Source organism: Anser cygnoides, chromosome 3 (genome assembly GCF_040182565.1).
Source record: "Anser cygnoides isolate HZ-2024a breed goose chromosome 3, Taihu_goose_T2T_genome, whole genome shotgun sequence".
NCBI classification, from domain to species: Eukaryota; Metazoa; Chordata; class Aves; order Anseriformes; family Anatidae; genus Anser; species Anser cygnoides.
The window spans coordinates 29,084,052-29,152,749 of record NC_089875.1 but is presented as its reverse complement, the minus strand read 5'-3'; the positions used below and the strand labels follow the sequence as shown (position 1 = coordinate 29,152,749).

General features: G+C 44.8%; 1 protein-coding gene and 1 non-coding gene across 3 annotated transcripts; one reads left to right on the top strand and one right to left on the bottom strand.

Moving 5' to 3' along the window:
• Positions 1-16,745: 16,745 nt before the first annotated feature.
• LOC125182034 (uncharacterized) lies at positions 16,746-26,082 on the bottom strand. Of its 2 annotated transcripts, none has more exons than XR_010830166.1 (5): positions 24,997-26,082; positions 24,410-24,579; positions 22,368-24,314; positions 18,302-18,482; positions 16,746-17,635 (listed from the first exon to the last, which is right to left on the bottom strand). It is a non-coding gene; the product is annotated as an uncharacterized protein (transcript). The 2 variants fall into 2 exon arrangements; XR_010830165.1 differs by having other exon boundaries at positions 16,746-16,928.
• A 257-nt stretch (positions 26,083-26,339) lies between these two features.
• On the top strand, positions 26,340-30,651 carry SIX2 (SIX homeobox 2). Its single transcript, XM_048057666.2, has 2 exons — positions 26,340-27,298; positions 29,461-30,651. Exons 1-2 carry the CDS (start codon positions 26,739-26,741, stop codon positions 29,762-29,764), a joined length of 864 nt encoding a protein of 287 aa, XP_047913623.1. The 5' UTR covers positions 26,340-26,738; the 3' UTR covers positions 29,765-30,651.
• The last annotated feature ends 38,047 nt before the right edge of the window (positions 30,652-68,698 follow it).

Here is a 68,698-nt window from a genome sequence, read left to right as displayed (position 1 = left end):
TTGAAAATGAAGCTGAAAAATCTCTGACAAAGACTCAGTCTTTGTATTCTATTATATGGATTTTCTCCAACAACACAGTAAAATTTTCCTGATCCCCCTTTTTCTTTTCCTACCACAAAGTATGTTCTGAAGAATCTGTATTTATTTCATTACATTGCATTTGCTGCAGGAAATAAGGCAAAGATTGTGGGAAGGAGGAAGGCTGAGAAATGGTTAACTGAAATTAAAGCAACTAATTTGTTTTTTGGGTTTGGGTTTGTTTGTTTGGGGGGAGGGGTTGTTTTTGTTTGTTCGTTTACCCTAAAACAATTTTTTTTCATTTTTAAAAAAGTTTCAAAAACATGACAGAAAAATATTTTTTCCCATTCCCAGTCAACCAACCAAAAAAAAAAAAACCACCACCACTAACAACAACAAAAACAGTTTTTTTGCATAGCTTTTCCCAATTCATTCATGGTTGGTTTTAAAAATGGATGTGTGTGTAATTAAGGAATTACTCTGGAACCTGCTCCTATTCAGTGGAGGACTCTGCATAGAGCCTCCCTGATTTCTCAGAATAACTTTCACTTGCATTGGATGCCATGCTATATGTAATTTAAAGCCTAGCACACACACTTCTAGAGTCAAGGCCTTACAAAGTCTGGACTACTTTCTTTGGTGAAAAGCATATGGTGCCAAGATTTGCCAGATTCTGTCTGTGCAAAACAAAGACTTAGAATTAACATTGTACATATTTGATGAGAAAAGAAAACTGACATGATCTTTTGTTGGAAGAGAGTCTCATGCACAACAGTATCAGTATCATCTCACAGATGTAATGACTTTTCCATGCACCTGCTGCTGCTGAAATTGCCATTAAAAGAACCAAATAGAGGGTATCAAATTCTTGTACTATTGTGATAACTTTGTTCAAGCAAAGCAAGAAACTTCACACTATTTTAAGAAGCTGTACTCTAGACTAAAAGTCATGGAAAACATGGAAAAATAGAGTAAGAAAGGCTAAATGATGAACTGTTCTCAAAACTAGAATATCTAAGCCAGTAATTTTATGTACAACACTGTTTTGTTTGTCTTTATTCCCCTGTAACCAGAGAAGACTGCAGATTCCCCGAAATTCAACAACATGGCTTTGTGGTGGTGTAGCATGGTGGCTGCAGTATGGGAGATTTCCAACAGTGCCAAACACATGCTGTGTGTCTGTTCAGTACAAACACTTGCAGGAGAGCTAAATAGTTCCTAGATAATGCCAGTTGCTTTTGCCCCTTAAAAATTTGCTGTCACTATGAAAAATTGCTCCTGTCGGCTGAACATTGTTGCTTCAAAAAAGTACGCATCTGAAATCCTACATATGTGATAATGATTTTGAAAAAGCAGTGATCACTGCAACCAAAGCATTTGCATCTGTTAAAAGTACAGCTTGCTCTTTCACTTGTGTCAAAGCTGCTGGCACAGAATTCAAAGGGCTGGATTGGCAACTCTATCAGGAAGCAAGTGCAGCACAAAGCTATAATAGCTATCTTCGTTAGCTTTTGTTATCTAAAATATTCCAAGTGCTTTGGATAACATAAGGTGCCACATAACTATGGAAGCTGCTGGGTAGCAGCTTGACTGCCATATGCCCATATCTATAAAGTGTGCTTACCCTCATCTTTAGCTACAGGTTTTCCTTTAGCAGCTGTGGAAACTATTCCCACACAGCAAAAATGCAGCTGGAGGCAGTGGATTCCCTGCTGAGGCAACAGAGGACACAAGCACTCTTGTCACTTACAGACTTTCGGAGGGGCCAAAGCAACTTCAGCACCTACTGTCAGATCTGTGCCAGCCTGTGTTGCAAAGATTGAGTTGCAAAAAATCCTGTCCTAACATTGACACGGTGTGCCTTGGAGTCGTGCACATTTGCAGATGCAGTCTGGCAGGGATATTGCCAGGTCAGCTCAGTATGTCTCTGAAGTGCCAGTCCTACTTCTGGTGCTGGTACTAACGCATGTGGGTCATGAAGGCCATCTCTGCACTGCCACTGGGGGTGACCTGGCTCATGTTTCTTTACACCTGTGGCATGAACCTTTCTTCTGAAATCTCCTTTTTTGCCTCTTCAGACATGGAGCATGGAAGAACTGGGAGGTTATGGGAGCAGCTGCAAAGGGGATCCAAGCTCAGCTAGGAGAAAGCATACATGACTGGATATGGGGGAGCAGGGAATTCCAGCTTTTTTTGGTGGGAAGGGGAAAAGTTAAGGAGAAGGACAAGTAAAATCTCTCCATGTGGAAACATAAGGTTTGTTTTATATCCTGTATTCTTGTGCTTTATGTATTAAAAGAAATCCAGACCTCATACAAGACCAACTCCTTCAGTTATCATTTTCTCACAAGTCCTATTTAAAGTTTGACTAACCATTAGATGCTCCCCTGACAAAGACAAAATCATTGTGTTTGAATCTTTCTGAAGTTGACTTTCATTAAAATAAACCTCTCCTATCCAATAGCTGAAGCATGTTGCATGTAAAGAGCCTGTCCTTCCTTTCAGCCATGCTCCTGTGTCAGGGATGGAGGGTGGCAACAAGCTTCCTGAGGATTTCAGCAGTAAAACTGAGGTGGTTCTGTCCTCCCTACTTGTTTGAATTTCATGTTCATTCTTCCTGGGAAGCAAATACTGCTCCCTTTTTCATTTCCTACAGACTGCTTGGAGTATCTCAGGGTTTGGAGCTGAAGGAAAGGTCAATGTTGTTATACCTAGAGGTGTTACCTTTCTGCTCTAATGCTAGCTGCAGGCTGACTGTTGCCGTGTGGTAGTATAGAAGAGTACTATACCAGCACACAGTACAAAATTCACTGCCGTGTACATGACGCAGAGGGACTATTCAGTGACAGAGGTAAGCGGGATGCAAGGGTCTAATCCCTAATTCTTCTCCTTCTCCACCTGAAAAATTTCATAGTGCATTTGGAATACAAGTTTGCACTTTTAAAACCTGACCTTTTACAAATAAAATAGCAGAGTGGAATGTGTCAAGACGGTTTTTATTAGAGCAGCACTAGAATTGCTTCATTATTAATCTCTCCCCAGCTGTGGCAATTGGTACCCCCTTTCCAGATAACACAGTGGCCCTGCACATGGTGGGATAAGAAAGTGACTGGTGCACAGCTCCAGCTGCCTCCTGCAGCCAACAGCTGGAGTTACTACCCTGAGCACTGAGCTCCTGGATAGGAAAAAGCACTTTTCTTCTCCTGTATTGCTTGAGAAGGGCCCATCTTGGTCACTGGGATTCCTTTTAGAGCTGTGAACCTTGCAGAGAGGAAGGCACACCTCTGTGGCCTTGAATAAAACATCTAATTCCTGTAGAAGCCTGGTTTAGACATACTTCTAGTTTAGACATCGCTACTTTAGCCATTGTTTAATCCCCCTAAAAGGCTTAGAGGATTCCTTTCCAACCAGGGAGATGGTTCAAGTGCATCTTGCCTTAGGTGACAGTCTTGCCTTGAGATTTCTGTATGAATGTTATAGAAATTTCTTCAGTTTAACTTAACAGATATGATTGTTTCTAATACTGCACAAGAAGAGATCACACAGAAAAACAGAAGAGCTGAAAAAGTGCATTTTAATATACTGGTTTTAAAAAAAAAAAAAAAAAAAAAACACTGTAAATCCACCTAAAAGCAATTCACGGTAGTAATGCAAGTTCATTGTTTTCCAACTATTTGGAGATTGAATTGGGCTTTTGGCAACCTGATAACTTGAGCAAACAACTCTAAACTAGTCTTAGCTTCCCCCCCCTCTTTAAATAAAGCTCAGCTTGTAATATGGAATGTGAATTGTTTTGACTGTTAAACCACTCCAAACTCGAAACCCACTCATCATAAATGTGTTGAAAGAAGAATATATTTCAATAGTGCGGCAGACCCTTTGAGTACAGTAGAGCAGCAGTCTTCAATCAACTAGACTTTCTCTCCAGAAACAGAAAATGAAAGCATAAGTGCCATATACATTTTTAAATGATTTATCTAAACTCAAACTAACTTTTTTTCTGACTGATTATAACTGCATATATGACTGGCTATGGATAACAGGGTGGGGTGTTTTTTGTTTTTTTTTTCCTTTTCTTTTCAAAATGATATATAACAAAGTTCCATGCAGAGACCTTCTATTTACACATCTGTTCAGCACCTGCCCATAATTTCTTAGTTTTTATTATTGGGCTTGTCACCATATTAATGTAGCTGTACGTTCAAATTGATTGTAATTGCAAATTTCCTGAAAAAGCTTGGTTTCTGCAAGTATTTAATTAAACTGATATCCTAAATTAAAAATAATTATGTAACTGTACTCCACTACAATAACACATACATGCTTCTCTGTACAATGAAAATGGTATTTCACATAATTCATACAATATGTGGATTAATATTGCACAATTAAAGGTCAATTTCCACTAGAAAAGGAGGAATAATTAACTTCAATATTTAGAAACCTGACATATTTCAATTAAGCAAGCAATTTGTCACAAACTTCATAAATCAAGTTATCAAGGAACAAGTTAATAATGGTTATAATAAATAGAGGTGGTGAAAAATCAGCCTATTCCTTCTTGTGGCATAATTTTGCTTGAGTAAATGGTTTATATAGAAAGCCTTCCACTGCTAGGTCACGAGGTCATACCTAGCATAGCTCAGTAAATACTGCCGCTTATTTCCGGGAGGCCTGTGAAACAGTTGGTAGCCTCTGCTGAGCAGTTCTCTCTGGTACACAAATAAACCCCATGGCTCTGCCCTCAAAGCCTCTTTGGCAGGACAGGAACTGGCCCCAGACCAAGGACCTGCCTGCCCCATCCCCACATGTAGTGAGAAGCTGGAGTAGACACTGAGCTCACCTTCTCCAGTGGGTCTGATCCTGGCAGTACGCTCACAGACCTCGGCGACCTCCAGACTGCACTTTTTGCATCACTAAGTGACCTCTGACGTAGAGCTTTGGCAAAGCAAAGATACCTGTTACAAATGAATATCTCCTCATGGGAGAACAGAGAATATTTTGAAAGGAGAATTTCATGTTTGTTGTTGAAAACACGTGCAAGACTTCTACAGTTCTTCACCTGAGGGACAGTCAAGTACCATCAGTGTGAGTTTCTGGAGCAATAGAAAAAAATTTTGGACTCCCCAGAAGTCCAAAACTCTCTGCTTTGTCTCAGTCCTTCTGCAGAGCCATGTGAGGCTGTGGAGGCTGGTATTGCCTGGGAGGGAAAAGAAAGATAGGTGAACTGACAGAAAAATTGTCAGGTTTTGGTCAGATGCCTGCTGGCTTCCTTTCAATAGACTCATCAAATTCACAGCTTTTCTACAGAACATTTAGTTTCCATGAGCGAGCCTTTTCTGTTGGAAAATTTTCAAAATGTTTGACCTGACACTGCTCATGCTTATCTTTAAGTAAACTGCAGAATCTGTTTTTCACAATGGCTGAGTTAATCCATTCAGAAATGCTAATGCCAATGAATATATATCTACTGAACAGCAAAGTTATGATCGGGATTTTGAACTCTCATAATTCAAAGAAAATATGAAACAGGTTTTTGATTTCATCCTCCATGGGTATATGATGTGAGTATGAAATATTGCTCCAAGCTCTGCTCCAAACCATTCAAAGTCCAGTGTTTGCTCTTAGGATTTGGTTTGAACTCTTATCTACAATTTTTTCAGTATTAACTATGTTCGGATTTTTTGCATGAGATTGGGATATATAGCAAATAGGTAATCATGTTCCCTCTGCAATATACATCTGAAACCTCAGCTCTAATCTCAGTCCCAGTTTCTGAGGATGCTACTGATATTGCAATTAGCAGAGAAACATATTTACTTGCTATTTAAATGATCTCCGTTAAATCTCAACGGAAATGGCTATGGAACTTTCAATTTTCTGTCATTGCTTGCCTCAATTCCTTGTGTACATCCATAGCAAAGTTTCACTGTAATTGAAAGACATCCATATATGATAACAAGTTCATACATAAAGTTCCCAGGTGCATATCTAGAGCATCAATGATGGGAATGTAAAATTAGAGTGAGGGATGGGAAAAGTGAGAAGAAAATTGGCTTTCCAACACAGAGTATCATCTTCTTTTCCCTCCTTCACTGGCACTCTTCAGCATTTCTCCACATGCAGTATCAAACTGAAAAGAAGCCAAAAATAATATGCATTGTGTTGCAGTAGCCTGTGTTCCTCAACTCTGTTATGTTCATAACACAAGTAAAAGTTTGCACTTTTAGTTTGGAATCCTAATTCTAAAACAAGATCCTAAGGTCCCCCAAAATATCCTGTCTTCGCTGGCCTTACTTACCTTTCTGAAAATGCACTGTTCGTTTCCCCTTGGTCAAATCCGACCCTGCTGGGGGAAAAAATAAAATGGTGTAATTTACTTTTCAAGCAAAACTGTTTTCTGGTAAATGTGTTCAAAGTATTTTCTTAAGAAATAGCCAATTTGAACTAGAAACTGGCGTTTTCTTTGTTTGTCTGGGAGATGCATCTTAAATTCTAGTGTCCTGAAACAAAATGAAATGGGAATTATTACATATTCAGGGATGATATTTGTTCTGGCATTCTTTGCTGTCCGCATGTTCACATCGAGATAATTTTTCCTATTTCTGCATTGCCATATACTTGGCAGGTAAGGAAATATAAATAGTAGCATAGTTAATCAATCCAAACCTATTGGAGAGGAACTGAAGGGAGACCTTTGTTGTTGTGTAAATCTAGCTGTGACAGAAAACCCTGTGCCTCTCTTTGCCAATAAGAATTGGTTGGAAATTGAGTGAATTGGGAAATAATAGCTATAAATATGCTTATGAATTACTGGCTTGGTCCCACAAAGCATTTTCATTAACATTCAAACTTAGAAAGTGATTGAAGTTCAGGCACAAACTTAAAATGAAGCATATGATTAAATGCATATTCTCTTTGGGAGGCATTAATAAAAGTCTGCTTTTTCAATATAGTGCCTGTTACGCTGCCAGGGGAGCTTATGCTCAGAACCAAGGGGACAGAGAGCTTTCTGTAAGGCAAGAGATTTACTTCACCTTTATCTGCAGTAAAGATCATGGAGATATAAGATGGCTGCCTTCTGCAGATGGAAATAATGGATCTGCCTCTTATCTACCATTCCAAGTTCGTGCAATTGAGGACTATAGATCATTTCTCTTACTGCTTTTTCCCTCCACTCAGTGCTGCCAGAAAAGTGTGATAACTCTTTGTAACCTATACTTCAGGCAGCTATCAGATCAACAACACTGATCGGGTGATTACAAGTACTGGAAAGTAATTTGATGTCTTGCAGAATGTATATCTCCGCGTCTCTTGGAAGTAAATATTTGTGTGTAGAAGTGATCTTGGAGCATACGCTGACTATAGCTATGGATCAGTTTCTCTTTCTCATGATCGCACATCATTTGGCTCCCATTCAAGGAGTTTTGAGTGGTGGGGATGTAAGTTTGCATTTCTGTATGGTAAACTTCTCTAAGGTCTACCTAAGAGGTGAGGGATGATCCTGAGAGGACTCAGAAAGCTCTCAGCATCTGAGGCAAGGGCTTAGAGTACTTCTGTAGTATGAAAAACAAACAAACAAAAATCTCCCAAAGGGGATATCATCACCATATAGTGTCCAGTACAGAAAGTTTTGTCCCACTGTCCAAGCCAGCTCTGCAACCCCAGCCACATTTCTTTTTACTCTGAGCCTCTTCTTCTGTTCTTCTGGCACTGAAAATCTGACACCACCACTATTTTCTAAGTGGCACTATGAAATATATTAAGAGCCAAGGGGAAACCAGGGTAGCTGTTGCTGTTTAATAAGTGTTGTCAGTGTTCAAGAGAGATTTGGATAATGCCCTTAATAACATACTTTAACTTTTGCTTAGCCCTGAAGTTTGCCAGGCAGTTGGACTCAATGAGATCAGATCCTTTCTAACTGAACTAGTCTATGCTATGCCACACCACATCAAGCCATGCCACGTGACACCACGCAATGCCACACCATTCTATTCTATTCTATTTTATTCTATTCTATTCTATTCTATTCTATTCTATTCTATTCTATTCTATTCTATTCTATTCTAAATATCTGTTTTATTAATTTAAGAACTTGTCAGCATGTTACATAGTTCATGAGTGTTTGAATGTGTGTGTGCGTCTGCATGTGTTGGATGGAAAATACAATAGTTTAGACATGGAGTGTGGGAGGATGTGGGACTTCGTATCTCTGTGACATCTTGACCAGTCTTGGCAAGCAGTTTTTGCCATTTCTATACTTTAAGTGTACTTGAAATACAGTGAGAACTTAGTTAAAAATAATGGAGAAATAAAATGTTGGGGGAAAGCAGGGCTGCATAAAAATAAAAATGCTAACACTAGAAAATATGAGATCTCCATGAACATTCTTAGATTGCATTTTTTTCAAATGAACAAATCAAAATATTGCTCTGGGACTTGAAAAAGTCTTCAGAGTGTAATACATTAAAAATACTATGACTATGTAATAAACTAACAAATTTTAATTGACTTTCACTTCTGCAGTGCTGGAACCAGTAGCCAATACATAATCCATCTTTTCCCCATTCATCTCTCACCCCAAAAGTCTCAGAAACAGGAACCATCTGGCCTATTTTCAGAAGAAGTGAAGGTGGAGCAGAGGTTCTGAGCACATCAGTACCCCGAAACAGTCCTTCCCACAGCTGTCGCACTAGCTGTGTTCATGCATTTTATTTAGTGAGGCATAGGCAGCAGGAGCTCAGAAGGCTTTTTCCCTGAGGCTGTGGGATGTATCATGCTCTGAGATGAATCTGCTTAAAACATGATTGTGCAACATAGCTCTAGCTGTGTTTTAATTCCACCCTGAGTCATGACACTGTTAAGGAAAAAAAAAAATCTAAGCAGTTTTAAAAAATTAGGCTTCAAATTCTGCTATTCATTCATCATAAATATATCATTATTCAATAGAGTCACTATTGGACAAGGTAAATTGGAGTGCCTTAATCATGTTTTTCTATGACTTAACTTGAGTCTTTTTTTTTTTTTTGCAGTGTTTGTTTTGAGGATAATTGCAACCCCTTGGCACATTTGTACCCTTGAGTTATTGATACATATTCTTAAGCCAGATGAGCAGAGTTTAGCTCAGGAAATACTTAGTGAGACTGCTTGTCAGAGAGGATTTTAAGCAAAAAGCTCAGAGCAATTTTGTTGCCTCATACAAGTTTAAAATCTTTACAGAAATAGATGTTTAATTAATGAAATCTACACAACCCATGGCCAAGTGAGCAATAAGCTGTCAGTAAATTATCCCTAGCAGATGGAAGGAAAAAAATCCTGCTGTTATTGGAAGGGTGCTGAAGAGCATGTAAGAAGTGAATATTTTCTTTGCCAATATACCTCTAGAGTCCAGATTAACAACTAGTCAAATTCCATGTTCTTACTCTCTCAAATGGTCTGGGGTGCCTGGCTAACAATGTGGCTGCAAGAAACAGTAACTAATGTTTTAGATTCATCTTGGGAAGCCTGAATTTCCTGTATACTATTACACAGAATAAGGTGCCTAAACACCTTTAAAAATACTGAATTACAGGACAGGCATATATTTTGCTGAGGAAGTTCATTGCCATCATGTAGTTCTGTATGCTATAGGTGTAACCCAGATCATGAGTGGGTGGTGGAGGCACACCGTTACCCTTGCTGGGGCTCTGCTTTTCCTCATACTCCACCACAAATAGACAGACTTTTTCTCTTCATGACAAACTGAGAATGGGGTTGTAAAGAGTGTAGCACAACTTTTGCTTTCTGCCTGTAAGCTTCAGCTATTGGTTGCAACAAAAATGTAAAACAGTCTTATTTTGCATGATTAAATGAAGATCGATGCTAGATCAAGTTATCTGTTGAAAGTCTGTGATTTCAAATAACTAAATATAGTTTTGAAGCTAACAGTATTGTGCCCATAAATTACTTAGAAACACTTCTGTATTAACATGGAACAGCCTTTGAAAAGCTACATTCTGAATACCCATTAGCTACATTTATGAACTTTGACACCATCATTTGCCAAATGATATTAATCTTCTAAGTCACCACAGCATATACAAATATTGGAATAGTTTGGAGTTTTTTATTTCTTAATCCTGAGAGATTTCAGGGATCATTCAAGGCATTGGTGAGAGTTTTTGAAGATGAATCATGTGCAAATATAAGGACAGACGGATAGACAGCTACTCCATATCTGATGCCAGCAAAAGTTCCCTCTCACATCCCAACCATCATGTTACAGACTTAAACCCTTCAAACCCTACTGGTAAGAAAGGTCCATGGTCACTTTGGGCCTCTGGCAGACTGGGAACCTGGAGCACTCCCTTCAATAGGTGCAGAGTCAGTCCCTAGGCCTGCTGCTGACAAATCTGGATGCTATTTTAACAGATACCTGATGCTTCTTGAGACAAAATCCACCTAGACAACAAGGTTCACTGACCATCAGTTCTTTCAAATTACGTTTGCATGTATCTCTGCATGAGAAAGACTTGCAACCTAAAAACTGGCCTAAAGCAGTTAGGCTGTTGGAAGGATTGGATCTAAATATCCAGTATCAAGTTTTGATTATTGTTAGTCTAGAGTGACACAAGCTTGTGCAGCTTATGAAGAATAAAAGGGTCCTACGGTGTTAACTATCTCCAGAACACCAGCAAAAAAGATCTTTGCTACTGTTGTCTTTCTGTACAAGCTTTATTCCTAACATGGTTTGCACTGCAGTTCACAAGCTTTGCTAGCACTTTGAAACATCATTTGTATGAGAAATGCCAGACCTGGCAATGTGGTGATATAATACACTAATAAAGCAAATTCTGTGCAATATTCAATAGGAAAGAATTCTTATTTTATGAAGAATTTTTATTTAATATATTTTTCTTAAAAGCAAAGAAACTATATCACCCATAATAAATCACTGTTGGCACTCATTAATGACTTTGTTAACCATTTCCACCCTCTCTGTTTCTAAATTATGGAAACAAATTTTGGAGTGTGGTTTGAGGCAGTTGAATGCTCCAGCATTCTGCTGTGAATCCAGAGAATTTTCTTAAACCTCTTGCACTATTTCCAAAAAAGTTAGAAATACTTTTGTGGCAATGGAATACAAGAGGCTGTCTTTTTCTATAAAATACACACATACACACACATTTTCCTTCCTGATTTTCTTTGCATGTGTCAAAGTTAGGCAGGAATTCTATAGCACTTAGTAGTTGCTGATGTAGAAATGACTGCCAAATGAATGGTTTATACTGGAATATCTCATTATTTATATAAGTATGCTACAGTATAGACATTTAATTTAGTTCTCATTCCAAACCCATGACAAGTCACTTTGACACCTTTAAGAAACATTTCACATATGGTAAGATGCAGCATTCAAAATTGTAAAAGGAAAAAAATATATATGACTCAAATTAAACCAGAGTTTTTTAAACAATCAAAGGAAATACTTCAATTTTGAAGTTATGCATCTCAGCCATTTACTCTTTTTAATAATTTTAATGGCAAATGATTATTTCTGGGAAACAAGGATGGCACAGTAGGCTTGGGTGCTGGCTCTTTTCACTCTCAGAAGACCTAGGGCAAAATTTTGCATACATTAATGGAAATTGTGGTTTTTTTTTTATATGAAAAGTGAAAGCCTTCAAAGGAAGTTCTGATACATTGTGGGGCTGCTGCAGAGCTGAACATGAGGGAATCGAGGCACCAAGCCAAGGTACTGAGACAGCCAGGTAGGGATTTGGTACTGCACCTGCACTCCTATACCTGTCTCTTACCATCTTGTAGCCTTTCACTTCATGAATAAAATTGTCCTGTTTTATCCCCCACTCCATGCAAATATACCATTTTAACTAAAATACATCTCTGCCATAAAACATTTGAATTAAATCAAACTACTTGTGTAATGGAGCTGACTGGAAAGTAGCACCAAAGCTTGATTTACAGTGTAGGCTAGGTGTGGAAGTGTTTGGTTTCAAAGCTGACAGTTTATACAGAGCACTTTCTGTACAACGTGTGTGTTTGAGCCGTAAAGTCTGGCTTTGGGGAGGCAACTGTCTGGGTACTACCAAGCTTTGGGGTGCAACAGAAGCACTTAAAGATTTGTTGTGCTCCTTAACTATGGCTTTGCAACAAAACAATAATGTCTTGCTACTCAGACAGCAGCAAACAGGCATGCACATGTGGGGAAAGACCCTATTTACAGCTAAATGCTTCTTCCAACACACTGTGCCGTGGGGGATTCTCACAAGAATAAGGAAGAGCCTTTCAGCACTTGCTACCAAGATGACAATGCACAGAGGTGCCTGAGTTGTGTAGTTCTTGCCTGAGCCTGCAGTGGCCTGGTCTTGTTGTGTAGGATGGAGGTGGGCTCCAGAATCCACCGGGTTCTGGACATATGTATAAATGCATACACAGAAAAATACAGATATCATAAAGTTACGAAAGATAAAGTGAAATTATTTCTGTCTAGAAATAACTGTATATAACAAAAAAGTGTTTGATAAAAAGACACTAAGAAATTGCCACTAAGACAAAGACTTAAAAGACATGGAATACAAGTGGCTTAGGGATTTTTTGTTTGTTTGTTTTGTCGGCTTTTTTCAAAAAAATATCTTTGAAAAACTCTTTTGAAGAACAAGGGCTTTTAGCCAACACAAATATCAACATTATCCAGTGTTACCAAAATAAAGATGAAATGCTCTCAGTAATATGTTCTAATTTTTTTTTTAATCCCTGTTCTTCTTTTCTCTACTCCTTTGGATCTGCCCTAACTCCTGTGTGCCCCCACTCTCCAACCTGCTACTCGTCCCTCCATTATAACCACGAGCTGCTCCCTTGACCCTAAGTGTGAGAATCAAGATTATGTTCCAAGAGCATCTCGGAGGAAAGAGGGGAAAACAATAGCTGGACAGTCTTCCTACTTTTGTGCATGCATGCTTGTTGTCCTACAATATATTCTGTGTCCTTTCAAGGGCTGTGCACCCCCTCCTCATGCCAACCATTTGGAGAAGCAGCCACCAGCCCCCTGCAGCGCATCGGGTGGCCTTGCAGCACTGTGAACTACAGGAGTACACAGGTGAACTCCAAGACAGCCAGTGGGGTTGCCCAGCTCAGGGCCCCAAATTTTAAAGTCATCTAGAATCTGTAAGAAGGGGAGCTGTGCTTTTTCCAAGGAGGCTTATGTGTGTCCTGAGCCAGCTAGTTTGTTACAAAACTGATATTTTAATGGAGTCTGCGAATGTTTGTGCTAAATGGAAAATGAAAGGGGACTACCCCACATTTAATGAAACAAAACACAAGTGAGTCAGTCTTTAAATCTTTCACCAGATAATTTCTCTCTCCTAATGTGCTCTTTCTATCCACTAATTTGACAGTGTGTTCTTTTAAATGTAGGTACCTGATCGATGTCCCTGTGTAAGTTCATCTGGCTGATGAAACAAAACAGCAATACCTAACGACAATGTTTGGCACGGGTACAAAAACAATCAGTCTCTAACATTTATCTTGAGATTGCATGCAAAGTGCCCTGAAATAAAAACACACTACATCTCTTCTATTTTTTGATGTTGAAAGATTTAAAAAGTGTAATCCACATTAAGCTTCTACATTTCACCAGCCAAGTCTGACTGAAAAGTGTGTGCTTTTAGACGGTAACGACACTATTCATTGTTGCTTCTAACTCTGCAACTGTGTATTTTTTTTCTGCTCTTCCTTATGGAATTCCTGAAAGTGATTTGCCAAATCATATGTGACATTTAATTCATACAACATTCTTTTTCTCCTGTTTCTTAAGTGAAGCTATTAAGTTAAAACTTGAAATGGAATCTCATGCGTTCACCTTGAATGATGAAAAATAAACCACAAAACAGAGATCTGAGCAAAGTTATAAATGGGCATTAGAGAAATGCTTGGGTTATTCTTAATGTTTCTAAATCAGGCACAATGCTTCCAGTATTTACAACTAAATCTATGTGCTGTATTTAAAGAGCACTTAACATCTAATGATACATGTTTTAAGTATTTAGTTAATCACAAACAATTATATATTTATGTCTTCAAACTTTGTTCCCATCAGTTCCACTGAATATCCATTGAAAAATAAACTGAATATCCGCTGAAAACCAGCGGTGATTTCCATGCCCAGCAGAATCCTACTGGGCAAGGTTTTGAACTGACTTTTACTAAAACCACCTTCAGAATACAGCATCAGTTGATACATTGCCCTGGTTGTTCTATTTGCAACATAAAGGTTTCTAGTAGTTACTAGGCAGGTTGCTTAATCTCTAGAACCTTCTTCCCACCAAGCACATCATCTACCCAAGGCTATCTGCCATAGTCCCTTTTCCTACTGTCCAGCCAAAAGGAAAAAATGCAGTGACCTTTATCTTTTCTTTACATTTTTAGAATCAGTCAGGGGCAGAGGAGAGGTAAATACATCCATATGCTTGTTTTTAGATTTATTTCAGCAGAGGACCTAATGGTTTGAAGGAGTGTCTCACGCTGAACTCTCCACTCTGGTACACTGGAGAGAACAACATTGCAGTCCCAAGTAAATATATTAAGGAATATAGAGACACTGAGCTAGACACATGGTCGACTTTCTTCATGTGCTGAATCACCCTTGTCAGGAACTTCTTTAGAGACCTAATATGGCAATCTGTCATTCACAGAAAGGAGCACGTGGAGTGTAAAATGCTGTTACTGGAATTTATCAAGAGCAGCTTCCATAATCTGTTACACTGTAAAAATGTTCACATTTTAGCATGCCAAGGGAGCTCTAGCACTGATACCTTCAACAAATAGGAAGCACATGGTATATTAAGCTTGTTTCCTCTCGAGTCCACAGTTTAGTTTTAGAGAATACATATGAAGAGAAAATCCAGGCATCAGCTGCCCAGGTTAAAAAGGCAAGGCCTTTTCTTGTGTGACTGAAGTGCGGAGTCACATAAAGCAAATGGACTTGTCAGCTTTCCTTTGCTCCTTTTTGTTTCTGAGGTTGAACCGCAGTCAGAAAATACCCAGAAAGTAATGTGATCAGTCAGTGATCATCTGTGCATGAAAAATACACCGTGTTGGAGTGAAGCAAGCAAAGGGGGATTTCATGAGCAAGGTTGTAAGGCCTTTCTCTAATAAGAAATCAGTTCAGATGATCGTATTGCTTTGGTCTATTACCCAAACTCATCTGAGCCCTCAGTGAAGGTATTGTAGAAAATCCAATCTGCGTTTATATACCTTTCTACCCAACCTTTCAATAAACAAGTTGACAATTTATATATATATATATACTTTACACACAGATAAAGAACATATTATGTATTAACAGACACCTTCCTCCAGTACCTGTTTGCTGGCTCCAATTGCTCAGTAGCTCCACAACAACAGAATGTGTTTTGTCAACTCTACTGCATGTTTCATTGTTTGTTAAAGAAATATGTCTGATGCAACCGTATTCAGAACTCTTACTTTAGCAAAAATCCCATTAATTTAATGAGAAGATGCAAAGACTAGGCCTTATTTATAAAAAGATTAAGACCATATATATGCGTTTGTGCATATGTATATTTAATGTATATATGCATACAACATACATAGGCACACACAAAGAAATTTTTCCTTTTCTTTCCCCTGGCTGATAAGTTAAATGGAAGTTTTGTAAGGAATGCAGGCTTGAATTCCTGCAAGTATTAACCCTGGGTTTCAGCTCTGAATTTGCTCTGATATCTTCTGTTGTTCCTTTATTTTAAAATAGTTCCTCCTAATTTACTGAGGATATTAGGTGTATCAAGCTGAACAAGACAAGAGTCTACTCACATGTATGTATTTTCTCACTTAAAAAAGAAAACACATACCTGTGTTTGCATTTCTTCCTATATCTGTTATGAATCTAAGCATTTTAGCACAGGAAATATTGGACAGTCTCACTCAAAAAGTTTCACCCAGCATGCAACTTACTATTCATTATTATTGTTAAATTGCATGGCTTTATTGTATAGTTTATTATTAAAAGATAGGATTACTCAAGTGCTAACTTCTAATAGAAGTTTGGACAGACGGGGAGGCCAAGGAAAAAAGGTCATGTGGTTATTTGGGTTTGTTGTACATGAAATAAGATGGTTCTTCTGATTATTACAGAAATCTATATCCTCCCTTTTGAACACTAATGAAAACTTTTTAGAAGAAAATATTGAGAGATCTGTACATAATACAGATTTCATAAAACTATAAATTCTTGGCACACTAGTTAGACATATTTAACTTATGTGTGCCTAATCTGTATTTTTACTGGATTTCTCTATCCAAGAGTTCTGCTAGCTATAGATTGCTTCCACGCAGAAACACACGCATCTGGGTGTTAGCATCTGTGCAAGATTTGATCAGTTGCATATTTGCCTGTGAATTTTCAGATGGGGAAAAAAAAATCCTATTTCTTGAGGACTATATAAGGAAATAGTTGAAGTCTTAACATGACATCATATTATTCAGCAGCAGAGTATCAACCTGCATCACCACACAGTACACAGCAACCAGTTGTTTATTTAACATATGGCAGAAAAGTGCCTGCTTCATCAAACTCTACATATAATGATCATCTAAACATTGCTGCTTCTATAGTGCCTTGGAAAAGTTCCCTTTCTGCTCAAAATGATTGAGTGAGGATGACATTATGGGTCTCCAGAGATCAAAATAAGACTTCTCAAAAGAAGAAGAACAATGCACATCTGCTTTATTGTTGAAGGTTGCATAATATCGACCATATCTCAACACCTTTTGGAGTCCTGAAAGACTAGCCCAAAGGAAATACACACCAGGAACAAGATCTTGCATTTCTTTGATGCTTTCAGATTACTCTAAGAGACATAGCCAGAGAGATAAATGTTCATCATCTTGTCCTAAAGGAAGAGAAACATTTTTAAAGAGTCATAATTAATAATAAAGTGACTCATCTTCCTAAGATGCCTGCCTGACATTGAAGACCAAAGTGACTTTGCATTGTTCTGTAACAGTTCCTCCTCGTGAAAATATTACTCTTGCAATATTGCCAAGATTTGTGCCATCCTAAATGGTCAGTCAGTGTGCCAGGTGCCCAATTGGAAGATGCCCAAGGGAAGTTCTTCAACACCACTGGAAGATTTCAAACTTTTTCTCTTGTAAGCCCCCTTCTACTAGTTCTTTCATGCCAAAACCTCTTTTTCCACCTACTCTTTCAAGTTCTTCAGAATCTCAGTCCAGAGCTCACAGATCTGTTGTGGTGCTTTCCATTAACTTTTGTACACTTGGGATATTTCCCCTATTACTTTTTACGCAAATACAAATTGCACAATTAATGACGGTAAATACAAAGCATCTTTAACAGGATGGAAATGGGGTCCATCGATGGTCTCAGATTTCTTTGAGAGGTAGATTACTGAATCAGCATAAAGGCTTTGGTCAATTGAGTTTGAAACACCTAGACAAATTTCCCGAGAATGTGAAGCAAAGTACAAGCTCTCTAATTACTTGAAAATAATTATAGTGCTTTACATTTATATTGCACACTTCTGTCTTGGAGTTGGCCATGGCTTATTGATCCAATAGAGATGTGCAGATCCTTTTTCAGCTAGAGGAAAAAAAACATGACTATTGCCTTTAAAAATTAATCTGTGAAAATAAAAATGCTCCTGACTCCTCCCTCCCTGTTTGTAGCTCCTGGCCACAGAGGATTTTGAGGTGATCACAGGCACACTCTTTCTCCTTGAACTCTCCCTATCTGAAACTTTCCCCCATGATGTAGCTTCCTCATACTTTCTGCAGCTGTAGAGAAAAGAGATGTTTTATGGACTGAATTCATCCTCTCCCATCCCTCCAGGAGTCTCTCACCCAGCTGAAGACTTCATCCCATTTAAGGCCAGAGACCACTGCAGCCAGCCTGGGCTGGCCTCCAGCAGTCCCAGGATCATTTGTGGTATCTACAGCCTCCTCTGGGATGTCACTGGGACTGTGTTTGCTTCTTTTGTTTTGCAGTCTGTTTATTCTTTTTGTTCTGACCATTACACTAATGGTCCCATTTCTGTTCTCTCTAGTCAAATGTCTCAAAGAGCAGTTCGATGAGTTAGGAGAACCATCTTCAGGCACAGCCCTCTCCTTATTGAATTCATACTGCTTGTTCACCTCTGCCAGCCAGAAGTCTGGCATCCAATCTGGCACGGAGCACTTTTCCTTCCCTTATGTACATTAAACATGCTTATTACACTCTAGCTTCCACATCATAACTCAAGTAACTCACCCAATTATACCTCTTTACTTTCTTCTCTTCTTGGAAGCTGAAGTTCACTTCTTTACGATGACTATAAGGCCCAGATCCCAGACTCCTTCCTTGCATGCCAAATGCTGCTGCCAACCTTCTTCCACTTGAAAATAAACATGAACATAACACCCTCATCCAAAAGTGTATTTGTTTCAGAATGCTGATCAGAGAGAAAAGAAATAAATAAATAAAATAAAAAAGAGGAAAGAAAAATCCTTTTAGTCTGTAAAATTCTTCCTGGGATTTGTCCAGTTTATCTCATGTTCTATTCCTTTCTTCCACCAGATCTCTTATGTGACTGAAACCAACAGGACCTCATAATTAAGGAAATGTTTATCAGGTTAAATTACTATGATGTGGTTATTCTACTGTTTAGAATTTTTTAAAATGACAATCTCAGTTTTTCCCTGAAGTAAAATTAAACAAATCTTAATTAAAACAGTTAGACATATATAAATACACATAAACATACACATATATGTATATATATATATATACACACACTGTAACAAATATTTTTCTGATTGTTTTCTGGCTGTAGAAGGTAGCAGATATACAAAAATTAAGAGGTAGTTATACAAGAATCCCATGCTTTGCAACTCTCTGTCACTCGGTGAAATCTTTAGCCCTACATTAAATATCTGGTCTTCCTCTGCAACTTATGGAGAGAATGAAACTACTGGAAATGACTTAAGCACTAATTAAACTCTGTTAGAAGAATGAAAAAATAAGGAGTCTTAAGAAAGTGGGACTCAATAAGTCCCTTCTTGCAAAGATGGTTAAAATGTATCCCTATTGATAAGTGAAACATGGCTAGGAACAATTCTCTGGCCCTCAGACCAGGTCACTTGGTATTTGAATTCCAAGTAGTGCCTCTGTGGTTTGAAAAATATATATTATTTCCTGTGGGGTTTTAGTTCTGAGTATTAGAGATAATATAAATGGTGCAATGTAAATTGTTCAAGTGATATTTTAATAGCATGAAGCACTGTTAGAGTGTGGACTGAGGGCATGGAGGAGTACTTGGGACTGCAGAGATTCTTGGGATAGTGTTGGAGGACTGGAATAGCATGGGATAGAGGGAGCCAAACCAGGTACAATCTAGTGCAGACAGCAGCTTGGAAACAATCAGTGATGGGCACGGCACCCCCAGCCACTGCTGTAGAGAGATCACAGCCAACGCCGTGCCTGGGAGCATGCTGGCAGTCAAACGTGACACTCAAGCTTATGCCCCTCCATGCAGTATGCAGTGGTGGTGTCCACTGCTGCTGGTATCTGCTTCCAGGGGAGAGGCTGTACCATCACACACCCGACCATGCACAAACGACTAGGCTGTTGAAGAAAATAGAAAAGGGTATAGCAGCTGAGTAGAAGATGATTTCTTAACCAGCAAGTTACAGAGCCTTAGCCTTTCCTGCTTTAGTAGCTTAACTGCCTGAAAACAATTCAGCATTCACTGGACTGGCCTTTTCTGCATGTTAAATAATCAACCAAGTCAATACAAGACTAGTCTTAAAGTCTCTGTTTAGAACAAAGATAAAACTGATGACCAAAAAAAAAAAAAAAAAAACACTATAAAAAGATGGAATGAAATAGGACACCAGGTCTGTTTAAATTACATAACATTTCTGGGAATTAAAAGGTCCACGGTGCACTTGAACTGGTTCAAGAACCTCTGAAATAAAGGGGAGAAGACAATAAAGGGCAGAGACAGAATTAATCCAAGAAAGAGGAGGCTTAGTCAATCCAGGAGGAAAATACAGAACATTTTCACAAGTTCAGAAGTAGCAAATTTTCCACTGGAAAGTGGATCGGCTTTAAAATGCTGTTAAGTTATCTAATCTGTCTAACTTCCCACAAAGCTTTTCCTTGTAGTTTTGTCTGTGTACAAAGCTTCTGAGAGAACGAAAACTGAAAAACGAACTTGCACTTCCTAATTTCTGTAAATAATGCATGTTCTTACTCCTTAAAAAATTTTGGGGAGTTAAAACAAATTGAACACATGACATTTTATGAAGTTTTTCCCTTGCACATAATAATTATTCTGGTTTTAACTGATAGAGTCTTATTTAGTTTTATTTATTCACAACGGCAAATTATAGAAATTATTTAAAATGGGAAAGAAATCCCCAGCGAAAACAGATTTCAGGTAAGTCAGTTAGTGTTCTTTGACACTAATATATCTGTGGGCATTACTTGCTATCACTACCTTACATTTCAGCTTGTCCCAGTGCTGCAGTATCTGACCGGTAGGTGTGTTTATGGGCACACTGCTCAGTAGACTACGGAAGAAGGCACGCAAGAAGACTCACGCAAGGTCTTCCTGCGGTGAAAATAAAATCCCACACGTCCATAAATACTGCTAGCTCCCCGATCCTTGCCGAGGATACCTGTGTCGGGGGGCAACTGTAAGATGGGAGTGGGGGATGCTCTGGGGACTGCTCGTCTCGCTTTTGCCGTGCGAGAGGTGCGGGAGAGGGTGGGACCCCCTGGGACCTCCCGGGACCGCTGTGCTCGATGGGGGGTACACCGGCCCGTGGTGGGGCAGGGCAGGAGGAGAAGACCACGGAGGATTTCTGGCCGTGGCCGCGACGTGCGTGAGCCACCTGGGGGACGGCGCGGGGGCGGTTTTAGGCTCCTGCAGCCGCTCGTCCGGAAGCCGGCGGGACAGCAAGGACGAAGCCCTGCTTCCTCTCGGCAGCGCTGGGAGCTGAGCCTTAGAGCCCTCTAGTGAGATTTCTCGGAGCGGATCTCCCCCTCCGGCCCTCCGGGGACGGCCTCGACGCCGCCCGGGTTCGGGGGCCGGTTTGCTTCGGATAGGGGAGCCGAAAATCCCACTGGCATGGCAGGAGGCGGCTCGGGGTCTGTTTCCCTCGGGGCGACGCCCTCCCGGCGCCCCGACCCCCGCCCAGAAGTGCCCCGACCCTCCCCAAGCCCCAGGGGTCCCCCAGCCCGAGGGCGGGGGTCGCACGGCCACCAAGCGGGGGACAGGCACGGCCAAGGCCCTGAAGATGTCAGCTGCTTGGGGAGGGAGGGGAGAAGGATAGGAAGGGCGGCCTGTTCCTAAAAATACTCCCCGGTTACATCCCCGTGAGCCAGGGATGGAGATGGTAACAAAAATGCCTTGAATCAGTAGGAGCAGCGAACAATCTTCGTGCTTTTCCTCATCATCTTGGAATAATCAGTGGAATTAACTGAGGTCGAGGAAACAGGCTCTTGGGTTAGTTGTGGGAGGCTGTGAGAATAGGGGGCAGCCATTAAAAGAAACCTGATCGCTATTCATCAACTCGGAAGAGGGGAAAGGAGGAGGAAAAAAAAAAAAAAGACCTTCGTGGCTCGAGCTCATACCAACCTGGTCTATCTCTGATCAAGAAGATCCCTGGAAACAAGAAGTTTACAAATATTGTCAAATTGATGCTTGTAGTGTGATTTAAATTGTCAATCCTGCAGAAGCCCACCAGAACTTTGGACGCAGTGCCCTGCATTTCTGGCTAGTTATTGCCAATCCCCTAAGGCGGAAAGCTCCCTCTCCTTATTTTAACCATATGTGCCTTTTGTTGTTGTTGTTGTCTTGTCTGTAAAGCTCTCCGCTCACTCCCCCCGTGCCGCGGAGCATCCGAGGCGCTGCCCGCGGCCGGCAGCGGGGCGAGGGCTGGCTGGGCTCCGGCCGCCCCCCGACGGGTGTCCCACCGCCGCGGGACCGGAGCCTGGCTGTGGGGTGGGGGGAGAACCCCAAATTAATGTTGGTGCTGGGGGTGAGGGTGAAGGAAGCTAAACCCTGAGCCCCCCGCCCGAGATCGAGAAGGGGTAATGCGAAGGTAGCGGGCCGGCGGGGGGGGCGGCTGTAGGGTTTGTGGGGAGCACGGGAGGCTGCAGAGCCTTGAGAGGGGGGCACGGAGCCGCAAGGTCCCCCGAGACCCCCTCGGACAGCCCTCCGAAGCCGTCCATCTCCCTGAAAAATGCGCAGCCGCTGCTCGGGACCCCCCGCCCGGGCACCCCGGCGCCCCCGCCCCGCCCGGCCCCTCTCTTAGCATAATCGAGTTACCCGCTACATAGCTGGCATCCTCGGCGGCTCCCCCCGAGGAACAGCGCGCAGCTCGCTGCAAAAAGCTTCCAGTTACTCCTCTCGCCCCAAATCACAGAACAACAAGCTATTGTTGTTTGTCTTAATTTCGTTATTCGCGGTGATCCCGGTCATGTTTTCATTTTCAGTCGGGGCAGGATCTCGGGCTCTCTACGTGCCATCTGCGATGGGCCAGAGCTCGTTTTGTTTTGAAACAAAACGCTGAATTCAATACACGCGGGAATAAAGCGCACGGGGGTGGGGAGGGGGGCTGCAAACTGCCGCCGTGGGGCCCGAAACGTGTGCGATGGGGTGCCCGGGAAGGGAGGGGGTGAAAGAGGAGGGGGAACGGACACGACACGCAGGCCTGGGATCCTGGCAAGGGTCTTTACGATTTATAAAAAAGATAGCAGGAAGAGCAGGTCAACTGCTGGAGGGTTTCGTCCACGTCAAAGTCGCCTGGTTTTAAAGGGAAGGCATATTGTGTTCAAACCCCTTTCCCCCCCCCTCCAAAAAAAAAAAAAAAGGAAAAAATGAAAAAAGGAAATAAACGAAAACTTGGAATTGTTTGTCGCTTGCTCTCCCTACAGTCCCTGCCGCAGTAGTGGGCACGTGTGGGCAAGAGGTGGGGATTGTGGGGTTTGTCATTTGCTCGCTACCAGCGCCGAGAAAAGCGTCTCACCGACAGCCTCCGTCTCCCTCCCTCCGTCCCCACGCAGGGAGCTGAGGCCGACGGCAGGAGCGTGAGTGTCATGCGTGTCGTGGGGGCTTGCCATCGCCACAGCCACCGCTCTGCCTCCTGCCTCCCCCGGTGCCCCCCAAGCACAGCCGGAGGTGTTTATGCCTGTGTGAAAGGGATAAGCTGCGGGGCATGGGAGGGGGGCACAGGGGCCGCAGTCGGGGGGACGCGGGGAAGGCTGCAGGCAGGAGGCTGGGAGGCTCAGTTGCTCTGTCACGGAAGCGGTGCGGGCCCGCAGCCTCCCGTGCAGGCTGCTGTCTCGAAGGAGACGGTGGAGGCACCGCCGAGAGGGAGATTCTCAGATAACCGCAGCGTTGTCCTGGCACTCATTTATGGACACAAGGCAGTAACGTGCAATGAAAAGTTCCCAGGAAGCGACACGCTCAGCCCCCCCTTCCCTCAGCAAGTCCTCGCCCTGGTTAATAACGGGAGCGTTACGAGAGAAAAAACGACTTTTTTATTTTCCTCCTATTTCACAGCCTTTTGCGGTGACGCTGCCGGTCCCGCACGTTGCCTGGTGCTCGGCAGCGACTTCCCGGAGGGGCCAGACCTCTGCTGAGGGTGCCCTGCGGACAGTCACACCGCTTCCCCGGCCGGGACTGGGATGAACCCGGGGCTCCTGCGCCGGGCACGGCGGGGCCGGGCGCCAGCAGCGCCGGGCGCAAGTTTGGGGCAGCCCAGAAAAGCCTTTGGCTGCGGCTGCACGAAGACACCCCGGAAAACGTTCCCGTCGGACCTGGGGCAAACGTTACCAGACGATTGCCTCTTGCTCTGAAACATAACTGCAGTGAACGAGCTCTTTTGCACATGCCAGAAAAGCTAGTCGCCTGATCGTTTGATTCCCCCGCAACTTGACTCGCCCCGTGCCGGGGCTCCGCAGCCACTATCTGCTCCCTCTTATAGCACTAATAGGAAGACTTTTCTTGCCCCAAAGTTAAAAGCAGTTACAGAGCATTGGGATCCAGCTGCCCCTAATTTGCAGTCGCTCTGGGAAGCGGCGACACACGCCGCCCGGCCACCGCCGCCCAAAGTGAAAGCGTCTGCGGAGGGGCTTGCGTGTAGGGTCCGTACTCACATTTTAGGGAGCTAAGAAGAGACTTTCTCAGAGCTCCGTCCACGCAACAGGTTTTGACATCTCCTTTCCGGCTAGGGCGAACAGCTGCTCCCATTCAGCCTCCGCCGCTGTGGTTCTGAGATAGAAGGAGAGGAAGCGGAGTCAGGTAGATCCCCGATAAACGTGCAGCGACAGAGCGCGGTAGCACGGAGGCGGGAGGGGAGCCCAGACCTCAGCAGCTCTTTTGTCTTTTGCCACGGCCCCGGCCGCCGAGGGGAGCGGGACGGAGCCGGATTCTCCCTTCCGAAAGACGCCCGGAGTGAGCGCAGAGGTCGGGGATGGGAGAGGGGATCCGTGCTTCCCGGGGGTAGGAGACGGGATCTGTGCTTCCCTCGCCGTGTCTGTTCGGAGGAACATTTTTAAAGCGGATCCTCTCTCCCACCCCGCGGCCGTCCGCTGCGGCCCCAGCTGCGCCCCATCCTCCGCTGCGGCTGAGCGGGAAGCGCGGAGAGTGGGACGTGATCGTTTCCAAACAAGCACGCTTTGAATCCCGCAGGAATCGGCCAGCGGCAAGGCGCTGAGCGGCCGAGTGCTAATTCTGCTCGGAGGGGAGGGAGCCTGGAGCACGGGGGCTTTACGGACCCGCCACCGACGTTCCCAAATTCGTTGGAAACGAATGCCCTGCAGAGGAAGCCCCCGCTTTGCTCTGCGCCCCCGGGCGAGCCGAGGCGGTGGCCGCCCGCTTCCCACGGCTTCTGCACGGCTGCAAAGAGGCTCGCACAGGTAGGCAGGCACCGGGCTTCCGAAACGGAGCTCACCCGAAAAACTCCGCACGCAGCCGGTGGGTGCGCACAGGCGCCCCGACGGGCCGGGCTCTGGCCGCGGCGGAGCCTCTGCCCCCCTTCGGGCCCGGCTCCCTCCCCCGGGGGGCTTCGCCCGCCGCTCCTCGGCCTTGCCAGCCCCCGGCCCGGCCGCTCCGCAGGGCCCGGGGGCTCCGGAGGGTCGGGCTGCGGGGCGGGGAGTCGTGGCCGGGGCTTCCGAGGCCTCACCGAGCCCCGGAGGCGCAGGAGAGCAGCTGGCGGGCTGTCAGAAAGGTGGGAGCGCACGACGGCAGAGCCGTGCTGGTGGGGCTGCAAATGGCGTCGGAAGAGCTTGCTGGCAGTTGTGTTATTTCTCCCCCAAAACAGAACATTTCGGGCCGTGAAATCAGCCCTGGGGCCACGCACGGCGGCGGGGAGCATCCGAGGGGCACCCCCGAGCGCTTTCACCTGGGCTCCCCCCGGCGCCTGCAGCCGACCCCCGAGGGCGCTTCCCCAGGGGAAGCCGGCTCTCGCTTCGTCCACACCGAGGGGACGGGAAAGAACAGGGGGTGACAAGGGGCCGCGCGGTCACGCCGAGTGTCCCCGACTTTTACGCGTGTCCCCCGGGGCGCAGCACCCCAGCACAGGGCTGGAAGCGGAGCAAAAACCGACGCCGGGGTCCGGCGGGGAGAGGCGAGCGGCGGGGCCAGGCGGGCACGGCTCGGGCCCTACCGGCAGCCGGTCCCCGCTCCGGGCAGGTACGGCCGGCCTGTAACGGGATCCCAGGTGGGAACAGGGTCCCTATTGTACGCGGGAGGCCCCTTCCCCAGAAAGCTCGCCGCCAGTTGCTGCTGGGCGCTGGGGAGGGGGCGAGGCAGCGCCTGTAGCAGGGAACTCGCCGCGAGGGCCGGGGCCAGGGGGTTCCCCCCGACGGGACCGGCGGGGCCCCGACGGGGCGGCGGCTCCCCGCTCCCCCGCTGCCGGTGGGTGCCCGCAGCGTCAATCACGGCGACAATTTCTCCCTCGCTAGCTAATATCTCAGCTCGCAGGGCCGCCTCTGAGTGGATCTGAGCAATCTGTCAAGCCAGCCGGGGAGCCACCTCAAAACAGATCGGGTTACCCCTGATTGACAGCGTCACCATGGCAAATAATTTGACTAAAACTATTGTCTTCTCCTGGCAGTCCCCGGGTCAGATAACCGGACCAATCACAGCGCGGATAATCACTTTTCATGCCAGCTTAGAATAATATTATTAAAAAAAAGGGGGAGAGAGAGAGAGAAAGAAAGGGGGGAAAAACTCCGAGAGGGAGAGGAGAGAGGGAGCGGGACTTTACCACTATATTATGTGGGATCTTTCGGCGGAGGGGGGTGGGGGGGAAGCAGGGAGATCCCAAACCGGCGGCCGAGGGGGGTGGGGGTGGGAGAGCCGCGGCCGCTGCGAGCGCTGCAGATAGGAGACAAAAGAGGCACAAAGTTCCTCTCGCAACTCGGACTTACAAAAAGGAGGCGGCCGGGGGAAAACGCCCTCCGCGCTCGGGCTCCCGAGGCTTTCTCCTCGCTCCTCGCCTTTTTTAAGCCGTTGCCTCGCCGGGGCCGGGCGCCGCCGATGGCCGCGGCCCCCCGCGCCCGGCCGTGACCCCCGCCGGGCCCCGCCGGGCGCCGCCGCCCCGGGGCCGGCCCCGCATGCCGGGCGCTGCCCGCCGCCCCGCGCCGCTCCCCTCTATGCGGCCGTAGGGTGCGCGGCGGGGCAGGGCTCACCATGTCGATGCTCCCGACTTTTGGCTTCACCCAAGAGCAAGTGGCCTGCGTCTGCGAGGTGCTCCAGCAAGGCGGCAACATCGAGCGGCTGGGGCGGTTCCTCTGGTCCCTCCCTGCGTGCGAGCACCTCCACAAAAACGAGAGCGTCCTGAAGGCCAAGGCCGTGGTGGCCTTCCACCGGGGCAACTTCCGCGAGCTCTACAAGATCCTGGAGAGCCACCAGTTCTCGGCGCACAACCACCCCAAGCTGCAGCAGCTCTGGCTCAAGGCGCACTACATCGAGGCGGAGAAGCTGCGGGGGCGACCCCTAGGGGCGGTGGGCAAGTACCGGGTGCGCCGCAAGTTCCCGCTGCCCCGCTCCATCTGGGACGGCGAGGAGACCAGCTACTGCTTCAAGGAGAAGAGCCGCAGCGTCCTCCGCGAGTGGTACGCCCACAACCCCTACCCGTCCCCCCGCGAGAAGCGGGAGCTGGCCGAGGCCACCGGCCTCACCACCACCCAGGTCAGCAACTGGTTCAAGAACCGCCGGCAGCGGGACCGAGCGGCCGAGGCCAAGGAAAGGTACGGCTCCCGCCCGCGCCCGCGGGCCCCCGGCTCCGCTGCTCGCCCCCAGCTCCGCGGAGGCCGCCCCGACGGCGCGCCCGGGGCCTCCGGGGTGGAGGAGCCGGGAGACAGACGGGCCAGGGCCGTGGGTGCTCCACGCGTGTCCGGGATCAGCAGAGGGGAAGGAAGCTCCCGGAGAGGCGGCCGAGCCCCTTGACCAGCCGAGGGGTGGCCGGGGGGGCGGCGGGGGACCCGTGCCGTCGGGGCGCGTCCTTGCGGGCTGCCCGCTGTCGAAAGGGAGCGGCGGGGCGAGGGAATAAGGCGGGGGGAGCGCTGCGAAGGGCGCCCCCAAAATGTGCGCCCTGCAGCTCGGCCCGCTCACGGGCGGACGGGGAGAGAAGGCAGAGCTCTCTGCCCTTGCTCGTGAAATCTCGCCTCGGCTTCACTACCCAGCGCGGTGCTCACGCATGCATATTTATATATAATATCTCCTCATACCGACCGTGGCTCCGAGACTGTGCTTTTCTCGTTGAATTGAGGGAAGGGGCCGTTAATTGCCGGCAGAAGTTAATGCCTACGTACTCGGGAGGACTTTGCCGTCAGCCGGCCCAGTGTCTAAAGGACGGGCCGAGGAAGCGAAAAGCGTGTCCCAGCTGCGCTGCGCCTCCTTCCCAGCTCGCTCGATCTGCTCGTATGGCCTGCGCGGTTAATTAACAGATTATTAGAAATCTCCCGCACCTCCGTGCCACGGAGGACACGGCATTTTGCTTTTCTGCCTATCGAGGTTTGGAAAAGGCGAGCGCCGCGGCCGCGCAGCTGTGCAGCCCGGCAGGTTCGGGCTCCGCACAGATTTGCTCCACGCATTTCCCCAAACGGTGCTAGCGCTTTAATTTTCTTTCAAATCCCCGCAAGTGTTGGTTTTACGAGATGTTAGAGATCCTTTTTATTGCTGATAGCAGGGACTCACCTTCGCATATCTAAAGGAAATGAAGGTTACACTTATTCCATTCTTTTTTTTTTTTTCCCGAGGAATCAAATTTTAAAGGTCTCCAGAGACGAATAAGATTTTTGACATTGAAAAATACACTCAAACTAATATTACACTCAAGGCGTTGGAAAACAGACTGTTCCTGGGATTGCCATTCACCCAAGCAACTTGTTCAAGCAGAGCTTTCTTTTCAATTTTTACTTTCTTTTTATTTTTTTTTGCCGTAGTGTGGCTCAAGCCACATCCTGCGGCCCTTACCGAGCAAAAAATGTCGGCGCAATGGCCACCCCTTCCCTCGAGCAAATCCTGCGGAATCGGGCCCCTCTGCCAGACAGCGTTTTCAAGGCTTCCGCAGAAGCTTTTGAATCCACTTAAAACGCCTTCAGTATTTCAGGCAGGGCTGTGTCTACAAGGCTGCTACGTCTAAAAGCCGAGTTAGCCTTGACGGGATGGTCGCCCCCTCTCCATCTTACCCTTCTTATTAAAAAAAATTTTTTTTTTTTGTTAATTCCCTTTTTTGAACGGGCTTGGCAAGCCTCCAGCGATTTCTCGGTGTTTACCCGGGGGTGCCTCCCGGCACACTGTGCCGCCTTGCCCAGCCAGGTAGGCGGCTTGGGCTCGGGGCTCCCCCCACAGGGAGCGGGGCCCCCCCGGGCTGCGCCCTCCGCGCCGGGAACGGCGGCTCGAGTGGGGGAGAGCAGCCAGGGCTCGGGAAATAAGCGAGTTAACTCTGTTTGCTCGCCTTATCTTCCATATCGGGCTATGCTTTGAGCTTGGGGCGAGGGGGTGGAAATGTCTGGTTACTAAAGTGAAAGGCAGGCTGGTGCTGGGCCGCAGCACGGAGCAATCTTGCGTGCAGCCGCCTCGCCTTGGCCTTGCTTCTCTTCAGCACGGGGAGCAGTTTTCAAGTGTGAAAGCCTTTTTTTTTTTTTTTAATGCCTTCCTCTTCCCTTCCTCCCCCCCTTCCTCCCTCCCCACGCCGTGTAAACGCTTTGCGATAGACGGAGGCAGAAAATGACGTTTTGGCAAAGTGACACTTTCCGCCGGGCTAGTGGGAGACTCTTGTTTACAAGCTCGGCGGCCCTTGGCCCTTTGTGCCAGACGAAGAGGCCCGGGAGGTTTGCAGAGTTTGGGAAGCCGCCGGTCCTGCATCCCCCCGGTGACTTCCCTCCCTCTTTTGTGTTTCCTATAGGGAAAACAACGAGAATTCCAACTCCAACAGCCACAACCCGCTCTCGGCGTCAATGAACGGGAATAAGACAGTTTTGGGGAGCTCAGAGGACGAGAAGACGCCGTCAGGGACCCCGGATCACAACTCCTCCAGCCCCGCGCTGCTTCTCAGCTCCAACCCCGGGCTGCAGCCCCTGCACGGCCTGGGCCACCCCCAGGGCCCCAGCGCCATCCCCGTGCCCAGCGCCGACCCCATGCACCACCACAGCTTGCAGGACTCCATCCTCAACCCCATGTCATCCAACCTGGTCGATCTGGGCTCTTAAAACCGTGTACACGCTCCCTCCTTCGCGCCTCCTTTACTCATGTATTTTTTTTTCCTTAATCTTACCAGAGACTTTTTGAAAGCGATGACAAACTCCTTAGTGGAAGTGTTGTGTGCCCTTTGGCAGCAGGCTGGCTGCAGGTTTGGAAGGCGTTGGACTCGTCTGTGGGCAATAATGGTGTAAAAAGCCTGGAGGGTTGCTTAAAGCTGGTCTCAGACAGGGACGGGCTGTCGGACAGGGCCCGTGGCTTTCATGCCAGGCCGTAACGCGGTGCGGTGGGGCAGCTCTTCCCAGCCTTGATTTTCCAAATCTCCCGGTGGTGTTGCTTTGTCGCCCAGCCTGTGGGTGAAGACGCACATTGTAATTTTTTTTGGGGGGGTGGGGAGGACGGGAGAGCGCAAGGCCACTGTTTACATGCCTGTTGGGAAGTTTCGCATCGCTTCCGCTATCCTATTGTAGTTATGTATCCGTGGCAGGTGTACGATGTACAATTTCAACTAAGAATACAAAAGCTGTAGTCAAGTTATAGCAGCGACACGCTCTAGGCAGACTCTGTAACTTTCTTGTAGCTGATGCTATGCAGAGAGGCGGCTTCTTCGGCCTTGTCCATGTGGTGCTTTCGCCATTTGCTGTGTGGGAAAGGAAGCAATGGCCCGAGCCCGGCCCCAGCAGAAGGGGGGGGGGGGGGGGGGCAGATGCTGCCCGCGGCATTCACCGGGGGCAGGAGCGGGCTCTGAGAGAAGAGGATCTGCTGCTCGAGTTTAGACTTAAACGACAGTATCAACAGCAAGTCACCCGACCTTAGTTTTGTTTATTGTTTATATTATGTGAATACATTCTTTGGAAAATATTTCTGCTTTTATTTTATAATAAAATTTAGAAATCTAGCTCGGCGTGCACTTGCATCACTCGCCTGTGGGATGCGTTTGGGCTCAGCCCGGCTGGCAGCAGACCCGCGGGGCTAGGGCAGCTCGGTGGTTCGGTGTTCCCCACGGGTGGTGGCCAACCCCGGAGCCCCCCCGGTTCGGGGCTCTCCTCCAGCCCGCCGCCTCACCGGGACGGGAGCCGGTCCACTGCGGCCGTGGGTCCGTCCCGACCCCGGTGCACCGGGGTGGGCAGTGGTGGAGAGGCAAGGGCCTGAAGATGCCTCCTCCAGAGCCTGTGTGGGAGTTTGTGACAACGGGAATGCTCTGCTCTTCTCTTTTTTTCTTATTATTTTGTAGTTTATGCTATTTTTCGTAAGCACGGGGTGGCAAAAGAGGCAGGCACGTTGCTTGCAATTTTGCTTTATTAAGGGATAGGAGCTAAGGCTGGCTTCTTTACGGTGATGGGCAGGGTTGGAAGCCAAGCGAGGCAGAGCCCTTTGGTCGCCCGGTGTGGGGCTGCGCTGCGTTTCACCCACGGTGCGTCATCCTCGCCAGCAGCTCTTTGCTAGAACCCCAATGCAATATATCATCCGATTGAAACTTTCCTCCGATTTTTTTTTATGCTTATTTCCTCCCCTAAAATGAGTTTCTTGTGAAAAATAAGCCGAGAAAACGATATGGTTTCAAGCGGGATAGAAATATGCGTGGATCAGCAAAGATCGTGCCCAGGTTTCAGACGCTGGCTGCAGTTCCAGTCAGCTAGAGTTTGGTGTGGGCAATGTCCTAATTTGATATAATCGGGGGCTGGATTAGCACCTTCTGCTTTTGTGGGTGTCCGATAAAAGCACTGTTCTCTGAGAGCCCCGGTAAAGTCTCTAGCAGTGAGGGTGTGAAGTTCAGTAAGGGGGAAGATCGTTCTCGAAAAAGACCCCTTTCGCCCCTGGTTATAAATATAGTGTCCTCGTTATGCTGTGGTTCATTGGGGTAAGCAAGATATTGCATCATTACAGAAGAGAGGGTACCTGGGCTACTTGGTATATTCAGGGTGATGCTTCTCCCATTTCGGCCCTTTGGGGTCATTTTCCAGCAGCGGAGAAGATGCGCCTGCTGCCTCTGCTGCGGGAGCGTACGAGTGTGTTCGTGCATGCACACGAGTCTAAGGGGCAGATTCTGTTATTTCCGTTGAGGGACATCTAATAATTTTAGCTATGAATTTTAATCCTTTGAAAATAAACATTTCGCTTGTATAGGAATCACTGCTTCCTAGGGCTACAGAAGTTCCCTGCTCCCTATAAGATAACACATGCAGTGGTGCAATATTACAAAGAATGAATTAATTGGCTAGTTAATTATTTAGTATTTTTAGAGATAGAAGTAAAGTTTGGGATCTGCGAAGAAAAGCAGAACGTCTGGGTTAATAAAACATGGCCTCGAAACCGAAATGAAGCCTTAAGGCTTTGCCCGCTGGAGAAAAAGGAAAAAAAAAAAAAAAAAAAAAAAACACGATTAGAGAAAGACTAAAGCCAAGATGGGGAACATTTAAAGAGGCAGTATGAAAACAGGATGGGGTGTAGGTGGTTAATAAAAGGTCATATTGCACAGAGGAGGCAGAATTCGATCTGAAGGGCTGACAGGGTGAGACGGCCCTTTGAAAGCTAGGAGCGATGAAAACTGTAAATTGCAGAGGATCACTTATAAATGGAGAGAGGAAGAGAACGCAACTCGCTGAAGTCAATTAAAGGCAGCCAGAAACCGAAATCATGCAGTCAAAAAAAAAAAAAGAAAGAAATCTGGAGGTCAATCTAGCATTAAGGGCGCACACAGCTTAAAGCCAAGCTGATGGGAGGTGTATAATGCAACCTGAAAAGCCGTACATGTTAAGACTCATTTTATCGGACCGTACTTGCCTTAGTAATGATGTTTGGTAAATTAGCCCAAATCCCCCCGATTTTCCACGCACAAAAAAAAAAAGTTCCCGATAGAGGAATATGCCGAAACCGACGTGACTAATCCTCGGTTTTAAACAGATTAGTTATGATTCACTAGCGTTATGTTACACGGGACAGATTTCATCTCCGCGTTGTTTGTTTGCAGGGTGCACCCGCAGGTTTCGGGGCATAAATAAGAAGTCGCTCCGGATCTGGCAGGCTTTAGCCATGAAATTCCCCCTGGCTAATTTGGAAGGGGTCCGGCAAACCCCACCGCCGAGCCCCCGTAGCGCAGCCTGACTGGCTGAAGCCCTCCTTCGCGTAGGAGCTGGACTCGGTGATCCCTGCAGCTCCCTTCCAGCTCGGGATATTCTCCGATTCCCTGATTCTGTGACTTCTTTTGGAGCCCATTCTCAAGAGCAATGGGAATATCGGGCCGCCCCTGAGAAGCCGCCGAAACCCCGCTCCCCTTCACCGGGGGCTGCTCCCCGACCGCACAGGGGGGTAGTGGGGGGGTGGGAGGGCAGGGGGCAGGTGGGGGGCATTGGGGGGGTGGGAGGGCAGGGGTCGCCCTTGGCAGCGTGGCCACGGGGGTGTCACCACCCTGCGACAACAAGCGGGGCAGACGGGGCACCTCCAGCCCCTCAGGACGGTCCTCCCGGGGCATGGCATTTGTTGGGGGAGGGGGTAAACCGCTCTCGGTCTCTCGTATAAGTGCATACACAAACATATAGATAGCTAGGTAGAGGGATAGATAGATGGATAAATAGATGGTTAAATGGATGGATGGATGGATGGATGGATGGATGGATATAGATAGATAGATAGATTAGAAATGTGTGTGCATTATATTTGCCCTCAAACCCAGACCTTAACCAATTTACATAAGGAATGCAGCATTTACGGCCCCCAGAATGGTAACTGGAGTCACTCCTTTAGAGAGCAGGGCGCTGAATATTCACGGTGTGCTCGAGCAGATTTGTTCTGCTGGGCAGCCCTGGGCTTCATTACGTGACTGTTAGCTGTCCCAGTGCTGGGCTGGAGAGGGGCCGAGGAGAGGACCCGGGACAGAAAGCCGTTCCGTCTGTCCTGCCGCCCTGCCGGGACAGCCCTGCCGGTCGCGGGAGAGCATCCCGACAGGCTGCTGGAGGTGGGGGTTTGCTGCCCATGTCGTGACAGCCCTTCCTCCTGCAAGCCCTCGCAGGAGCTTGGGGCGAGCAGCAACCCCCGGACAGCTCAGCCGCATCTCGGCTGCCATGGGGGCTGCGTTTTCCTTCGACGGTACGAGCCAGTTTTGCAGACATTCGCACGTCGTATAGGAGAAAAATCGCCTGCTTGGCACATTTCTGGAGGGCTGCCCCGGGTAAAGCTATTTTCCCTCCTCTCCTCCCTGCCCCAGGCTAGGCAGCTCGGGCCCAAGAGCATCCCAACGTGACGATGAGGGGGGATTTCGGCCCCAAAAGACGAGCGAATCCCACTGCCTGCCCAGGGGGGCTTGTGGAAGGCGCTCGGGCTCCTGTTACCAGCGCCGGAAATAAAATCTCCTGCCTTCTTTAGGAGAAACAAATGAAGCCCGGAGCGAGCAGGCTCTTGCCTTCAGCAAACCCTCACTTGAGCATGACAAATAATGTAGGGGGATCGCGATGAAAACGCTGGCCACTGCCCCGTACTGCAGAACTCCTTAACTTCCTCTGCTCAGTGAATCAAAACGCTGCGGCTCCGGCAGCCAAGAAAAACACACTGAAGGGAACTTTCAGTGCTTCAGCACACAAGGAAAAGGTGAGGGTTTTGTCTAAAGGAGAGTGGCTCTGGGGTTTGGAAAAACACGTCCTTAAACTGCCGAGCACGGATGGGCGAAGCGGTTCGTCCCGCTGTGCTGCGGGAGCGGGACTCCGAGGCACTGCCGGGGAGGCGGTTCCTTGCCGGGGACAGCTCGCGTCGTTCCCCGTGAAGGTTTTCATTATTTTATTTTATTTTATTTTATTTTATTTTATTTTATTTTATTTTATTTTACTCTTTTTTTTTTTTTTTTTATTTTATTTTATTTTATTTTATTTTATTTTTTTTTATTTTATTTTATTTTATTTTATTTTACTCTTTTTTTTTTTTGTCTCCGTCCCTACATTCCACCCAACACGTGTCTTCAAAAAAAAAAAAAAAAAAAGCAGACAGACACACGGAAACAAACAGGCTTTACCAAAAGCCTGTGACTCATATGGAAACGAGGAAGGTTAGTGGGAGCTAAGGTGAGCAGGCAGGTAAAGCGTTATATCAGCACACAGTAGTGCTCGGGAGAAGGGGGAGAGGAGAAAATACTTGGAAAGATGAAAATCGCACATGTGCTTCTGATGACCCCATTAGATGCGAAGTCCTCCAGGAAATACATATTTGAAACAGCCAGGAAAAACAAACATGCCTTTTATAGACTTGCTTGTCCCGCCATGAAAAATGCAAACCTCGGTATGGTTCGTGTGTATTTAGGGGGCGGGAGGGAGAAAAGGGGACATAGATTTTGTAAAGAACCCGATGAAAGCTGCCTTCATCAGGAATATTCATTTGCGCTCCTCCGCTCTCCAAAAATAGGCTGCAGCGTGAAAACCGGGGCAGTCGTTAAAATTACCGCGTGTGAGCCGGGCATTTGAGGCTGAAAAGCGACTGTCAGTAGCTCGCCTGGGTGTCAACATGGGCAAGACTGGCTGGCAACAGCGAGTAAGAAAAAAAAAAAAAAAAAAAACACGAGGGTTGTTGGGGCGAAGAGTAAAGAAGTGCAACTTTATAAAGCCCAGGGTATGCTGCGGAGTTGGACGGAGTCCAGTGGTTCCTGTTGGAAGGGCGATTTTTGGTTCGGGGCCGGGCAGAGCCGCTGGATGGGATGGGACCCCTCCGAGATGTCCCCCCCCCCCCCCCCCAATCCCACCTTTCCGAAAGACGCTTTGAGAGGCGGCCGGACTGGGGTCGGGGCGGGGAGAGCGGGGACTCGGTCCCGGTGCACCTGAGAAGCAGAGGCAAGACGGCAGCGCCTCAAACTCCGGGACCCCGCTGCACGGACCGCGGGGGAGGGGGGGACCTTTTTGCCCCCTCCCCGCTTTCCACCTCGGAGACCCCCCCCCGCTCAGCGCCCGCTTGCTGGGTCCCTCCGCAGAGCCCCGCTTTCGGCCGGGGCTGCCTGAGCCCCGACAGCAGGTGCCCGGGGCGGCCCCCTGGCCTTGGGGGGGGGAGACCCGGGGACACGCAGGCTCTGGGAGCCGCGAGGGTGCGTGGCAAGTCACGCGTGGGGGGACATCTCCACCTACGCGCTGCCGGCAGTGCCCGGGTGTCCGAAGCCGCCCGCTCCGGCGGGGTGCGGTTAATTAACGCGGCTCATTACCGTCCCCGCTGTCGCCGGAGAGCTGCCCGAGCCGGCGGCACCCCCGGGAGAGGCCCGACCCCACAGCCGGGCCCTCCCGTCCGTTTTCTCCTGACACCGTGAATCCCGCGGCCTGGGGCTGTGTGTGCGCGGCACCCGGACCCCCCCGCCGTCGGAAGCCGGCTGCTCGCCGCTTTTGGGGCGCGCACGGCGGGCGGGGGACAGCTGCTGCAGCAGCAGGGTTGGGAAACCTCCCAGATTCAAACCTCCCGAGGGCGCAGGCAGGCTCCGGCCCGCGCCGCTCCCGGGACTTCGGGGGGCGGACGGAAGCCGCCCCACCACCCGCGGGGTTTGAACGACAACCGAGGAGGCCACCGGCACCGCCCCCAACACGGGAGCCCCGAAAATGTCGCTGCTTTCTCCTCCATAGGTGCGACAAATCCCCCCGCGCCAAAGCTCTGAGGCGGGGCAGGGAAAGTCCCCGGATCCTTTCCAGTCTTCAGGGGCTTTTGTTTTCCATTTTTTATTATTATTAACTTTTTTTTTTCTGTCTCTTTACCCTAATTACTCTAAATCGGGTGCATTCATTACATCGACCGGTGCCGGCCGATCGCAGCTAGAGCCGCCTTGAAGATATTCACCCGGGCACTTCTTCCCTCGCCATTAATTTTAAACACCCCTCCCGATCTGGGCAGGGGAGGGGGGAAGGACGGGGCCTGCCGTCGAGCCCCACGCACGTCGAGGCACACGAAGGGGGGGCAGCCGGGGCGGCTCTGCGAGGGGCTGCGAGGGGCTCCGGCGTTAGTGCGAGGCGAGGTCTGAGCCTGCTGCCGACCCGCCCGGGCTGTGTGCCGTGCCATTTCGATGGTATCTCGCTTTTGGAGGCATTTTATGGCCGGGGGAAATCTAATCCAGTGAAGAGAAAGGAAGAGAATACTGTTGGCGTTGAATGAACTCCGTGTGGTAATCTTCGGGCAAATGGAAGGGTTTCGATGCCAAAGCAAAGTGTTTGCTCGTCGGGTCTGCTCATACTCTGAAGGGAGGCGAAGACACCATTTGAGAAATCCAGCTGGTTGCAAATCATACATTTAATCTCTCAGCTGGAATGATTTAATGGATCAGTATCGAGTAACAGTTCTGGAAAAGTAGCCTCCTAAAAAAACAGAGATAAATCCTGATTGAATAATAGTAAATGAAAACCGTGGATTACAGCGGCTGCAAGGCACTATTTGCTTTGCAGCCCTCGAAGGATGCCGCCTCCGAGGGGCCAGAGCCCCGCGTGTCATCTGGGGGCGGCGGGGCAGGGGGCACCCAGAGGCGTCCCCCAGCCCCTTGGGGAGGGCTCCCCCCCCTCCCCCGTCCCTCCCTTTCCCGTCCCCATGTCCCTGGCACCCCCCGAGGCGGCGGAGCAGCGGCACAGGCTGCTCGCCCCCGAAACGCGCCGTCGGGAGAGCCAAGACTCTGCCCCTCCGGGATGCTCTGCAGAGCGGGGCAAGGATGGGGGGGTGTAGAGATGGAGGGAGGGGGAAAAGGGGCCAGGGGTTCCTTCGGCAGCCGGGGCTGCGAGATGCTTTTTTAACCCTCCGAGGGCCGTAACTTTACACGGGCTTTGACGGCTCGGGTAAAGGAAAGATCTCGACTAGGTTTGCGAAAGCACTTGTCTCGGCTCTCCCCGGCCGAGGTCATTACGGCGCTTAATTAAAAGCCCTTCCTCGACGGGGCAGGTGCCCCCGGCCCCCGCCAGCCCCTCCCGGGCCTCGGGGGCCGCTGACTCCTTCTGCTCCCGGCCCGGCAGGGAGAAGCGGTGCCCGGCTCCTCTCCATGTCCGTGCCGCGGGGCTGGGTGTTTTTTGAATTTGGGATGGTTTGGGGATTTTTTCTTTTTGGTTTGCCAGCAGCCATCCTCTTAGGTGGATTTTTGCTATTGCTTTTCCAGGGCGTTTAGTTTTACCAGGCGTTTTCGGAGACCGTCGGGGGCAGGCTCACCCGCGCCTGTCCCCTCTCCGGGCGAAACCTTCCTATTCCGAAACCGCGAGGAGCGGGGGTCACTGTGGGTGTGCCACCCCCCGGCCCGGGGCCGTGGGTAAGGCTGGGGGCCGGGGGGGCCCCGCAGGGCTGGGCACGGCGAGCGGCATCACCCGTATAAGGAATGCAATGCGCTGCAATGCGGAGAGCGAGAGCAGGCAGCACAGCATTAGCACATTTTTGTCATTAAATGTACTCGAGCTGTAATAGTTGTTTATATTTACGGGGCATTCTTGAACGCAAACCACATGCTCGAGTCATCCATACATGAAGCTGGAGTCAGTGGAAAGTTGTGCTTCCCGAGGACGGCTCTGGGGGACAAGGGCAGCTCAGGTCAAAATCAGTTTAGTTTGGCGTTACCTATTTATAGAGAGATGGAAAATCTAAATGAAGTTAAAGAAACGGGACGTCGAAAAAATTCTCAGACAGCGTTCTGAATCTCAATCTTTTTTTTTTCCTTTTGGTCTTAGAACAATTCAACAGTTTTGTTCATACTATTATGGGATTTTTTTCATCCTCACCCTCTTCCTAAAACTATTACTGTATATATAGAGGATATCAATATAAATTTAAAATGACCCCTCTGTTTCAAATGATCTCTTCAAAACTCTTCAAAAACTACAAGGTCTTACAATGCTTTTACATAGAAACGTTGTTGAAACTTGTATTTTCTGCAGACAATATAGACTCTGGCAAATGAGTATTTTATGTTGGCATATCAATATTTTTCATGTTGTCTTCAAATTATTTAGCAACTGAAAAAATCCCTACCTGCTATGTTTGATGAAATCCTGCCTACAGTTCCCTAGCTCACTTCTGTAAGAAAAGCTAAATAAAAGAGCTGTACCGAAAAGCAGAGTGTTTGTGTGCACAAACCAGAAAACAGTTGATCTTAATTATAAAGAACTCGAAGGTGTGCTTTAGCAAGTTGCCTTCAGTCTATACAATCTTCATATGATTACTTTTTCTATTATGTGACTTTTTTACATCATGTAAGCAGATATGTGTAAAATTTCTATTTATGTATAAAATGCTTTAAAGCTCACGGGTATTTAAGGTTATTAGCAATAGCGTAGCTACAGAAAATCAAATAAATTATTTATAAATCTTTTGAAAAGTGCTTTTTTTTTTTTTTTTTTTTTTTTTTTTGCCAAGAGCAAAAGCCTGGACCCGTTCCTTTTGAAGACAATGGCAAAGTTCCCACCTACACCCTAAGGATCTGTGTGTGAAGTCAGTCAGAGTTTTTCCATGGACTTTGGATCAAGCCCATAGCATGAGTCAATTTAAGAAGTGATTATTTCTCTGTCATAGAAATGCACATTGCATTTGCTTAGATAAGTACATCTCGAGGATTTTTCCACCCCCGTATTTCAGGATCTTAAATGAGGAAATTCTTTATAGTCAAAAATTCCTTGAAACGAGTCCAACTCTCCCTGGCCCACCAACCACACACCTCCAGTTTGGGACTTGCTCTGGGTGGCACTAAGAGCAAACAAATGTCTGTGTTCTTTCTTGCAAAACTATTCTGCTTTTTGTCCCTGTTTACCTTCTGACCTGCCTTCCCCACAATCCTCCAGCACGTGTCCTCTTCTGTGAGACACCTGGACAGCAGAACCAGGAGGTTTGGGAAAAGGAGACACTGGGAAATGGTGGAAACTCAATGGCAGCACCACACACAGGGATGACATGGAAACAAAGTCCATTTCCTCCCACCTTTAATTTTTAGCACTGGGTCCCGCACTTTCCAGCAGACCTGCCCCAGGAGAGGTGTTTTTATACAGGCAGGAGTGGCTTCACTGCCCTCTCTGCTAGCTACAGAAAACTCGCCTTGTCACTCACCACCCACCAGAGTGAAAGGGCCACAGTTCCTGAGGAAAAGCAGCCTGCTTGCTAACCAAACAGCCCACTCTTCTGGTAACAACAACAACAACAAAAAACGAAAAACAAAAACCAGCTGGCCCTGACAGGATCATCTGCTACAAGAAGGATCCTCCAAGGACAGCAGTGTCTGCAGCCGCGCAGCCAGCAAGGGGCAGAGGGCACTGCAGGGGGGGCCAGGCCCATCCTGCAGCCTGGTGGCCCCCAGGTGCCCCCAGCAAGCAGCTGGCCCACGGCTGCGTCTGCTGTGCCTAGTCTGCCCTGCTCAGCCAGGACCAGGAGAGTGAAAAGGTGAGTCCCCCGCGGCATTTCCAGCCTGCCTTCGCTCTGCAATACGTGCAGTTTGGCTGGACCCCAGAGCCCGCCTGGGAATCTTCAGATCACATCTGTGTTTGATTACATCTGTTTGGAGCATCTGTTTATGTCTATCTGTGGCATTATAAAGGAATCTCCGAGGCCTGTTCTGTTATGTCATGCAGAAATGAAATTGTGTCAGCGAGTCAGCACTGCTGCACAGCTCATGACCCAGCAAGCAGCGGAGGAGACCAGGATGGGCAGAGCTATGGTGGGCAGCCCCCAGCATGGAGCTGAGATGGGGCAACGTGGAGCTGCAAATGGGTGGCCGAGTGCTATCCATCACAGACCCACTCCCACCAGGGCTCACTGACATTTCATCTGCGAAATCTGCTCCTGTTCATGTGTGTCAAGAAGACACATTTGCATAACTAATGTTTCCTCTTTTTTTGAAAACTCCTGCTCCCTAAGGAGTGAATAATGTTGACTCTTGGGTAGGTCAGAAGAGTTTGTGCGACGTTTGTGTGCGTTTCTGCAGTAGGGACGTGGAAACCTGTGGTCGCTGGTCCCAGTGCTCCCTGCTCAGGTGCAAAGTCCCAGAGTGCAGTCCCCAACTACAGCAGCAGTGCTTGGTGAGGGAGGCCAGAGGAGGAACAGTGAGGACAGAAGCTGGAGAGAGCTGTAAAATAGCGCAGCAGATATTTATAATATAAAGAAATTAGTTTTGTCTTTTAACTCTATGGCAATGGCATCCAGTCTAAGGGTACATTAGGCCAAAAAGCCAATTGCAGCTTTGCATATATGCAGATCACTGACAGTGATATTTATCTAATCAATATTCTTCTGTCATTTACAAGTTAATAACTTTTATTCAATTAAAATAAGTGGCAGAAGGCAATTTTTTAATTATTTTTTTTTTAATTTTTTGTCTGTGGTTGCACTGAAATGCTGGATTTTCCAATGCAGTGCTCTTTTACCAAATCTGGGGATCTAAACAAAAATGCTTTAAAAGGGGAGAGGGAAAGTAATGTATTGCAGGGATCGCACAACCAACTCCACACAACAGGTGGCTGTGCCAATTTGGCTGCCTGGCATACGGTGAACATCAGTAGGAAGAGCACCCAGTGTGATTTGCATGTTTCAGCCTTCTGGTAAGTAAGTAACCTGTAAGCAAAAGCCACTTCGGCATTTTACAGCTGAGCAACCCCAGGCAAGGGACTGACTAACAAGTTTGGATGTCCAAACTATTGCAACTGTTGATAACCCAATATTAATGCAAACTCTTTTTAAAACTCATTTGTAGATCAAACCTTGCAAGCAATGGCACTTTATAAGTTTCCTGATCATCCAGAAAAGACAAGTGAAACTATCACAAAGGTATTTTATTTTGTTCTGGACCAAGTCTAACCTCCTTTACCTGTGAAGTGTAAACTCCTCCATTAAGGCTGGCATTGCTCATGATCTCTGAAGAATGTTGCTATTGATTGAACCATTTTGTTTTCTCAAACAAAAAAGCCATAAACCTGCATTTTACCTTTCACTATTATCAAGATTCTCTATCGTAGTACAGTAATAGTGCAGGTTTTGTAATCTGATAGGGCATAATGTAGCCTATGGTAAACATCTCGGCAGAGCCTGTTCGCTCAGAACTACCACTCGTGCCTTGCTGGCACTGTCTTGAGAGCCATTTAGGTGTCTGTTCTATGCATATGGGATGATATTTTACAGTTTTCTGTCTTTACTAGGGAAAAGACACACATCCTGACGTGTTCCAGCCAAAGGATAAATCCCCTTAAATACATCTTACGCTTTATGCAGTGTTTTATATATACATAGCTCTCTCTTTTCTGTTAAATCTCATACTGCTGCTGTTGATCTTTCCTGAAATTTCTCCAGTTTGTCTCTACTGTTCAAATAATACTGTCCTGAATTTAACATAACATGGCAGTGGAGTAGGATCACAATGAGAGCTGTCGTACCTCTACTCTATGACAAAAACGAATATATAGACCAGTTATCACACCTTGGACTGGCTTAGCAATGTAGCAGAGGGGCATACACACCCTGGCTTTCACTAGGTTTCCCTATTTTAACTTCCATTAAGTATTTTTTCATAGATACCCTTACGTTGTATGTTTTTCCTCAAACAAATCTCAAGTTGTTCATTTCTAACCACATTTTAATCTGGATTCCTTCACTTCATTCTCAGTTCAGCAATATTTCCAAGCCCAGATTCATTTGGAATTGTCAGTGATATATATCATATTTCCTCTTTCTGATTGGAAATGAAGATGTCAAATACTGCTCTCAATATTCTTTTGATTTGATATCCTATCATTAAATATGGTGTTCTGTTTTTTCAGAGACATTGAGGCACCTTTCCAACTTCGTGCATGCTCTCAGGAATTTAAAATTAATTTCCAGGTAAGATTGCAATATGAAATAATTTAATATAATCCACATATGGTTAGTGCCTCTCTTTCATCATCTAGTTTTGTGATCACATAGGAAAATGAATGATTAATTTTCCATGTCAAGATTCTTTCTTGACAGCCCTGTTGCCATCAGTTTGCACATGCAAAATAGGTCCAATGTTTCCCTGAAGTGATGAGTTTATTATCGCATGTGGTACAAAATAAGAACCTGTTTATAGCCTCAGGTGTAAGGAGCAGTCAAGAAGGATGATGGCAGTGAAGGAATGTTCTTGTGTGGGATAATTCATTTACTGCACACCTAGTCACTATTTTTTTCCCCCTTGGAGCAACTTTGATTCAGGCAATGAGTAGCCTCTTGGCTAAATGAATTGATTTGCCAGGGACCACTCCTGGTAACTTTCCTAGAGGACCACAGCATTTCCCCCTCACATGACTGATGTCATATTAGGGAGAAGACCCTTGGAGCTTCTAGAACAAGTTCTGAGCTGTATACACATTCACAGCAGGTTACATACAGCCAGCAAGACAAGCTACAGGTGGAACAATCCTGCTGTGGTCAAATATAAGAGGAAATCACAATAACCATCATTTTCCATCTGAAAGTAAAGAATTATCTAACCAAAAGATCAACTCCCCAGGGAAAGTAAGGAAACAAATCCCAAATGAGATCAATATATTTTATTATTATTACTATTATTATTTTGTGGTAAGTATCTCAGCCATTCCTACCAACATCAGTGGTTTCTCTCTTGAATGTACTTATCTCAAAATTAAGTGTTTATTTAGTATCCAGTTTAGAGCAGGCTGGGAGAAACCCTACAGTCATCATCCTGCAGGCAGGAAGTGGGCAACATTCTTGAGAAAGGGAAGCTCAAAAAAAAAAAAAAACACCTTAACACTCTAAAATTATACAGAAGGTTCTGGGTTGGTAAGATATGAATGGAGTGTTCCCTGGTTAGTCACACAACATAAAGACAGCAAGGAGTGGGCAGAGCAAGACTCACCAGTTTCTCTCCTGCCTACACGAACTAACTTCAGAAGTACAGCCAGCACCATCTGAAAAGCATGAAGTGGTCAACGTGGCATTTTGGACATCTCCAAAAATAAGGTGTGAAGTCTGAGGAGTTCAGTACTCATCAGGAGAAGAGTACCCCTCCCCTCACTTCAAAGTCTGACTCCATCTGGTGTAACCAGAAATCACAGGCTAGAAAAAAGGGAGAAGTGTTGATGGCAGAATCTGGATGGAGCTCCGGGGTTATGAAATCTAGGCATGCAGAGCAAAATAAACCAAATCATTTTGGGGGGTTCAAATGGTATTGCAGAGGAGACTTCAACTCTGATCAACATATTACAACAAAATTCACTTGCACCAAGAACTAGTCTGCTCTCTATTAACACCAGTTCTTTCTTCACTCTCTTGCTACCAGTCTACCCAAACACAATTTCACTTCTTCAGCTTCTATTAAAAATTGCAATTCCCTTGCCATGGTTACAGGCCAGACTGGTCAGTGTCCCCCTTTCAGTGTCTCTTCTGTTCACAGTTTGTGTAGCTGGCCTAACTTCCACACTGTGCTGTGAGGGGACCCACGCCACCTAACACTGGACTTTGGACCCCATTCTCCACTTCTCCAAGCATGTCAACAGGGGTGGTATGGATGAGTGTCTAAATCCATTTTAGGATTGAATCTTGCAGCTGTGGAGGTGCTCCCCAGTCTCTTTTCTTGCAGGACAGCCCCAGGTGATTCACGCTAGCCTTTTCAAGGCGGGGGTCCCAGGTGCTTGCTGCTGTCCATAGCTTCTGGTCGCAGGTCTGGGAACAGTGAGCTGTGACTCATTCTATTCTTAGCTTCCTCATTCTGACTGGAGCACGTTGATCGCTCGGCGGCTTTCGCATTGTCTCCTGCAGGACACCTGTCCGTGTCACTGTGCTCCTTTTCCTGTTTTGTTCCCCTTACAACTGCTTCCAAGGCACGTGAAACAAAACAGCGTGAGGAGCATTCATAAAAAAAAGGCATAATGCAAATATTTGTCACTTCGCCCACCTGCTCCCACGAAGCAAACCCTCCCCTAATCCTCCCGTTCCCCACACGTCACGGTTAAATCCATTCCTCCACACTCCCCGTTTTCCCAGCTGGCTCCAGCCCCTGCATCCAGCGTGTCCCCCCCGCCTCCAGCCGCCTCTCCCGGTACGGCCGCTCCCTCAGCCTCCTCCGAGGCGGCCCCGGCTCGGGAAGTCGGCCACGGGGGTGCCCTAGGACACCCGCACCGTGGCTTCGCCCTCACGCGGCGGGCGGAGAGCGGGGCCCCGGTACCGACAGCGGGCTCGGCCCCGCCAGGCGGGCGGGCTTCGGGCAGGCACCTGCGGGGCCGCCGCCACCTCAGCCTGGGCCCGCGGCGCCACCTGCTGGCGGCGTTACACGGCAGGCGCTGGGAGGCCGCACTGTGGAAAAAGGCCCTAATAAGCTAATGATGCAGCTGGCTGGGAGCTGATCACTAGTCCTAAAGGAGAAAAACTTCCCCTTGTCCTTGTCTGTTAGTGAAGGCCACCGCTTATGGCACAGCAATACGCGGTGACAGTGGGGCACAGCACTGTGTCCCTGCGTCACAGTGGAGCGGGAGCTGCAGGGGGGCCTCCCGCAGCAACCCCACTCTCACACTGCGTGCCCCTGCCTCTCGGGAGCAGCACTAGGAAGCAAACACAAGACGAAAGGGCCCTGGCTCCCATTTCACCTCCTCCTTTTCTGTGGTTGTTGGCCACCTGAACTTCAGTGGAGTGATTCCTCGTGTAAACCAGATTATTTTAAATGCAGCTTCTCTGTCACAGAATCATAGAGTCATAGAATCATAGAATATCCTGAGCTGGAAGGGACCCATAAGGATCATCAAGTCCAACTCCTGGCACCGCACAGGTCTACCCAAAAGTTTAGACCATGTGACTAAGTGCACAGTCCAATCGCTTCTTAAATTCACACAGGCTTGGTGCAGTGACTACTTCCCTGGGGAGCCTGTTCCAGTGTGCAACCACCCTCTCGGTGAAGAACCTCTTCCTGAAGCCCAGCCTAAACTTCCCCTACCTCAGCTTAACACCGTTCCCGTGGGTCCTATCACTGGTGTTTACGAAGAATAGGTCACCTGCCTCTCCACTCCCCCTCGCGAGGAAGTTGTAGACTGCGATGAGGTCCCCCCTCAGCCTCCTCTTCTCCAGGCTGAACAGGCCCAGTGACCTCAGCCGCTCGTCATATATCTTCCCCTCTAGGCCCTTCACCATCTTCGTCGCCCTCCTCTGGACACTCTCCAACAGTTTAATGTCCTTTTTGTACTGTGGTGCCCAGAACTGTCCCGCAAGTGAGTCCTAAACCCATCAAAATAGATGGGACAGGGAGTGCTGGGGAATAATCCACAGACATAGGGGCAGCCTTGGCACATGGAAGAATGAGAAATTTGTGGCAGCACAAGGCAGATCACTGCCACACAGTCAGCACCTCCAGGCTAGCTAGGTAGTGACACGCAGAGCTGTTTTATCAGGCAGGTTTTTTCTTAGGAACACAGGAATAGGCCCACTTTATCAGACATATCATCCACCCAGCCCAGTATCCTGTATTAGACACTGACTGGCAAGGGATTTAATCTAGTCCAATAATGTAACCACGTCTATGCAGAAGAGTTATATCACTGTCTAATCCCTACCTCCGATTGATAGCTATGGTTCTAGCTTCTCTAGATTACTTTTAAGAGGCTAAGAAACCTAAAGGTTGGCCATTTGTCCACACTCTTCTCAGCCTGTTTCACTAGCTTCCCAGTCATGATCACAAATACTTTCTCTCTTGCTCATTGAAGTGCCAGATTCTCATCCTACCATCCAGTTTCCATCCAGTGAGTGATGGTTCACATTGCACACTGTGGTCTTAAAAGCAGAAACAGATGCTGTTCATATATATTTAGTTGAGCTGACCTGTTATGTAAACCCAGGCAGTGACTGATAATGCTTGCAAATTCCTTTGTCCATGGATTCATGGCGTGCCCTACATTCTGCCACTATGCTGGAGCACACATCTCAGCTGTTCAGGTCAAAGCGGCTTCTGCCTGAACCTGGTAAATGTGACAACATTAAAATATTTCAGATATCTGTAGAAGACACATGTTCCTTCTTTCCAAATGAACTAATGCAGCTATGGTTTGATTTTTTAAAAAATAATCCATTACCTGCTTAACTGATTAGGTGTTGACATTGATTTCACTTGAGCATGTTGAGGGGGTCTTGTCAGACCTTGTTAAGCTAGAAATGCTTCTGCCACCACTTGTACATGACAGCAGCCTCATTTTCTAACTTAATGACATTGGCTTTATTAGGAGTGCATTTGCCATCATTCATCTGCCCAATCAGAGCTCTATAGCACTTGGCAGAAACTGAGCAGGAACATTTCTCTTCTGTAGTGATATGTAGGTCAGTCTTATAACACAGTATTTAGCCTCCACTGGGACAGGTACGATGGCATGAAGCCAGCCACTGCAGTTTGCTCTTACAAGCCATTTGAACAGAGCTATGTGCCCTGCAGCCCAGCTATCCAGAAGTCTTGGGACCTTAGCTCAGGAGTTACAATGGTGACAAGTGTCCAGCACCATCCTTCTTTCATTAAAGACAAACACCTCGAAATGCATACCCGTGGTGTTGGGCAGTAGGAATTTTAAGCAATTGCTTTCTTCAGGATCAGTCTGATTTCCTATAAAAATCAGTTGTAACATGTCATTTTCTTTGTAACTCCTTTCTCAAAGCTTAAATTGCAGCTGTCAGCATCTTTTGAGATTTCACCTCAGGGGTGAGTTCCCTGTCCCTTTTACAGAAAAAACAACGTTTAAACAAAAAAATTAGTCCAAGCTTCATGTAGATTTTTATGAGATCAGGATTAGGTCCAGCATGGAGGATCTGTTGTTCTTTCTTGCTTTGCACACTGGCACCCCCTACCCTCCTCACACCACATACTTTTAGCCCACAGGGAAGAGTGGTCATGTAGCTATACTACATTCCTTACATATATGCCAGTGTAGTCAGTGTTAGCAAATGGTGCCAAATTCCATGATACACAATAACAGGAAGAACAGATTTCCTCTTCATGCTCAAAATTTGACTTAGTATCCTAGACAACAAAGGCTGATGAAATATCCAAAGACAGCAAGGGCTAATGAAATACATGTAAGAGCTCTTGGACATTCTTGGTAGATATGTAGAAAAGAGATTAATCATTGAAACTATAGCAGGTCACACACACACACACAACCAAACCAAACCAAACCAAACCAAACCAAACCAAACCAAACCAAAACAAAACAAAACAAAACAAAACAACAAATACGAACAACAAGAATACAGTCTATTGGTCAAGACACAGTTCAGCAGGGTGGGTATGTAAGACCTTGGATCTGGCAGCAGAATAAAGGCAGGTAAGAGAAAGTGTCCCAGTGTGAAATCTCAGAAATTTTGTAGTCTCAGCTGATGAATGTGCAGGATGCTGGACTGCAAATTCTTGAACATCTCTTGCCACAAGACCAGAAGACCATGTGAAGTTGATGTCTCCAAGAGGTGTTTTCTCCTGCACACCTTTGCAGCCTGAAGAGGGGTACAGCCTGAGATAAATATTTACTGTCTCCCTTTCACTAGTTCATGTTGTTCCTTCATTGTGTGGACAACAGTTTTGTATCTTCATTAAAGCTGGGAGGATGAGTCTCTGTAGAGCTGATGCCTATGTTACATCATGCATTAGTTATTGAAGCATTTCACTAGGAAATGGGGTGAGCTTTGTAATTCAATGCCAACCTAAATCCAGGATGGAGATATCAGGTGACAACATTACTGACAGTGACATGGAGCTGAGAGGGGATTCAGGAAACCTAAGACATTTAACCCTGGGACAGCTAAATCCTACTGCAGTATAAATGTTTCTGCTATTCTGACTACTTCAAAAATGCAAGTCTAGATTCTTTGAACTAGATCCTGACAATCTAGGTCATGGATGTATTTAAGTCCCAGAAAAAGTCCAGGTTGCCAACTTTTCAGCACCACTAGACCCTCAGGACACCTCTGTGCTGTGCATCAAAGCACCCTGTCAGTCTCTGAGTATGCCAGCAGAGTAGAAAAAGGGCAAGAAGGACAGGAACACACAGGAGCAAAGGGCAAGCAAAGGCTGAGTACTTCCTAGGTGAGTGTTCTGCCTTTAGTGCAGGACCACTCTTGCTCTTGCTGCCCTTCCTTGCCTTGTGACTTTTGCAGCCCCAGTTATGCAGCAAGCCAGCTTCAACAGGAGGGGGGAATATGTCATTGGTATGGATGCTTGGTAAACTGGAGGTAGATTCTGGGATGCAGACTCACACCTCCTCAACTTGGTAATATCCTTGGGATGTTTTGCACATACCTTAAAGTTAAGATCTAGCCTTTTATCTATTTTATTATTATTATTATTATTATTATTATTATTATTATTATTATTATTATTATTATTATTATTATTGGTGCTGACATCCATCTTTACCTATAACCTCAGCGAAACATTCTGCTTCCCAAGTAAATGAATGCATCTGATGTCGTGAAGCAGGAAGATATTTTCCCCCATGCATTTAGCATGTTTCAAAGTTTGGCTCTTGGAAATGACCACCCAACACACTAGCTTTCTGAATTGTCATTCAGAGACTCCTATTAACTGTACATTTGGTCTATTTGAATCATTTAGATGCACTGGGTCATCCTGCTGGAGAAGAAGTGGCCTGTAGTTAAGTGCTGCTCTGCCTAAATTAGGCAACTAGGATCTGGTCATTTGTAAAAATTTATTTTATTAGTTTACCTCCATTAGGATCAACTACTGCCTTGCCTTTTTCCTGGAGGATAATGCATAACCAGTCTGAGTAAAGATGTTTCAAATTGCTTATGGATTCTAGCTCCCTATAGTAATTCTCAATCATGGCCCAAATTTGCCATGAATTCAAGTTTGTAGTACTGCTGTCTTCAGTGACATTACACTGTGATATTTTCATAGGAAGTCTATGAAAATGCTTTCCTTAGGTCAAGGGCTAAAGGTCTGGAAACTTGCCCTCTCAGAAATATCTTCATAAATCCTACATGATGAAAAGTCTTTCAGAAATATGAGCCTCTTACAAAGAAGATGAAAGTTTGCCAGACAATGTTTTTCTCATTTTCGGGTGACTATGACCAATGAACAGTAAAGAGGCAGGATAGCCTTGTGATTAACACTCAGCAGACCTTGTTCACTTCTCAGCTCTGTCTTTTATTTCCATACCTCTCAGTCAGTCCAAAGGAAGTAAGTGGATGTGTCTGCGATGTGCTGATCTGCACAACAGTCCTTTTGTCTGAGAATTCTTGATGGTTGCTGGACGTCCAGAAATCTGGTGGATTCCTAGTGGAATACATATAGAACAGCAGGCTATCTTTAAAAGTAGCATAGTCCCATCCAAAATGACAGATTTCTTGTCTGACTATACATTGTACGGTATGCAAAATTTATAAATCGAGAACATTTATGAAATATATAAAATAGGGACAATAATCCTTCTTTTGTCTCATCTACTCAGGTTATGTGCTTTGTCTCCCAGAAGACAACTATATGCTACACCTGCTGTGCAGAACCCTGATCCCATTTGGGACCTCTAGATGGTACTCTAATGTAATAATAAAATAAACCGACAGATGGATACTTATAAAAAAATGGCCAGTTTGCAGGAAAATGCCATACACACACACACACACACACACTCACATACACACTAAAATAAAATAATTTTAAAAAAGAATTACTTGGTTAACAAAGTTCCAGCTTCTGTAGCTGACCTGTATGAAATATATACAATGAACAACCACAGCCAGAAGGCGTTTAGTTCAGCAGACTTATGTGGTGAAAAGTCTAAACTACTGCTAACCTTTTCATGTCTTCCAAATCCATGATCTGTACCCATCACTAAATATCTTCCAGGTAAAAAACAGCCAAGCATAGAAAATGGTCTCCTGTTATAGAAGTCAATGCATGTCCAATGGGAGACACAAAAGTCAATTTTCCCCCTACATTGCTATGGGTTTTCTCCGGCAGTCCCTTTGAACAAAGGTAACTGTCAGCAGGAGGCTATCACACCCTCCTCCAGAGTTTCTGAAGAAGGAATGTCAGAGATTCAAAATCCCTGAAAAGGGAACACCCCTGCCAAGAGAAGGCTTTGAAGTGACACTAAACATATATTTATAATTACAGATGAGGCGGTATAGTATGCACAAGGAATAAAGACATGCAGTATGTCCTATGGGCATGGCAGGAGAGGTGACATGCATCATGAAGCCTTGTTAAACTGCTCACTGGGGCTGGGGAAACCTGAGGCTGGTGCTTCCTATCACTTTTCATGTCACAATGCAATCCTTTTGCTTTCAGGAGTGTGCACACTTCACATGCACTATTGATATCCCTTAAATACATGACATAACTCTTCAGCCAGCCTCAAAAAGGTAACACAATCTTGTTCACATACCCAACACTGCCGCCAGAAAGGATGCAGGGCAGATTTTTAGGTAGCTCAGCTCAGTGTGCTCCCTGAGAGAGGCCTGAACTCGGAAAAAACAAGCCTCTGGAGGTTCACTTGGAAAGAGTCAAGAGTCGTGCTGCCATTTGCCTGGGAGGCTTGGAGAGAAAAGCAAAGCCAAAAACAGCCAGAATGTGTACGTTTCTATTTAGAGATCTAGCTGTCTCCATCTCTTTGTGTGTGTGCACATATGCATGCAAGAGTGATTATGATCTCAGAATGAAAGCAGTTTATTAAAGCAGTTGGTTGCTTTCCTCATAGAAAACCACATGAGTATGCATGTATCTATGCATATAAATCTATATATTTGTGCAAAGAGATTTGCTATATATCAAAGTCTGCAGCACATTCTCCCTTATTCAGGAAGAGAGGTGGATGCTATTTTTAATTGCATAGGAGGCCTGAGCAGGTGTCACTAGAGAAGCCAGAGGCCCCCAACCTCTGTTGGAGAACAACAGTTTAACTCTGCTACAACAGTGGCTCTAGGTTCTTGGCTCCAAACCCACTGGGTGTGTGGCTTCCTAATTACTTGCTCAAAGATAATTTAAAAACACATATGAACAGCTTTCCAGATGACAACTTTCTTACATCCCACCAGGTAGATGAAAAAAATTTAAAAAATAAAAATAAAAATCACAGCTTCTTGGCAAACTGAGCCCTGGAAATACTGTGGTGAGCCAACATTCCTGTAGATAGCATTAAAATCACAGTATTTGCCTCACTGTGGCATGTGCCTGTGGCACTTGCAGTGGTTTTCCTTTCCTAGGAATGGAGAAGGCTTCAAATATTAAGATTTAGCTTCAGCAAGTGACATATATCAATATTCAAACTATGCTTTCCCAAAGTGCTTTATCCTGAGGGAGAGCAGATACACGATACCTGAAAAATGATGCATTTCCTGTGTGAATCTGATTATAGAATCACTTCATTGACAAAGTGTCCATATGAACTAGACATCAACCACTACAAACAATAGATGACTCTCTGACAATAGAATCTCTGACATCCTGTTACTTCTCGTTTATATTTCATACATTCCTCTCCACCCATAGAGTTTAATTGACATTGCTCTTTGTATTTTGCCTGCCAGTTTTGATCAAGCCCATATAAAAAAGGATGCATGTTTAAACTACCACAGCATGAGTAATTTGAATCAAATACAGGTTTGCATTAAAGCTTTGATGTATTATTTGATGCTAAACTTATTCTAAATCTTCAGGACTGCCATTATGAGGTGGGATGCCACATCCTGGTTAGAATAGCGATTGAATCTGAATGCAAACCATCCTTTGTATAGCAATGCTTTCCTCTCCTCCCCTGTGCATGTGGAATGTGTTTGTTTTACTTTAGGGCTCGCTCACGCAACAATATTTTCTAGTCAATTCATTTCAGTCATATATGTCCCACTCCCAACAAAATTAAGGCCAAACCATGAACCTTTTCCTCACTTTCCTCTCCTTACACAATAGCCTCCCTGAGTATGTTTACACCATCTCACAAGTGGTTTTCTGGCAGGGCTTCTGATCAGATAAATAGCCCATCTACATGGTTTATTTTCAGGAGAAGATAGGGTTTATGAGCAACTAGCTGATATTCTCAAGTGAAACTAATATCCTTACTCCTGAAAGTAACGTCCCATTCTCCTCTAAGAAATAAGTAAGCATAGCTTAATTTACAGCATGGGTTTGCTCTACATACTCAAGGGACATTGGTCTAGTTACCTCCAAGGCCTTTTGGAAATATTATGTGATAGAAAATGAACAGACAAAGAAAGTCAGCATTCCCCAAAGACAGCCCGCTGTCTAGGGGACAGATAGGATTTGAAGGCACCTGAGCACATGCTCCATATAGCACTTGTATGGACATGAAGTTAGGTCTCAGAAACACTATTTAATTCAGAATATTTATGGGACTACATAGCTGATGTATAGAGCATATATAGCGCCTGTATCTAAGCAGCTGATTGAGAAGCCCAATGGCATGGGCAAGGATGTCATCTCTGTTTTTTTATACTGGCCTTTTTCACAACACAACAAAATAAACTATAGTGTAGAAGGGAGTCAATGCAGCTCTACACCCTTCCTATGTTTCTATCAGGACCTTCTGGTGAAGTCTGGATAGCTCTCTCTGTACTCTTCTCCAGAGGATATCTGTACACTCCATTTACAAAAAGTTTTTCAGCAGGGGTGTTTTACTGCATCTTGAACAGATGCAACAGTCAAAATGTTTACAGAATAGATGCAATGAATAGATTCTTCCACATGAGGGAATAAGGGTTACAAGTTTGCGTAAGGGAAGTCATCAAAGTACCACTTCAGGTCTTTGGCAGAGGCAAAATATGACTGTCTGATGTAGTTATTTCAGGAGTCTTGACTGGAGTATCTGAGAATATTGCAGACCACAGTTTAGAGTTGACATCAAGTAGTGAGAAGGTGTAGAACAGGCAGGACCTAGATGTCCAGCTTTGGAGCAAGGGTATGCACAAGTGTTCCTGGAAAGTTTTCCCAGTCAGTGTCTGTGGTGCAAATATCCATATCAAAATTTCACACTTATAAACACTTTACCTACACATGACCAATCTGACATCCTTTTTTTTATTTTTTCTTTTTTTTTTTGTTTCTCTTATTTTAAAATCTAATGTGCTGTATGAGCCTTAATGAGGGAAAACAACATCTCTGTGAACAAAAGATGTAAAATTAGTTTTTAACACACTTATTTAAATCCTGTTAAGATTGCCATGATTGCATTTCAAGTGCTAACTGTTAGCAGCACAGTAGCTTCTAAACATCCTTATCATAGATCTGGACCATCCTGTTTAGATGAGCTACAAATGCAGCCAAAGGGTTTACAAGAAACAGTCAGAGGCTTCAAACTGCAGACAAGAGAGTGCTGGGAAACAACTGCAGTGAGTGCAGGCTGCTACAAATAAGCATTTGTTTAGCCTCATTGACTAGGGGAGCTAGAACCATTTCTAATGAGTCTAGCATTTGCAGCAACTGTTTAGTGAAACAAGAGCTGGTTTAAAAGCCATTTTTTTCTACAGCTTCATATATATATAATTTCTCATTATACAGTCACATTTTATTTTTTAATAAAACTATAATTGTAAACTTACTAAAAACATTGTTATTTCTCATATACTGGCATTTCATTAACCAATTCTGAAAAATATCTAATTCCAGTTTGAAATAACCGCAAATAACTTCTATAAAAATAAGTTACAAGTTTTGATCAACCATAAATATAAAAATAAATGTTTTCAAAATGTTTGAATTAAAAATAATATACATGAAGATTTGAAGTGTCATTCACTTCAATCCTACAATGTCTGATGTAGCTAATCTGAGATCAGAAACAAGCACATAGTTCTCTCAGTTGGGATGATGCAAAAATAATGTGAGATTATCAAGTTCCTTTGTACTTTATATCATGTGGTTTGATCTTTCACTGTTCCAGTTTTCTTTTTCAAACAGATATATCTACAACGCTGTGCCTTCAGGTGGTGAATACTGAAAGGTCACTATATTATCAGCTTAGCTGGCTGCTTCTACCTTCTCTCACTTTGTAGGTGTTCCACCCACCTCCCTGCATCAGCATTAGTGGTTTTACATCATCTAGTGCATCTGATGGCTCACTGATCCAACTGAAAATCGCCCTAAAACAAACAAACAAACAGACAAACAACAACAACAAAACAATTATTCTTCTGTTTAATATATCTTCATGATCAGTAAAACTAATAAGATTAAAAAAAAAAAAAGGAAAGGAAGAACAGCAAAGAAGAAGCCTACAATTAAATGATCCCAAGATGATCACAGAACTCACTTCTTGTAGTATATCTCCCTGAAAGTGAGTGAGTAAAGTTCCAACTATTTATAGCTGCTGAGAATCTGGCCCATTATATATAAGTGAAATGCCTTCCCTGCATAATTCCTATAATCACATTTCCTCATGAGGTTCCTGCTTCATTTTGGCTAGTATCTAAATAATCTTTCTCTCTCTCTCTCTCTCTCTTTTTTTTTTTTTTTTTTTTCCTGAAATCCCTACTCTTCTGAGTTGAATGTCTGTGCATCTCGTTACTGGCTGTATTTCTCTAATATGAAAATGCTACATTCCCATAAGTAAAACTAGAGGAGTGATTTATGCATTTTTCTGCATGAAAAGGCCCCTTGTGTGCTCCACATGTAAAGGCAGAACAAAGCAGATCCCTACGAACATTTGTTTTCCTTTTAGCAGTTATTGCCATAAAAAGAGGTCAGAATGAAATGAAACAACCTAATGTTTTGTCCCTTGTCCAGCTCTGATGCCTGATCTGGTTTCAGCTGAAATAATTATGGGTCTCCCTCTGAATACATGAGAATGGACTCTGGCCCCTTAAGGATTACAGCTAGCTTGGTGGTTTGCGCAACTTTGGACCAACTGGTCACAGTCCACCAAGCCAGCCATGTGTACATTTTACTTCTTAATATTTTCTGCAGCCCCAGGTGCAGAGCACTCACGATGGTCTCATGGACCACCCAGGGTTTCTGCACTGCAGCAGTGGAGCCACCGAAATGAGTAACTTGACAATCACACCCCATAATAAATAGATCTCCTTGGCCAGGAGTTCCAGCACAGCTGAGTTAGTCAGATGTGCTCATCTTCAGGCATTTCAGGAGCAGTCTGAGGGGAGCCATGGCTGGCTTCATTGTCTGGTTTTGTTCCTAGCTGTAAAGCAAAGCCAAAAGGAAAATAGTTTTCCTAAATAGTATTATACGATTTTGGAAAAGTAAAATGGCAATTCAGAATCCGTTAGGTAAGTGCTGGCACTGTGCATTTGAATGTCTGGTCTGTTAGGAACATAGTCACTGGGAAAGAGCAATAGGCTGAATAAACCTTCTGCTTGAAATTCTCAGTTTGGTCCCAGAGGAAACATCATTGGGAGCATCTCCCTACCACACTGGGGTGCACTCAGACCATTCTAAAGAGTCCATATGTCAATCAGTCTTTCCAGTTTCTGAAGTCATCACTATTCAGATAGAATTGACAGGTGCAGGAGTGGATGTTTGAAAAGGAGACAACTTGTCCGCTGCTGAGTGACTGCTGACTCATTTCACTCAACAGTTCCTAAGACTTGAGATCAGCTGCATTCAGTTCACGACAGCCAAATGCATCTAGTTAAGACCCCGGCAGTGAACTCCAATGAATGCTTAAGAGTGTAGGGGTTAAGGTAGGTATATATTGTTCTTTGCCATTGTACACTTACTGACCTCTGGACAAGAGAATTCGTGAGCTCAATGTTGCATCTAGATCAGCATTTTTAAAACCTTCCAGTGGACTTATCCTCCATGAGGGCATATAATCTTTTTTAGACTTGCTTTGTGGTTTTGCCATCTACTATATCTTGCAGCAATGAGGTTGTGAGAAATACGTTGTGAGAAAAAACAGGACTTCCTTCACTTGGTTTTATATTTGGCAACTATTTTCATTGTGTGTCTTCATGTCCCTGTAATGTTAGAAGTAATGAATACATACATATTTTTCATCTTCACCACGCTCTCCATCATTTTATAGTTCCTAATGCAAACTAAAGAGTCCTTTCAGCTTCTCCTTAGAAAAAAGACGTTTCCTCCTTCCCATCAGCCTTCTTTCTCTTTCCCTTTTTACCATCTTTTTTCTCTGTGCTTTTTTTTTTTTCCGTTAAACTATATTCTTTTGATTTGGTTTGTTTGTTTGTTTGTTTTTTGTATGAAAAAGTGTAAGAAATGCATGCAATATTTGAGACACAGGTGAATCATGAATTCAAACCCAGACACAATGATATTTTCTGTTTTTTTTCTCTCTATGTTCTTTTTCCTAATAGCTCCAGTTCCTAGTTTGGGTTTTACTTGACATAAAAATGTCTCATGTTTCTGCTGAGATTGATGGTGAAAGTTCTGATCTGATTTTCATGAAGGCAGGATTGAACCATTGGTACAGAGGTCATCCAGCAGCCCTGTACTAATCTTCTGTGTTATCAGGCCACCTATCAGGACACTACTGTTCAGCCTTTTGTTCATTTGAGGAGTAGGTCTGCATGGATTCCATGACAGATCAATGACTCTAGGCTTCTCTTGAGAGAAAAGGAATAATTTATCATTGCTAATGGTTTGTTTTCTGTATCGATCTTCTTACCTCCTCCTGACAAGCAGCTTTGCTTATGAAGAAATAGTCTCAGAAATACTCCTGATTAAAAAATAATAATAATAATAATAATTTTAAAAAGCTATTTCCAGACAGATGTATGTTGCACATTATAATTTTTGGTCCTTGGCTGTGTTTTGACTGTTTTCTGACCAACTTAAAAATTGTCAGTAGATGTTGGTGTAATTCTTTTATACAATCTTATAGGCAAAGCAGTAAGGTCAGAACATTCACCCCATTTTCCACAGTCAGCTTGTATTGCCTACTCCAGCAGTCTCTTGAAATCTGAAATAACTGAACTTGAAAGCCTGAGACTCGCATGATGGCATTAGAATTACAAGGTTCATTTTCTCTCTCTCATCACCCTAGAAATAAAAGAGAAAACCTTCATTCAAACACGTTCTTATGTCTCAGAAAACACAAAGATTAAAAAGAACAGGCTTCTTCTCTGTAGATTTAGCCCCAAAACAGGTGTGTGTTTGAGCTTTGTGCATGGTATCCCTATGAAGGGATACTGGGAATGGCATGCTAGCTCTGGCTAAAGCCAGAGACAGAATTCTCAGCAACTTCATTATGAATATGTTTTTACCCAAGGGCTCTACCAACTGCGCAACTGTTACTGTATTTATGTAGAGTTAAAGGATGTATGATGTCAAGTGCCAAGCTCTTCGGGTAATTTCTGTTTAACATCTGCACAGATGTGTATAGGAAATGTCACAGTTGAAGCACAATCTTTGATTGTTTCATTTTAGTTAGCTATTTTGTAAATGAGTGCAGAAGATAAAATTAATTTGATTTTTCTAGGTCCTAACTTTGTTCCCCAGAGAAGTAGATTTCAAGGGGATTGCTTCTATGAGCAAAATTACTCACATGCATATATCTTCACAGGATCGGCACCTGAATTTTTGTGTTTCTTCTTGCAGAGAAATTACTATTCACATTTTATTTTAACAATGTTAGCTCCCAATTCAATTAACATCACCACTATTTTCCCTTGACAATTTCATGGCAAGTCTATAGGGATCCCATTAAAATGTCATTATATTGCTGCTGTGTTGTAAGACTTCAGTGGGAAAACAATTTCAGTATAAGTCTACAGAGATCTTGTTATGAAGCTGTTAAAATGTGAAATGCAAATGGCATCAATTATTTCCTTGTGAGCATGTGGAGTCCCAATCCCGATATCATCATGATATGAATTTAAAAGAAGAGCCTGCATGTATGGAGATGCAAGGATAATGTGAGAATTAAAGGAGAAAGGGAAAGAGAGAAAGGGACAAAACACTTTTAATTACAGTGATGTGGGACAACAAATAGAATTCATAGGTCATATATTATGGTCACCATATGGCTTTGTCCATGTTAACCCCAGTCCTGAGAGCCTTCCTTGTACACAGTCCTCTGAACCAATATGCAGAGGATTTACACAACTAGGTGATAGTAATAGGGGTGGTTTTAGATTCCTACAGGGAAAGGATCCATTCTTGCAACATATATTTTAAAGAGAATTTTAAAGAGTTTTCCACAGCTGAAGTTTGCAGCGCACCATGCAACATGTAAGTACCCCTTAAACCTAAAAATCTAATCACATCTGTACATTTAATCTCTGTAATTCTCTAGAGATAATTGAAAGAGAAGGATCACCATGCCCAGGGGTTGGATCCCCACTGTGTGCTAGGGGCAGCTCCAAAGCTGCCTTGGTACCAAACTGATCAGTCATGCAGACAGCAAACCCGTGAAAGGGAGTTCAGATGCAGCTAGAATGTGCCCTGTGGAGCATATCTGACATCGGACCTATCAGCACATGTACAGAGGGACATTTCACTCCTTGGACGTTGCCTGAATGCAAGTTGTCTGGATGATCACTTGGTTGGCAAGAGGTAGCAAAGCCCACATTGTTCATGTCTGCCCTAAAACCCATTATTTCCCAGTGCGGGAGAGAAAGCCACAGGGTCTCTGTGAATGAGCCTGGGAGGTGGTTGATCATTCACTGATGGGTTATTACTATCTGGGTGAGTGAAGACAGTGAGATTAGTGCCAAAGGCAAGAGCTTGGTGAGGTTATTTAAGGAGGGGAGTGGTCACTGTGGGAGCAGATGGAAACAATACAAGTACATGGAAGATGAGACTGAGTACAGTATCTAAAATGTATATTCCCATGCTGTGCCAAGGGTACGATTTTAGTGTACAGAGCTTGTGTCCACATGTCTTTGTGGTGATATGCTCCACTCCTTTTGCAAAAGCTCTGCACAATGTAAAACATAAATAATGTTTAAATGTGGTAAACTCAAAAAGTGCTTCAGCCTTTGAGTCAACCTCTTTGGACTTTGGTCATTGCAAATTCTTCTAGCTAGTACTATGCTACAGAAAAGTATTAATTTTGCCGATGTTGCTGATGACTGTTGCCTACTCTGCTGCCATACACAATTTAACGTCTGAAAGCACGTATTTGTATAATAAGACAGGTAAATCTCAAGTCCCCATCACAAATGAAAGTTTGCTTTTCCAGAAAAATGTCAACTTTGTCATCATCACATTTGATGAGTACCAGAACCATCAAGGGCCTCTATAAATACCCATAAATCCATGACTGGGGGAAAAAATAGATTTATTTATTTATTTTTTTCCTTCTTCTCCTTTCCCAAATCCATGATGGGTCTGACTGTAATTCTGGTGCTCTACGGATAAAATGAGATCTATGAAACCTTATTTAGAAACACAGCACTTGTGAATAGAAAGATCTTACAAAATGTCTTGAATTTAGGAACTACACTAGGGGATTTGATCTGACCATGTCTGATATGTTTATCTATCTGCCAACATGTACTAATGATGGCATAAGAGACTCTCAATGGTAACAGAAGTACAGACTGAATTGCACCCACAGAACACCGTGATAAATAATTCTGTAGATGGCACAATGTTTTCAACTCAAAAAGGCTGAGTTAGCAGAACTGTAATTGCCTTATGTTCCTTAACATCTGTTCAATGAACCAAGTTTCCAACTTCATTTACACTTGTATTGAAGCTGTGTATTATCTGCAAGCTGAAACATTTTTATTTTTTATTTTTTGGGAGGAACGGCCCTTACCAGAACAGTTTCAACCTCACAGCAGCACAACATTGGAAACTGTAATATTCACATCCAAAACTATTGTAAAGGAATAGGAAATCAGATGGTTTAACGTTCCTTTGAATTTCCTGAAGTATGAAAGAGAAAGGACTATGCTAACACCTCAACATCCTTCTGCTATTACAGCCAAATCTCGGCCAGGCTGTGATATGTTGCACAAACTGCTACACTTAGCCAATGCTCAGAAATCTCTGCTTCCAGCTACTGTAGTTGGTGGCAGCTGCTGTAGCTGTGAGTTACTCCCAAGAGTAACATCTTGGGGGTAGCCTGTGTTGTTAAGTGTATGGATAGGCAGAGCTCAAGGGGGTCTGCATCCCAGCTTTCTTCTTTCTGCACAGCAAATAATACAGACTTACTGAAACATTCTTAATCTGCATAATCAGGACAGCAAATAAATATGAACAGATTTACTCATAAAATTTCCCTCTCTCCTGCTTCTGTACTCCCAAACCTCCTCTGCGAACAGCCTCTTCTACAGCATTTTGCTATTTTTGGACCTGTTCCAAGACAGAAAGCAGAAGAGCACCAACACTGCTCTGCATATAGCAGAGATAAAAAGCAATAAATAAATAATTAAAAAATAATAATAACTAACTAACTAATAATAATAAATAATAAAAAAAATAAATAATAAACATAAAAATAAAAACAAAACTCATCAGGCAAAATACCTGAACCTGAACACCTGAATAAGCTGTATCTGAAACCAGTTTGGATTGCAAGGGGTTATTTAACATAAATCAAAACACTGATCAGTACACTTACTGCCCCCATCAAGCAGAAAAAGATAATATCCCAGAAAATTCCCATCCCACAGGGGTGGTTATCCTTGTTGTCCTACTATTAGATACCTTCTTCCTCTTGCCTTTTTTCCCTGGCATTGTGGCCCACATGTTCTGAGTCTGTTGACAAAGACACAGTCCCATCCATATCTGCTCAGACTTGGATGAAGGGGGAAACAGGTATTACCAGACTGGAAATCCTTCGTCAGGACTGCACCATACTCCTTGTTACAACCCCAACACAGCCTGGTTCCTTCTCAGACTGGGCCACCATATCAGATTCAGTGTGGGTCTGCTGTGACTAGGTGGCAGGTCCCATGCTTTCCTATAATACTACACAGCCCAACTTTATATCAAGTGATTTGTCAGTATTTTCCTGTTAGCATTTGGCTTTTCTCTTGGCTTTGGTTCTCACTGCTGTTAGCTGTCCTGACAAATGAAAGTCATTCTGAAACTATGTGGCTTTGTAATTATTATCTTTGGTAAATGTTTTGAAAGCTGTAGAGTTGCTGTTTGCTCCCCCACAAGCTGGAAATGCCTGCCAGAAGTTCAATTTAACTGTCAACACCTCTGTTCAAGAACTTAAATATTTTGGAGTCTGTCTTTATAGTTACATATATTAGCATGTTCTGCTTTCTGTAGGACAGACAACTGGTTGCTAATAAGAATGTGTTCCTGTTAAGTCATGTTCCTTTTTTTTAAAGCTGGTGTTGAGCTAGTTTTCATCTCTCTGTGCTGGTATTCATGTCAGAAATAGGTTTTCTGAGTTCACTGCTGACTACAGTCCTTTAACTTAAAAAAAAAAAAAAAAAAAAAAAAAGAGATTCTGGACCAGATCCTGGATAACCTCATGACTTTGGAACAGTGAAGTCTGAAGAAACTTCTGAGAGATCCCTCCTGCTTCCATGAAGACTTTCATGCACTGTTACAAATATACTCAGTAACTTCATTGGGAGCACTTGGGAGCACTAAGTTAGGCACATGGATAACCAGTTAAAGAAACATCATGAGAGTGCAAGTTTAAAGGATGTATTCAGCCTGTGTCAAAAGACTTGCCCGCTGTGTTTTGTGGCAATGGGTAGCAAAGAATGGATCCTGTTCTGCAGAGCTCATCCAGACAATATTCTGTGTTAACAGGAAATTGGTACCTTGGGCAATTTTGAAAATCCCCCTAAGGTTCTTCAAACTGATGTTCCATTCTCATTGACTTTAGCTGGAATTACATACCAGTGTGGTCTTGAGAATCTGATCCCAGAAAGATTTCTAAAAATGCTGATGCACCTAATCACCTTTAATTTCAAATGAGAAATTGAATCTGCAGCTTTAGGCTCCAGAAAACTGAACAAATTCTCTCTCTCCTCCTTCCTTTGCAACTTCCTTGTCCTTATAAGGGTTAGGAACAGGAATTATTTGTGTTGGGATGTATTCTGACCTCATTGGTTTAGGCTTTGTTTTTAAAGGAGGGTAAAAAGAATTCAGTACACACCCTTAAAATATGATGGGGACTCAGTATAACCCTTACTGGATATCCCAGTAATAGCCTGTTAACATTATAAAAAACTTCATTAAGCACCCTATGCATTCACAAGAGACTGTCTTTCACCCTGGCTGGACAGAGCTAAGCCACAATTTGCTCTCCACAGCCAGAGGCAGGAAGAGAAATATCACAAACTGAATAGAAAGAACATGTCCCAGAATCCCCGTAGGGCTAAAGAACTCTTGGGCATGACCACAGTTCCTCGTGTGGGGAATTGCAGGGAATTTTTGGAGGACCAATACAATGCTTGTGCGGGAAACTAGTGTGAGGTGAAGAAGAAGGTGAGACCCACATGCAGGCTGTTCTTCTTACACTGGACAGCATATGAAGCAATGATCAGAATGAGACACAGAATGAAAGAGGACAACAGATATGGGTGCCAAAGGAATGCCCCTAAGCCCTTCATTTAAAAATAAATAAATAAATAAATAATGCTATTGAAGATATGAAGTCTTATTGTTTTCCAAGGAAGGCCAGGTGCCTAACCCAGAATTAATGAAAATTAAGAGAAAAAAAAATCATATTGTGGTCCATAAGGAGACAGCCTGATTTTCAGAGTTGCATTGGACTCCTCTAAAATCTACAGCATTTCTTCTGTGTTAGTATAGTTAGGTCCCTTTGATATCTGCCTTTAAGTCCCATATGGCAATTCAATTAAAAAGTAAAATGTTCATTGTTCAAGACATTTTGTAGATGCCACCAGCAAATTCATTAATAAATGCCACAGAAAAGAACTATATCTGCTGGCATAGTCCCCTGAATTATGAGATATTAATTAGCCCATTTGTTTCACATGTCATCACCTAATCTGTTACATTACATCCCTGTACATTTTACAATAAATATAAAGCTGCTTTCATTTTAATTTTGGGCTTTGTCACTGGAGGAATTAGGTTTGCATACTTTGCTGGGGTTTGTGTGTGTGTGTGTGTCAAGAGCCAATATATTAATGAGATCTCTGAAGCAAAAAAGTCTGTAACGTGGAAGAGAAATAATCTACATAGAACAGAGCACACTGAAGCATAAATAGGGCAGACTGCATGGCAATAAGTACAAGCAGCTGGTCAGAGCAGATTCACAGACAGAGTGGAGCTATATGAGGATAAGAGATTCATTTAGCTTTAAACAGTGCCTAATGTGCCAAAATAGCCCAAATGATATGTTTTCCCTAACCACCGTAGATAAAATTCATGCCAGGTCTGAGAGTCTCATTGCCCTAGCACCTTTAACTCCCCTAGATGAAACTGTGGTCCTGTGAAAGCTCAGGGGGTTCAGTCTTCTGACACTGCCTTTGTGCAATCCCTCTGTATCGATATAGATTTCACCTCACTGCCACTCATGCACAGTGCTGATGCCCAAAAAAGTAAAGTAAGAACTGAAGTCTTCAGCTGGGTACTTAAAATGTGAATTGTTGGGCAATGGGGAAAATAATCTCAAAGTTCAGATGTACATTTAGAATATACTTATGAATGTTCTTGGAACTCGATTCATTAGAGAGCAGCAACACATTAAGCCAACTTTTAGAAATGTCAAGCAACAATGTCACCAGGGAAGTCTAGGAGCATATAGCAGCACTTGGAGCAGGAAATTAAAAATATAGGCATTTGCCCTGCTGAAACAGAACAAAGCTGGATCTGGGAAAGAGAGAGATCCAGTGACATAGTGGCCAGAATGTCACTACAAGAATAGTATTGCCCAAAAGGGAGCATCCTGGAGAAGGCAGCAAAAATACTGATATGGAGAATTTTCTTCTAAACAGTGGTATAAATAAAATTTTTGCTATCAGGAAGAGTGGCAGAAAATAAGCAGAAACACTAGGAGATGTGGCAACTAAAATGTAGTTTCTCAACATCTAGTTACACAGGTAGTAAACAGAGTTCTCTGAAAAGGCTGTAAAATGTCTATGAAAGGCTGTTTCAATTTCTTCAAAACACCATGTAGGTGGCACTGAAGGAGAAATCCGTGGCAGCTATCGTGAGTAAAAAAGGTAGTGCTGGTGACTAGATCAGGACCACTGTTTTCTATCTACTCTCTATCTTCTGACTCACTAAATGGCCCCGGGTAGCCCACTCAGGTACTAGCACTGCACCAAACTCTAGCATCACTCCCCAGTGCCCACCAGGGACAAGCAAAGCCTGAATAGCAGTGGCCTCAGCACAGGTATGATGTGAAGTGACTGGGCCAGCTTGCAGAGAGGCTACCTGAGTGATCTGTGCCTTAAGGACACACTGCCTGCTCTGTGTGCTTGTGTAGCCTCCTCACACCCAGCACTGCTAGCTGCAATCCTGCTCACAGGCATCGGTAGTCTTTGCAGGGGGAGGGATGGGGAGAAGTGACTTCAGATCTTTCAGGTAATAAAAGTGCTTTATATTTGTTTGCAGGAAATATTTTTGTATGTGAAATTATGTTATTCATTTTCTTATGAATAAACCGAGTTTCTATAAATGCAAGTTCAAAAGGTCACTTAATGTCCTTCAACATATTTCACCACATTGAAACTATATTGGCACAAGAACACAAAGAAACTCATTTTTACAAATTCAAATGGATATTTGTCTCATAGCAGGTGGAGTGAATGCCAGTTTGTGGCAGCCCCTTCAGTCCCCTGAGAAGGTATCCTGTGCCAGCCCTACTTGCACGATGCTGAAGTACATGCTACCAGCTATCATTGCTCACTGGTTTGCAGCTTGTACTTGCAACTGTTAGGCATAGGAGATGAAAAATCAGTGCAAAGTGGTTTTGTAAAACTGAAATTGTACAGCTAGGTGCCTATGTATATGGTCCGCTCTGTTTTTAGCCAGGAGAGGCGTACTGCAATGGGGCATGTCAGCAAAGGAGAGTTGGAGTTTACTTGGTCCAGCTCTCTGATGCTACCTACTTTCTCCCAGAAGACCCATATTTATCTCTGAAGCAGAAAGATCTTGACGTACAGAAAGATCTCAAAAGCAAAAATCACTGAGGTTTGTACTTCAACAGCACTTGTACCTTTTGCAGTTTTACCCACTGTGACTATACATGCATGTGCCTTGGGAAGGAAGGAAAAAAGAAAAGGAAAAGACAGAAGTAACTGAGAAACAAGGAGAGGGACAGTTTTTTATTCATCCATAGTCCGCATAAAGAGACACCTACAGGCTAAATTATTTGGAATTTTTTATCTAACTCTAATCAGTGTTTCTAGGCTGATATTTTCTGGTCAGTGAGAAAAAACAAAAAAGAAAAAAAAAACAGGCTACTTTAAATTTGAAAAAATCCTTAAGTAAATACATAAAGAGAAAGACCCCAAGCTTACAATGCAGACACCCACCCCTCACCCCCAACCAGGAATGCTTAGGAAGAGCATGTGTCTGCATGATGTTAACCTGCCAGCCAATTTCCTTCTCTCAGTATAACCCTCACCAAGAGATTTTATCCTTGCACAGTTCTTTAATATACTGAGCTGAAAGGCATCAGAGAAGTGCCAAATGCCAGTGTCATTCTTGTTGGCAAGTGTAACTGTGGAAGATCCCTTTCTCGTCTCATGCTGCTGCTATGTGCCTTTGTTTTTCACACACATATGCACAACTCTGGCTTCTGCTCGACCCTCCAGGGGAGAGAGATGCTGAAATGCCTTGTTCCAGATGCATGCTTTTGAACAGCATATTTAACAATGCTTGTTCACCAATAGACCTGTACTGTCACCTTTTAGACACTAAATAACCTGAGAGAGGAATGTGTCAGGGAGTGAAAGTCTTCAGTGCTGTGTTTCAGCTCCAGGCCCAGAACCTGCAGGCTAGGTAAAGTGGCCATATTTAAAGTAATGTGTATTTAAAAAGGCATGGATTTGGCTTTTGGGGAGAATTCCTTTATCACAAGAACCAAGGAAGATGCCATCAGTCCCTGAAGCTTGCTACCATCAGAAAGCCAGACCGTTCTTCCCCACTCCTCCTCCTGGGCCTTGGGGATTACACAGCACCTGTATGCCTTATTCTTTTTACAAATCCATTAATATAACAGGACACAGTGGCAGGCCTGGAAGCACCCATCTGCCTTGGTGCCCTGCAGTGACATGTTCAGAGCTACCCTGTTTGTTGGTGGTAGCCTCGCTGCTACACTGGGAACAACCTCAGGCTTGAGTTCTCACAGGTTGGGAGGCTGACCTCAACACAAGGAGCTGTCCTTCTTCTTCTCTTCCCTCCTTCCAGCTTAAAGCATGAAAGAAGATAAATTTCAGGGTCTCTCTGGGACTTTCTATCATCTTTTCTTATGTCAAAGGTGCCAACAGTGTGGGCACACAATGTCAGATAATGCCAGAGCCAAGAGATGACCAGCCTGCACTGTAAATCAAGTTCACACATCAGTTCCCAAATGTGATTTAACAACCTTACTTCATAATTATTCATAATCATAATTTTAAATAGTATTTTAAAATTTTGCATTTTATTCACTTCAACAATGGGGCAACAAGGATATTAGCTTGAGGAGGTGTAGTAACAAATACTCAGCTTAGGTAGTGACAGGACTAAGTTTGAAACCTCACCAGAACACAAACCGTCAGAACACAAAAACACCAGAACACAAAATCGTCAGTATTTCGAAGCCTCATGTCAACCTCCATGCCAACCAGTTATTTGAACAAAATTTCCCAAATGTCTACATCTCTATCTAAGCTCAGTAACATGGTGCGATTGAGAAGGGCTCCAGGGCCATGAATTGGATTGGGTTCAGTGTTCAGTCACTGAGTGCTTGCATTCATACTGCAAAATTTCTGCAGCCTGCAGACCTGAGGACTGCTGTTCCACCTGAACTTTCAGTAGCCACATGACTGCAAAGAGCTGGGCTCCTTTGAAACATCTTCACTTCTAGAGAGGGAGGTTAATTATTCTGCGGTGTGTACAGAGCTACAGATCGCAAATATAGCCATGATTTTCTGTGTATGAATTCACAGAAATTGTCTTGTGTTTAAATAGCCAACAATTATTCTTCAAAATGTTCATGGTCAAATATTTGGCCAACTTATTAACAACTCTCTTTTCAACCCAGAGGAGATCCCCAGATTCAAGTCCAGTAATTAAATGGATGAAACTTCCAAATTTGGAAATGGAAGAAAAGTGCATAACTCTTTGGAATTTCTTGGCAGTAAGGCACACATGAAATAACATGAAATATGGCATCACCTTAATGGTCCAACTACTATCTCAGGTAATCATTTGCCTTCAGACAGCAGAGGAGGAAGAGCTGCCAAGCTGTTGAACAGTTTAACAGTAGCTGTAAATGCTGTCTTGACTCTCGCCCTGATGCAGTCTCCTCTCTTTCCTGCTCCCTCTGACGATGACACCGTGGCAGCTTGTCTCTTGAATAAACAGATTCATCAGTCTGGTTATGTTTGAATATATTCATGCATTTAGAGAGATCACTAATCCATCCCAAACTGCAACTACAATTCCCTCCAAAAGGTTAATACACTGTCTTTATATAGTGTAATGAATAAGTTGAACTTGCATGTTATCACTCACAGTTGAAACACAGTAACACCTCACAAATACATACTGTCTTTCAGACAGAAACTTAAAACATTTTTCCAGTCACGAATTTAATCCCACAAAGCACCAGCCATGTCAGTTGACAGATACCATTTTACTCTTCTTAGGTAGGTAAACTGAGGCAGAAAAATCTCAATCACAGACTTCTAACGTGGCTTATTTCCAAAGATGCCAACTCCTTACAGTTGCCATTGTTTTAGGATTGCCACATACCTCTGAACTTGAGATAACGTTTATTGAAATAAATAATGAAGTGAATAATGAAGTGAACAAAACATGAATAAAGAAGAACAGTGTATGAGTGTATTTTTCTGTACTTTTTGTGATCCTTTAAACCTCATAACTTGTTTAGTACATGCAAGGAAGATGAATGGAAGGCCAGGGGTTGGGGGTTATTTTGCCAGAAGGAATGGTTTGTGTTCCCTAACAAAGACACCTAATTTTTAGTGAAAACTGAAAAGAG

What these genes read in the sequence shown, in the direction of transcription:
- SIX2 (XM_048057666.2), top strand. Translation starts at nt 26,739, where the DNA reads ATGTCGATGCTCCCGACTTTTGGCTTCACCCAAGAGCAAGTGGCCTGC. An exon ending in GCGGCCGAGGCCAAGGAAAG is followed by an intron (nt 27,299 to 29,460) that starts GTACGGCTCCCG and finishes TGTTTCCTATAG; the next exon opens with GGAAAACAACGAGAATTCCA.